General features: G+C 45.6%; 1 protein-coding gene across 1 annotated transcript; it reads left to right on the top strand.

The window, feature by feature from the left end:
* The first annotated feature begins 21,951 nt into the window (after positions 1–21,951).
* LOC142591471 (uncharacterized) lies at positions 21,952–54,462 on the top strand. Its single transcript, XM_075703799.1, has 4 exons — positions 21,952–22,238; positions 39,177–39,399; positions 51,589–51,751; positions 54,346–54,462. The coding sequence occupies exons 1-4, from the start codon at positions 21,992–21,994 to the stop codon at positions 54,460–54,462; spliced, it is 750 nt and encodes a 249-aa protein (XP_075559914.1). The 5' UTR covers positions 21,952–21,991.
* The last annotated feature ends 17,627 nt before the right edge of the window (positions 54,463–72,089 follow it).

The raw sequence follows: 72,089 nt of genomic DNA, 5'->3' as shown, positions 1-72,089 counted from the left end.
CAGGACCTTACCATATTGTCGAGTACATATAATACCCGCCAATTCTGTTGATAGTAGTTACCTGTTCCAGCAAAATTGCACCGTATGACTTTTCAATGTGTTCGCACAGTAAGACTTACTTTAAGGTATCATGTTTATGTTAAAATATAAGTACCGGGTGGCATCAAATGTAGCCATTCTGAGACCTACTTTGCGAGAACGAAAATAAACAGGAGAATAAGCACTTTTTGTGTTGAAGTGTTTCATGCTACCAAAAGTTATCAGTTATCTGTGCTTGGTCCAACAGATTTTGTCGCAGTCATGTCGCTTAAACACGCGGTAACGATTGTGGTATTATCATATGCATATTATTATGCCTATTAGCATAAATAAACAGGAAATAACCCGTATGTAAGTCTTTCTTGCGTATCAAGAAGAGTCGTTGTGTCGTGGCTTCAACCCAACATCTTCATAGGGCATACATCTATTGCGCGCTCATGTAATAGAGAGCCAATTATAAAACATTTTATTCGGCGCCCACACGTTTAATACTCAACTCTCTTTCGAATTCTCGTTTTCAGAAATAAGGCAGAGGTAAGGATTTATGGGGCGAGTTCACACGGAATTTGCATATCAAGTGAAGTGAAATGTTCTCTTTTAAATGCGAAGCATTATTTATTCTCCTACGGTGAGCCAGAGTCAAACGCGCAGTCGCGCAAGGTCACATAGTGTGTCGCCGATGCGCGCTCTCCAATGTGCCCGCTCGCACGCCGTTACTGGTTTCGCGCGTCCTCCTCTCCTTGAAACGCGCGCCGGTGTGGGAGTGACGTGCAACCTGAATGGTTCAAAAAATACCGTTCCTCCCTCTTCACAACACCAACACACACACACACACACACACACACACACACACACACACACACACACACACACACACACACACACACACACACACACACACATATATATATATATATATATATATATATATATATATATATCGTCATCAGCCTGGTTACGCCCACTGCAGGGCAAAGGCCTCTCCCATACTTCTCCAACAACCCCGGTCATGTACTAATTGTGGCGATGCCGTCCCTGCAAAGTTTATATATATATATAGATATATATATATATATATATATATATATATATATATATATATACCCAAACAGTTTCGTACTATGAGATCTGGAGGGAAATCTGGAGTCACCGTCTATGGGAGTTTCCTAATAGGCGCTGCACTGTCATGCGAATGATGGTATATGTGTCTACGAAGCTTCTGTGGGCAGGTGTTGCACAAGGCTTCGTGTAAAATGTGGATATGGAGCCCTATAACGTAAAACTATTCCAGTATGTTTTATTGCAATCTCCTGACGTCAAACTTGCGTAACCGCCGACGCAAGCATAGGGCGGTCTCCCGCAGGGTTCTCTGAACAGGCCAATAACACGTTGTGCTCATCCATAGTAGGTCACTTTTGTTTGCTTAAAAAATGAATAAGATTGCCTACGCTGAGCGGCTTGTCTTATGTAGTTGGCTGACAAGAGGTGAGGAGCACGCTAAAGTGGAGGGGGATTCCACGGGGCCGAGCCACTGCACTGAATATAGATAACCGGATGAAAATGGTGGTGCTGCCACCTTTGGTTGGTCCGCTTTCCCTTACTTATCTTGCGGTGGCTAGTCGAAAATCGCGGCGGTTTGCAACAGAAGCTTAAGGATTATGCTAAAACGGATCCTCAGCAATGGAGAGTTCGCAGAACGATGTCGTAAACGTGCCGAAAGTGCTCAAAATGTTAAACGGCAGGCGTGAGTGGCCAGTGCCTCAGCAAACGGTGGCAGCCATCTTTTATTCCTTTCGGAACGGGGCAGCCTGCGGCTATTCACAAGAAAATTGAGTCTTGTTCGGCATATTAATGCATCTTTAATGCGTACACGTCACTTCGACGAGGGGAGTTTTGCGGTACAGACAGTTGAAGAGGGCGCAGCTCAAAAACATTTGACCAGTAGCCGAGGGCCAATGGCGCAAAGGCGTCGAATGAGAAGTAACTATTTTTCTTTTGTTTGGTCAAATCATGCATAATCTGTGTGTACAAGTCATATAAGATGGGGAGCTATCACGGTTTTCGTGACGTCGCGTGACAGACTTGTGAAGTCGGGGTGGTCGAAAATAGCTTCTGACCAGTAACGGAGGGCTGATTGCAGAATTGGTGTAGAGAAGTTTGGAATAGTTTTACGCTATAGCGGCCATGGCTGCCCAAATAACACGTTCATCAAGTAAAATCTTCACAAAAGGCTTTCATTGACGCATAATACGTCTTCCACTGGAGTAACCTACAATGCATAATCATGCGAAGAAAAGCAAGAACATACGAGAAACTGTTCAATGGCAAGCTCGAATCTCGTAGCCGCTCCTCCTATGTTAGCAGCGCGCTGATATTTTTTTACGTTTCATATAATTTTACATACAATGACAAGCTCTGGTAATTAACGAAAACATGTTTTTGTGTAACGATAAAGCTTAAACAGCTTTTCACGCGCTGTTTTAGTAGAAAATTAATCATTGTGACAGATAGAACAGTGCCAGCCAAGCGCATCTTCAAGGTGTGCTGGCTCGCCGAGAACAATCCGAAGTCACAGTATACCGGCAATCCCATGCATTTAACAGCGCAGCAGAGCCAGATTTCTCTCTAGGTAATATAGGTATAAACTCAATTGCCACAGCAATGGACCCTCGAAAGTATCAAGTGAAAGAGAAGCGGAGAAGGGAGCAGTCTCTCCGGAGACACGATGTTTGCGAAAACACTTTGTCTAACATAAATTTGGCGCAACGTATAGCCTCTGCGGCCGCCTGTGGTTCCGATCATAGGTCCGTCAGCATGTCGTGTCTCTAGCATGTGACGGTACTCAAGCGAGCATTTCGTCGGGAGGACTTGAGTTTGTCCGGGCTTTGTGCCACGTGGAAATAAAAAAAATGATTAACTCGCATAATCATTGAGGATGGTTTATGCAGTACATTATTAAGACGAAGTCCTTCTGTCGAGGTACAATCACTTTTAGTTATCGGATATTTTTCAAGTCGTTTACTTGGGCCGGTCCCGGGGATAGTACAGCCTAACTACGTTCGTCCATATTTGTTGCTGTTTGTGGGCTCCTGGGACCACTTGTTACCATGACGTCTCAGATATATATGTGTATGTAAATATACTTATAATAGGGCCATAAATAAACAAAGAAAGTTCCCACCGGCGGAATTGAAGCACAGTACTGCTTGCACAATATTGCACGGCCCTAACCGTTACGCCACAGAGTCGTGTCGCCTAATATAATACGTAGGCATTTCTCGCATAGAATGCAGTGCGTAGAGACGCTTGGCGCTTTCATCAAATACCATAGTTCTCACCTCGTGCACTGTCGAAGTGCGATGAGTGCAATTTTACTCGCGCCACTGATAACGTCAGCGTTTCAAATTTATTTACATATTTCTTGCATATATGAAGAACGTATTTGTGACGGTACAGGAGGAGGTACCAGAACACAAGGCTTTACGGGGACCTTCTCTCATGTAGCTATACCAAAAATAAGTGAAACACAGAAATGTTCTTCACCAAGAAAAAGAACACGTTTCAAATAGTTATCACAGGAAATAACAAAACTAGAAACGTAACGCGAAGGCAGAAAATATAGTATAAAGCAGATCATCGATCGCATGGTGAAGTGCGAAGTATTAAATTTTGATCAGAACAGATTGTAGTTATTTTTGTTATGAGACGTCTCGTAGCTGACAGGCCGCTCCTACTTCAATCCAGGAGGAGTCGCCTGAACAGTTGAGTCGCACCGAGATAAAGCACTCACACATACTTAGAACACCGTCTGAGGAGCCCGTGCACAATGCTCAACACTGCAATCTGTGTTATTGGTTCCTACTAATTTTAGCATTCAAGACCACAGAAATCATTCACAACTAAACAGGTCATCATACGGGAAAATGTGGGTCGATCCCTAAAATTGTGCAGTGTAATATTTAAAGTGATTCCAGACATAGCGCTCCTAAAATGTGCGAATCCTGAGGATAGTGGTGTCAAAAATTTAAGAGCCAAACGTCATCGTCCTCACGTAATAAGTTACGTGATAGGGTGCCTGTGCAATATGTCCGCCCCTAGCTTAAAGCCAATCTGCTCGGGAACACTGGGTTTTCACGGAGTTGAAGCGGACGTAGAATTAAATTACAACCTTTTTATTTATTACGTACAGCTACATTTCGCAAGAAAGGCTAAATGGTCAGTTAAAGAAAATACGTAAACTCAATATAGCATAGCACATCATTAATTGAACTTGTTAGGTTGAATTTATGTCGGAAAATTTGAAACTTAGCGCTATATAAATAGTCATGGCTTGATATCGAGGTTTATGGTTGGCGTAAATCAATGAGTTATAGAATCATCAATCTATTGCATATGTTTATGCTAGCAGGTAAAGGAGAAGGGTGCGAAGGTTAAAAACAACACTGCATTCTTACCTCCTACAAAATGCTGCTATAGCATTCTTCCTCAATCTAGTCATTTTTGAGGCGTGTAACACCACATTTGAGGCCGCATGGACAATTTGCCTATGATTTGTATTCAAACGCCAGCAATTGGGCAACATAAATAAGAAAAAGAAAATTTGCCTCCTATAAACTTCCGTACGTCATCAGTGCTTCAAAGCGCTCGTAATATCGACGCAGCCCTCCAAGAGAAAAAACAATTTTTATTTAGTGTTGTTGTGGCTTTACTTCGACTGTCTGTCAAGTATTCTTACGTCTTGAAGACTTAAGATGTTGACGCACCTGTTCTGTACGTGTGTAAATAATTTTACTGGACCAGCAGGTGGGTTGATTCAGCTAATGGCTCATATTTTGCATTGGTTTTTTGTATACCAGAAAAAAATATTCTTTTCATTTATTTATTATTGGCTTATTATTTATGCATTGATTCACTTAACGAAAATATTTCCTCTACAACCGACACTCACGACCAGCATTTTACCGATGACCTCTAAAAGAAAACTAGGCACCCAGTGCTTTCTACCAGTCATAAACCAATCGGTTCAAACTTCGATTACAAAGAACTTCCGCAATCAACGAAGTACCTCACCGCGAGCGATGTAGCTCAAGAATCATAAGAGCAACGCTAGAGACAGGAATATGACGGTGTTGCTCGATATGACTTTAACGAATGCTAGGGGCAAAGCAAATAACAAGTGGTGGACTTGATTGAGGCAATAGGCAGTAAGCGAAAAATGAACACCATAAACGACGGCGAAAGGTGTAACTCTGTAATGCGATGAGGAAACGCATCGGCTGCCGCACAGTATGTGTAAATGGAGGTAGTTGAAGTGGTCTTCTTTCTATAGTATATTCGAAACAGGAGTGTGATGAATCGAAATAAAAGAAGGAAGCAAAACGAGCCTAACAGGTTGTGCGTACTTCTAGAGCCAATATTCCAGCTTCGCGCGTAACTTTTTCACTTCGAAACAGAGGCAGTGTTTTCCTGCTGAGAACATGGACGAGTGTTTGACTCCTCAGCAGCGGCAGCCAGGGCTCAGTTTTGGGGCAAAAATAATGCTCGTTTGCCGTGGTGCGAACCCGTGCGAAGTAAACATGCGGCCTTAGCAATTGTCCAGCGCTCCGCTACAATATTTCAAACAGACACGGTGTTAATTTGATGTTAAACGCCACAGATTATATAAAGAGGCAACAGCGCTACAGACTTCTCTTTAACGGGAGCATATGAAATAGTACTTAGCACTGGTTATAGACAAATACCTAAGTTCTTTAAATATAGGCACGTTCAAATGACATAGGCCACACTGTTGAGTATACAAAGGAGGTTTCACTTTCTTGTTCCGTAGTGCAAAGCCACCTCAGTCCGAAACTTGCCTAGTTTCTCAAATTTTACCCGAGACCTTCTTGCACAGCTGGAAAAAAGTCACTACGTTCTACAAGCTCGAAAAATTTGTTCGAGAAAGTTCGCCTTGGTAGAAAGGATGCCATCAATTTATTTTAACACATAGGGCTTGCAGTGACCTATTGCCTATAATATTTTATCTAAGAGGTGCTAAAAGATAAAGCACTTGATAACTTCGCTGTATAAGTACGCGATGGTATACAATTTTAACCTTGAAATAGTCTATGTTACGGCTTATGTTCTATGCTTAGAGCACAGATACCTTTTGTACGCTGTGTTGATTGCCTATGTTATGATTAAATGGATTTCAAAGTATGTCCGCGTGTTATATACAGTGATGTTTGTGTAAGGTCCGGATCATTTATGGGCACGTAAGACTTTCTTTCTACCTTACTGTTATATCCATTTCAAAATTTTTGCCAGTGTTCGACGCGATGACTGTTGTGTCAAGTCAGAGTGATTTCTGACCTTCTTAGATTTTTCTCCGTTACAAAAATATTTCTGCTCTTTACTTATACTCAAGAAGACTGATGTCACAGTTTTGTTAGTTTTTTAGCTCAGAGCTTGACGCACAGAGGCAATGAGCAATCTGAAAAGTCTTGGAAGAAAATTGCCTTTGGCGATTTAGATTGTGTTGCTCAGTTTAGGAAGCGGATGATGAAATGACTAGATCATAAAAGAAAATGAGCCACGACGATAACGTAGCAATGGCTATAATAACTAATGGACTCAGTGTCAGGTATTGTTTTATTGGACTTGGGTGAAATACCGTTACTTCGATGTTCCAATCGAACTTTAATTAAATTTTTTTCACTTCAATGTTTCAGGCTCGTTAATCGTATGTTCAATGCTACTTCCATCGACTTGTTCCCTTTTGAGGCTGTTTAATATTTCTACCAACGTAAGCAAATACCGCCAACTACAGGGACCATGGGCAACGTGATATTCAGTGTTGTTGCATTGTCCAGGAAGCTTGTGGTTGAGCCTAAGCTTATTAGATAAGACGTTAGTTATGCACAGGAGTTTTACGAATTGTCCCTTCGGTTCTTCTCTGCTTCACCGAAATTCTCCAGCGTAACTCAAGGGGCATCATTTTTTCTTACAGTTGTTTTCAAAAGATCTTCCGAGTTTCAACAAGCTTCTACCTTGAAGAGAGGCTACATCCTTTTAATATCATGTGGATTTATGGCGCTTATTCGATGCATAGTTCTCCGCAGAAGGAATCGTTTGATCCTCACCAAAACAGTCCTATCACTGAGTTCTTAAGAAGGTTTAACTCGATGGGCAGTAACTACTGCGCTTTCAGATACGCTGGTGTAAGGCTGTGAAATTCAACAGATTGCCGTGTAGGGAGAATGGGCAAAATGCCTGAGCATGGAGAATAATAAATGTGCATCGTAAAGCCGTTTTACCTTCCTCCTCTTTACAGTGAAAACGACGATGACAACTGGGGACGGGTGTTCCTGGTCGCATGCGTTTTACTGCTCATCGGCGTGTTCTTGTGTGTAACAATGATCTCGCTGCAGGTGTTTTATGGTAAGTTCCTGCCTTTTCATTGCTCTTTAATGCTTCCGTGTGTATCCGCCTATACTTACTGCTTTTAATTTACTGCGACAGCTAGCAGTTAAAAGTTGCAAATGGGTTTTGCTCTGTCCATCCTTCGTCGCTGTGAGGCTGGTGCGTACCACGTTGTTCGCATCGTCATGCGGTACCGCTGTCATGGCCACGCTACGTCTTCATCATCAGCCGAATCGCCACCATTTAGGGAAAAAAGATAAAACGATGCGAGTAGTCCCCACGCGGGATTAAACTCATAGGGTCTTTCATAGCTATGATACTGGACTGTGAGGCTGGCACTTGCATTGCGAGCATGAGCGCATAACGGAAGCTTAAGATGAGGTGACGATTGGGGAATTTCAAGACCCCACCTTAATTGTAGAGTTTAACGGTGTTTGAACAAGAAATACCGCACGAGACAAAATTCCGACAAGGTGACTTGGCCTGACAACTGCCTTTATTGAAATATTTGCACCAACGTCCTTTGCATCACGTCAAGCGTCCATCTCACTGAGATCTTCTGTCTTGTTTATATTTTATATAGAGTGGTTGAACTTTACGCTAAGGACATCAGGATATCGCAATAATGAGAGGGGGATCATATGAATCGTGACTCAAATACGCCAAGGAAACCTTGCTTTATGGCCCTATGTTACCAAGCCCATATTTAGCCGTACCAAATACCGCCTTCATCAGTCGTAGAGGCTTTACGTATCGCCTTAGCCGTAGCATCCTTCAGACTACCTGTTCATCTTACAACGTTGGAACTTCGCGTGGGGATTGATAGGTTACCGGGTCAGCTGGTGCGTTATGTCCCCTGCACAAGGGCGCACAATATCCTCGACTGCCAAGGAAACTGCTGGCGCTTACCCGGAATATATAACATGATTGTAGCCACACGGTCAAGGTTGCCTGCTTTCATTTACCCTTGTCTTGTGCTGAACAAATGTTTAAATCGTCATCACTGAATTTCATCTCACGCAGAGGGTGAAGTATTAGGAACTTTTTTTAGGTATTATTGAGATTACCACTTTACCTTCACTCTGCAAGGAGGTTACAGAGAGGACATGTACATGACCAGTGAAAGATATTTGCTGTTCATCCGTGAGATGGCGCCAAAATATTAACTTGCCGGATGCGCTTACGATGTTTTGCGTTCTGAAAGTCTATTCCGCGCATCTAAGCCACGGGGACATTAATTTATTATTACGCTGTAGCGTGGTAAGGAATGAAGGTGCGTCTCAATGTTGATCTCCAGTCATGTCTACCATGGTATATCTGTGAACTTGCGCATTTGGCCCTAGCTTAAAGTATAACGTATCGTGTAAAGCTAAACCGCTTTATTTGTGCATTCTTCCTCACAGTTATACCCGTTCTGATTTCTTGAACCACCAAGCTTGTTCCCTCCAAGCAGCACGCCATGCTTTGGATTGTGTGTAGATCTACAAATGCTTGCGTTTTGAGCAAGGACACTCTTACCGTACTTTACCCACGTAGCTGCAAGCACGCGAGATGTGCGATATTCTTTTTGGCATCAACGGCCTCCGCAACAGCAAAGTAACGTATTTTTGAATCTAATACCAGCAATAAATGAACAAAGCGAAACAGAAGCCCGCGTTCTGTCTGATACCTTTATAATTACTTTTTCGCTGGTACTGGCAGGGTAGAAAAAACAAAAATGTTATGGAATAGGCATTTCAGTCCAATCCGTAACCTAAATTCAAGTTCACACCATAGAAGCACGTCGCGCCGCATATAGTAACTTATACTTGTATCGCCTTTCTTCAGGTGCACCGAAAAAAGTTTTTGCAAGAAAATCGCCGTTAGGAAATGAATGACCGAGTTAATGTGTTAAAGTTGCGTGGACCTATTTATGCAGAAGACCACATAGGAAACGTAGCCAGATGCTCTGCAGGGGAAGCCGTACCAGTGCTGGTGCATATGAAACCTTGTTTGGATTTGGTTTAGTGCTTCCCTTGCACGGGAGCTTTCATATTTCACAAATACTAACATAAAAAGAACATCCGGTTAGTGTCACATTTAATCTGCAATTCACAGAGCAAGAGCGTCAGCTGACAAGTCAGACGCATCGTAACTAGCCCCCATTCTCTTTTCTGATTGTAGATTAGATAAACGCAAAATTGTTCTATGTTTAATTACAATTATTTCACCAAAAATAACAAGGCAACTACTACCATGTTCAACTGTATTTTCCATTAGTGAAGCCACGCTTGAATTATCATAAATGAATTGATTGTTTGCCCCAGTATATTTCTTTAACTTTTAAGTATGGCTAGCGAAAATGAAAAGTTGGGCTAGATGATTCAACGGAATATGCAAGAGTAAACCTGCTACACCGAGAGCAACAGTAGCATTTACATATGTACACGAATGACCTGTCAGCTTAGTAGACGGGACCTGTTTTCAGAGAGAGTGGTATGATTGATAGCAATGGAAGCAGACGACTTTATAACTCGCAATATTTGCACACACCTTCACTATAATGTGCGCGTCTCTGTCAATCAGGATCTTGCCAACGAAAAGATTAATTCATTTTTGCGTTCGGTAATATTTGATTCGTCGCGTGTGTGCACCGTTCGGTTCACTTGCTGTCCGTGCAGCATTGTTACGACATCGTCTTGTAGTGGTTTCGAGCATTCCAAAACAGCTTTGAGAAGGCTTGAAAATTTAGCTTGTCGGTACGGTTTCTAAATTGGGAACAGCGCCAAACGACGGGCGTTGAAAGAGATCGTGAGCATTCAGGCTAACCGTTTACGCATCTGTTTTTCTTTTTCAGGCAAAGCTTCTTAGTTAGCGCCAAGCTGTTGCCTTTCTTGTCGCATGGTTTAGCGCTTTTGCTTGGTTAGCAACACTGTCAACAGTCGGGTCCTGCTTTCATGGTCGAAAAGGCCGTTCTTGCTCCATTAGGTCGGTCCATGCCAATCGTACGACTGCTTATTCGAAACTCCAGACGCGCTCTCATTACCGTCGTTGGATCAGCTGAAAAATCTGATCGCTTGCCGGTCACCTGACGCCACCCGTTCTTTTGGCCGTGCTAGAGAAGGGAGGCTCTTGCTTCGTTTTCAGCGACGACGATTATCACCCAGTTGCTCTCTCATCCCTGCTTTATTTGAGAAATGAGCCCAGCTATTATGTCCCCGACGGTGGCGGTCTGGCCGAGTTATCGGATGATCCCTTAATATTTCGTTTTCTTGACTATAACCTCTGTGAAAAGCAGCCGGCTGTAGGTGTGCCGGAAAATATATCCCAGTCTAAGGGTGAGTACTCACGGAATCAGCTTGATCGGATTCAGAAAATCACGACGACCACCCGAACATGACATTAGTGTATTTATGTCGAGGAAGTGGCAGGAAGATATCGCGGAACGTTGAAACGTCAGGTGATATGCAGTCATTGGCACTTAATGGGAGGTGGCTGGTGCTGAGACTGGTGTTCAAGTCTTATGAAACCCGCAAAAAGACGCAATGATGGCAATTTTCGAACTTTCGGCAGCCACCTTTGAAGTCTCAGGAATAGCCGCCACAAAAGAGGCGCGTCGATTAATTAACCGAGGAATGATAAACACTCACCACTGGCCTTGCAAGGGGTCCGCGAGGGTTTAGCATAACCCAGAAAAAAAAATGCTGTACCCTGCATCCGGAGCCCCGGCTTCGTGCAATGTGATAACATCCGTTTTTCATTTCAAGCTGTGTACAAGACGTTTCAGTGGCGCAGCAGAAGCGCGCCATGTGGGAGTTTCCGAGATTGGAAAGGTGGTGACAGGAACTCACACCCAAATTCAGCTAATACAAATACCTGGATGCGTAGCTGAAGCAAGAAAAGAACCTACACAGACATGCACCAAAATCTTTTAAGCATGAAAGTAAAGCGCAGTAGTGCTGCAGTGAGGCATACAGCCCTTTGGGGCTGCATTAATTATGGGTACGTGCAAGCAATCTTTTAACGTAATAATGCTGTCAAAGACAACGTTCGCAAAAGTCAGTCTGTGCCTAATATTACCTGTCTTGACAGGTTTTTAGGGTTAACAATTGTCGGTGGGCAGACTAACATTCGAAGCAGATGGTAAAACCACAATTCAGGTAGTGTGCATGGACTGACATACGTTGTGAGTCTTGTGAAAAAGAAAGTACACAGTAAATTTTCATTTGTAGAAATGCCCATGCCCATGAACTTCGGCGCCAAATGAAACAAGAGGGCTGTAAAGCTGGCAACGAAGCACCTCCTTATTGAAAGTAGTTGGAGAGTTACAAATATGGCAAGAAAGAAATCAGCAGAAATAAATCTGTACAATAACGCAAAATCCAGTCAGTACCAGCATATTTGAGGCCGAGCTGGCTGCCCAAGTACAGGAACATACCGAAACAAATATACGTAACAGGATTAGGCATGAGCCGGCTTAAGCAAATATCCGGGGATGACTGAGGGAATGCTGGAGAGATCCAAGATACTCGCCGAGCAAGAACTGTGGGGAACGCCCACTTTTCAGAAGTGCAGAAAAGCGTTTCTGGAAGCATTGTCTGGTCAGCGGTTGCGATAAGGGAGAGCCGTTTACAGTATGTTCGAAAAAAAAAGGGAATATCTCAATATATTTACATGCATCATCATCATCATCATCATCATCATCATCATCATCATCATTATCATCATCATCATCAGCCTAGTTACGCCCACTGCAGGGCAAAGGCCTCTCCCATACTTCTCCAACTACCCCGGTCATGTACTAATTGTGGCCATGTTGTCCCTGCAAACGTCTTAATGTCATCCGCCCACCTAACTTTCTGCCGCCCCCTGCTACACATCCCTTCCCTTGGAATCCAGTCCGTAACCCTTAGTGACCATCGGTTATCTTCCCTCCTCATTACATGTCCGGCCCATGCCCATTTCTTTTTCTTGATTTCAACTAAGATGTCGTTTACCCGCGTTTGTTGCCTCACCCAATCTGCTCTTTTCTTATCCCTTAACGTTACACCCATCATTCTTCTTTCCATAGCTCGTTGCGTCGTCGTCAATTTCAGCAGAACCCTTTTCGTAAGCCTTCAGGTTTCTGCCCCATGTGTGAGTACTGGTAACACACAGCTGTTATACACTTTCCTTTGAGGGATAGTGGCAACCTGCTGTTCATGATTTGAGAATGCCTGCCAAACACACCCCAGCCCATTCTTATTCTTCTGCTTATTTCAGCCTCATGATCTGGATCCGTGGTCACTACCTGCCCTAAGTAGATGTATTCCCTTACCCCTTCCAGTGCTTCGCTACCTATCGTAAACTGCTGTTCTCTTCCGAGCCTGTCAAACAATACTTTAGTTTTCTGCAGATTAATTTTCAGACCTACCCTTCTGCTTTGCCTCTCCAGGTCTGTGAGCATGCATTGCAATTGGTCTCCTGAGTTACTAAGCAAGGCAATATCATCAGCGAATCGCAAGTTGCTAAGGTATTCTCCATCAACTTTTATCCCCAATTCTTCCCACTCCAGGCCTCTGAATACCTCCTGTAAACATGCTGTGAATAGCATTGGAGATATCGTATCTCCCTGTCTGACGCCTTTCTTTATAGGGATTTGGTTGCTTTCTTTGTGGAGGACTACGGTGGCTGTGGAGCCGCTATAGATATCTTCCAGTATCTTTACATATGGCTCATCTACACCCTGATTCCGTAATGCCTCCATGACTGCTGAGGTTTCGACTGAATCAAACGCTTTCTCGTAATCAATGAAAGCTATATATAAGGGTTGGTTATATTCTGCACATTTCTCTATCACTTGATTGATAGTGTGAATATGGTATATTGTTGAATAGCCTTTACGGAATCCTGCCTGGTCCTTTGGTTGACAGAAGTCTAAGGTGTTCCTGATTTCATTTGCGATTACCTTAGTAAATACTTTGTAGGCAACGGACAGTAAGCTGATCGGTCTATAATTTTTCAAGTCTTTGGCGTCCCCTTTCTTATGGATTGGGATTATGTTAGCGTTCTTCCAAGATTCCGGTACGCTCGAGGTTATGAGGCATTGCGTATACAGGGCGGCCAGTTTCTCTAGAACAATCTGACCACCATCCTTCAACAAATCTGCTGTTACCTGATCCTCCCCAGCTGCCTTCCCCCTTTGCATAGCTCCTAAGGCTTTCTTTACTTCTTCTGGCGTTACCTGTGCGATTTCGAATTCCTCTAGGCTATTCTCTCTTCCACTATCGTCGTGGGTGCCACTGGTACTGTATAAATCTCTATAGAACTCCTCAGCCACTTGAACTATCTCATCCATATTAGTAACGATATTGCCGGCTTTGTCTCTTAACGCACACATCTGATTCTTGCCTATTCCTAGTTTCTTCTTCACTGTTTTTAGGCTTCCTCCGTTCCTGAGAGCCTGTTCAATTCTATCCATATTATAGTTCCTGATGTCCGCTGTATTACGCTTGTTGATTAACTTAGAAAGTTCTGCCAGTTCTATTCTAGCTGTAGGGTTAGAGGCTTTCATACATTGGCGTTTCTTGATCAGATCTTTCGTCTCCTGCGATAGCTTACTGGTTTCCTGTCTAACGGCGTTACCACCGACTTCTATTGCGCACTCCTTAATGGTGCCCATGAGATAGTCGTTCATTGCTTCAACACTAAGGTCCTCTTCCTGAGTTAAAGCCGAATACCTGTTCTGTAGCTTGATCCGGAATTCCTCTAGTTTCCCTCTTACCGCTGACTTATTGATTGGCTTCTTGTGTACCAGTTTCTTCCGTTCCCTCCTCAAGTCTAGGCTAATTCGAGTTCTTACCATCCTATGGTCACTGCAGCGTACCTTGCCGAGCACGTCTACATCTTGTATGATGCCAGGGTTCGCGCAGAGTATGAAGTCGATTTCATTTCTAGTCTCACCATTCGGGCTTCTCCACGTCCACTTTCGACTAACCCGCTTACGGAAAAAGGTGTTCATTATCCGCATATTATTCTGTTCTGCAAACTCTACTAATAATTCTCCTCTGCTATTCCTAGAGCCTATGACATATTCCCCCACTGACTTGTCTCCAGCCTGCTTCTTGCCTACCCTGGCATTGAAGTCGCCCATCAGTATAGTGTATTTTGTTTTGACTTTACCCATCGCCGATTCCACGTCTTCATAAAAGCTTTCGACTTCCTGGTCATCATGACTGCATGTAGGGGCATAGACTTGTACCACCTTCAATTTCTACCTCTTATTAAGTTTCACAACAAGACCTGCCACCCTCTCGTTAATGCTATAGAATTCCTGTATGTTACCAGCTATTTCCTTATTAATCAGGAATCCGACTCCTAGTTCTCGTCTCTCCGCTAAACCCCGGTAACACAGTACATGCCCGCTTTTTAGCACTGTATATGCTTCTTTTGTGCTCCTAACCTCACTGAGCCCTATTATATCCCATTTACTACTCTCTAATTCCTCCAATAAACCTGCTAGACTCGCCTCACTAGATAGCGTTCTAACGTTAAACGTTGCCAGGTTCAGATTCCAGTGGCGGCCTGTCCGGCCTCTGCATGCATAGGTATGTCTAAAATAAAGAGAAGTAGGCTTTAGAGAAAAAAGAAGTCTAGCTAAGCCAATGTAAATGTCTAAATGCTACTCAAGCATAAAATATGCGTTTATTGGGCAATACAGGATTTTTTATAAAAATGTAATGAGTTCCGCAAACATGATGTTTTAGGCGTACGAGTTTCTCGGTTAGGTGGACATACTTTTCCGTAAACTACTTGAGCTTCACGAGAATAATTAGCAAATATTGATTGACTTTATTATTAGTGCCTGGGACGTTGTTGTATAAGTGGAAATTTCGGAGGCAGTCATACTTTACCGCACAACCATTTTTTTAGGAATCTTTAATATCGCACGTAATTAGATTCAGCCAACAAATTCAAAATGTTGATCTAGGCAGTATTGATACCGAGCACAACCCGCTGCTTGTCAGACGGCAATGCCTCGTAAGGAAGTGTGGAGTAAAATTTGAATGATGGCTTGCCACAACAAATCCTGACTGGGCAAACGTTCGCCAGGTAAAGCGTGCCGTATCCGTAGCTGCCCCGACTGGCCGAGGTTTTCCGTTTCCAACTTCCTCGCGCTTGTCGTTACGTGGCGTTTCGTTCTGATATATTAGCGGGGCTCCCTCTTCTGAACGGCAATGTCTGTTGCATAAACTTCAAGGAGGTTCGCAGGAAATAAATGAGGTCTTGAAGAGTTCGTTGATGGCAGTTCCTGCCTCCGGAACTGTGGTCCCTAGTTTTCCTCTCGGATTTTCCTCTCGCAGCGGATAAGCGGCGACAGAGAACGCCGACGGAGGGGGGGGGGAGACCGACGGGTATTGAAGGTTCGGCAAGCAGGAGACGAGGCTTCGAAGGGCTGAGCGGCAGTAGCGGAACGGGACGCAGAGTCGAAACCTTTGCTTTCCGCCTTAGGAGAATTCGAAGGATACCATCCGCACCAGCGGCAAAGCCGTGCTACATGCACAGGTAGGCCGCACGAAGAACAGATAGGCCGGTTGAAATGGGTGCGCCATGGATTGAGAGCAGCGGGTGGAGGGTGATACAAATATTGGCGAGTTGGGCGCACGGGCTGTTGTGGCGGACAGTAGCTGCTTGTGGGTGCATATGTTGCGGCCGCTTGCGAAGGTGAGGGAAAGGCGCTGTTAAGTCTGGATTGAATAGCTGCAGACGGAGGCCTTGGATTCGCGACAACGGCAGCGTACGTAAGTGGAACAGGCGTAGGAGGCGGTTGATGAGCAAGTGGTACGGCGTTCTTGTATCACCTGACGGAGATCGAGTAACGAGGGCGACTCTGACGCGGGACTGACTGTCAGAAGGGAGTTGGCGTGCCACTTCTTGTCGTACAAATTGCTTGATTTGGCCGAAGATTGCTGAACTGCAAGGAGTGGCACTGACACCATCACTCAGACCTGAAAGCACGACGTACGGAGTGAGAGAAAGCATTATGAGGACGTTGACCGTCTGACGATTATTTGCCAAGAGCATTTGGAAGGCGTCATCTTCTGTGCCGTTCAAGATGTTTTAGACTTTGTGATCTTCGGTCATATCTGGGTTCATACGCCGGCAAATGTCAACTACATCTTGAATGTAGCTCGTGAAGGTTTCGACCTTTTGTCAGGCACGACAGCGAAGCTGTTCAGCCCAAAGTTTGCGCACATCAGGGTGACCGAAGACTTCCTGAAGTGTCGTTCGGAATGCTGTCCAGGTGTAAAAGTCAGCCTCATGGATTCGAAACCAAAGATGGGTGACCCCGGAAAGGTAGAATGGTACGTAACCAAGCTTGTCACCTTCAGTCCATTTGTTGGGGGTACTCACTCGGTTGTACGGTGACAGCCAGTCCTCTACGTCATGATCGTCATTGTCATTGAATAAGGAAGGATTTCGTTGGCGTGGCGCACCAGGACAGACGACCGGAGGCGATGCCTGTGGTGAATCGAGATGACTAGTTTCCTCAGGCATGGATATTTGTGGCAGGGATCGTCCGGCTACGGAGTTGCACGTTTGCAAAAGGTCCTGCACCTTCCACCAAATGTCGCGAAGCACTTTGGGCAGTAAACGTTCGCGACTAGAACGATATAGCAGCGAGAGGTAGTACAGCCGATCGAGCACCGAAACAAGGTTGTTATCTCTTGTCGTCGTTCTCTCTCTCTTAGCCACAGCCGCACTGCTCCTTATTCTACAGTACTATATATATATATATATATATATATATATATATATATATATATATATGTGTGTGTGTGTGTGTGTGTGTGCGTATTCTGTCCCTCCATTTAGTTATGTTTTATTTTATTCGTATATCCTTGTATCATAATGCACGCGCAATGAGAATACGCAACCTAGCTGACTACAACGCCGTAGACTCCCTTCAGATCTGTCTGCAGCTACGCGTACGTGTTCGGCGACTCCATTCGCCTCCGTGGAGGGCCTGCAAACGGTGCATGACGACATGACGTTCCTGGCGTTGACGTACGAATTACGAGTTTGCACGAGACGGGTGTTGCGAGCTTCCGCCGCCTTCTTGGCGTCGTTGGCGCGTGGCTCGACGAGACTACCTTCACGCACGTCGGCGCTCTCAACGGCCCATCTAGCACCCGCCGCCTCGGTGTGCTTGCGTTTCCTGCAACACGGCAGCATGATGCTGCTATGAACCTCTCACACACTGTGAGTTACCGCGCTGCCGATAGAGATGCGTCAAGGCCCGCGCGCTCATGTACGGCGGCCCACGCGCATGCCCAGACGAGCTTCTCCCACTAAGCTCTCCTCAGCCCCAGCTGAGTAGGCGCCAATGCGCTTGACCTTTTTTTCCACCATGTGGGGTGGCGCGCGCGCATTGCACACCCGGCCGATGATGACGATGATGATTTATTGACATGCTCTTGAAACGGGGCGATGACAAATAGTCACCTACATGTTTGAGTTACTCATACATGCTCTACATGCTTTCTATTGTAGCATTTTTGAGTACATATCTTTAATATTTTATTCTACTTTGCAAAACTTCTTCATCTGTCTTTTACCGGTACCTATGCTTGCAGCGGATTCGGCTGTATCAATCTCCTCCCTACTTTTCTTTCCCACCAATAACCTGAATCCTTAACCCGAAGCTTGTCCTGACTGCTGAATGGTTAGTTATTCCGTACAAATAAAATCCAAGTGCTTCTGGGAGGTGTGCGTCACCTACGGGTGTCACTGACTGGATCCCTTTGCACTCCAAAAGGATGTGCTGAGTCACCTCCAGATTTTTGTTATAGCATACAGCTGCCTCATTGAGCTGCGCATATTTGCTCCAGTATGTTGTTTCTGCAGGCAACCAGCTCCAGCCTCAGATGAGAACTCAGCTATTCGGCATAATCTCGCGGAGGGTGCGGCAGTTGAGTTAAATAGCATTTGACGGTGGCCCAGTAAAGGGCGACGTGAATACATACTCACATTCGACCTTATTTAAGCCAAAGATAGTAGTTTTCTTATCATATTCATTTTAACTGATTCTTTCTCCGTCTTGCAAGGCCGACGAGGCATCATTTATTAAGAACTTCATGTTCATACGGGATCTGCAAGTGATTACGAGATACCCGGATTTCTTGATGCACTACATCACTCTGAAGTTCCCTAAAATACCTTGTCTTTCATTTCTAATATTTCTCCCGTCCTCAGTGCAATTTCACCCGCAGCTTGTGCAGACGTTGCGCCGCTTGAAAGTGCAGTGTGGGCAGCGGGAACAGTCAAATAGGAGCACCACTGCATAGATTACTAGTCCAGCTGGCCGCGGCGCCGCCAAGACTTAAGGTCTGGTCGCGGCCAGATAAAGGGTGACTCGGGTGGGGCTAGTTTTCCGGTCACCCACCTCCCTTGTCCCCAGCAAGGGTTTTCAATAAAGTGTTCTGCGTTTCTCTCTCTCTCTCTCTTTTTCTCAGTGTGTGACAAGTGAGGGAACGATTCTCAGGGTTCTCAGGAATCGGTGCGCCACGCTTCTGGTCTTGGAGGGTACGCGTGGACTTCTCGGTAGCGCTACTAGATGCCGCAACATACCCATAAAGAAGCGTGAGACCGGAGACCGGGTGTCCAAAGATGCACTGCTTAGTTTTTTCCGCCCACCAGCGGGCCACGAATGTCAGAGGCCGTGCACAGGCGTCGCAGTCGCCATTTGCACCGATTTTTCGTAGGGCAATGCGAAATACGAGTCCCGCCGCAGTAAACGCCTCATACATAGGCGTTTTTAACAGTGCTGTACGTTGCGCTGCTCTATTATTTTAAATCTAACGCGTTACCGTCGACATTCATCGTCATATGTGTTCTGCCGCAATTTTTGCTTTAGAAAGTGTTAAATTCAGAGACAGGCTAGACAAACCTCATGGTGAAGATGCGTAAGTTAGTTTGTAAATTATTGAAATGGTAAGATCCTATCAAGGGGACAGATCTGGTGCCAAGTGAACAACAGGCGACATCCTTTAGATGTCGCTGACGGGCACCTTACCTCACTGCCATGTAAACAATATTTGGTCCTCACCAGTGCATGCCCCTTAAACTCCATACAGTAAGGCAAATCTATGCATAATTTCAATAGAAGGCTTTGTGAATGCGAATATCTGAGTGCATTCGTGAATCACGATTGAGTGACTCAATTTGTACTGGATGTTCATACTTTTCCTTTTATGCAGGCGACAGCGAGCTAGATGACGACGGAGACCATACTGATGAGACAGGAACTTACAGCCGTGTTGTAGGTTCGGGAGGGTCGAGCAGCGGTGGAGCGACCAAGAGCATTACACGAGTGCCGGTGAGTTTGTTCATAAAGCCGTACACCTAAATCCCGACAGCTTTTGAACACATCAATAAGAACTCAAATACCTGGTTGGTGTCATTGTGCACTGCTCCATTTGGTGAAAGAAGAAAAAAAGACGGCTCAATAGGTATTTCGCTTTAAATGCAGAGTAGAAGTACACAGCTGAAGTTGTGCTATGCTAAACTATAAGGTTCGCCACGAATCCCACGCCTACGTCTCGCTAGGAGGACGTGTAATCAGATTAGCCGCCCACAAGGGCCGCATGTTTTCTGTTCGAGATATGTAATGAGAAATATGACAGGTAAAATTAAATAACTCGTCTACTATAGACACACACAAATATCGGAAATGGGTAAAACTTGCTAAGACTGAGCATTGATTCAATTCTTCGCACTGTAGAATACATATATAAATAGCAAGGAAATACTGTGATTGAATGAAGAGAAAGCCTCACAACCATCAGAAAGTCTCAGGACTGCAAATTATATATTCATTAAAATTTCGCTTTCCTATCTCAGAAATGGTGTTTATAACCCAATTGAAGAGAAGTTATGTCGGTTTCAAACACGGCGCATTGAGGGTTATTCACCGTATGTGATCTAATAAGATATTTGCTAAGTGTGGAAGTGTTCACATAGCATGTAAAATTTTTTACTTCATTATCTATGATTTCCGCAACATTGTCGTAGTGTTGTTGATAGTAGGCGGTCAATGTAGATATGAAATTCCTCCATTGTTTCCGTAACTTTCCGAGCATTCATATTTAAGCCTGAGACAGAACGCTGCATATTATTGCTATGTATATATCCGTATTATAAACGTTTCCATATTTTCTGCGAGTCGTACTAAGTCACAATCTATGTCAAAAATTGAATGACAATAATTTTTCATCGTTAAGGGATAGGCAAACAGCGGTGTATATTAGGGAGACACGCGGGACTTATATTAAGGAAAAGCTAGATTAACAAAGGGCATGTAAAGAGGACAAGTATTAGGTGGTAGGTTAGAATGACATATTGTGTTGCAACAGTAGACAAGCGAAGCCGCGGACGTACGTGATCTGGATGCCGTGGTTGAATTAGATTATTTACAGGCAGTAAAGATACGATGTGAGCTGGTGCATGACCAAAGTACGATGCGTACGGGAGAGTACTTCGTCCTTCGGTGCCATAAGTAAACTGATTATAAACCTACCTTTCGTTCTCATGATGATGATTTACAATTTCTTCTAAAAATCGGCCTCCTCTGCAGAGACCAACTGCTGTGAGATCTGCCCCAAGACAGCCGCCTGCGGGCCGGCGAGATTCAGAGACCAACCATCGTCGGTCGCCGACCGTACCTCCGGCCCTACGCATACCGGGTGTGCACCCGTCCCCAAGTCTACGAACGCCGAAGACCACACCAGTTCCCCAGCCGCAACTACCTGCCACACCAATGGTTACACGACCACCACCACTGAAACCATCGAAGCCAAAGGCCACCCGACGAGCGCCTACGCCGCAGACCACGAAACCGAAGATTGCCCCACCGACACCACTGAAACCATCGACGCCAAAGGCCACCCGACGAGCGCCTACGCCGCAGACCACGAAACCGAAGATTGCCCCACCGACACCACTGAAACCATCGACGCCAAAGGCCACCCGACGAGCGCCTACGCCGCAGACAACGAAACCGAAGATTGCCCCACCGACACCACAGAAACCATCGACGCCAAAGGCCACCCGACGAGCGCCTACGCCGCAAACCACGAAACCGAAGACTACCCCACCACCACTGAAACCATCGACGCCAAAGGCCACCCGACGAGCGCCTACGCCGCAAACCACGAAACCGAAGGTTACCCCACAGCCACCACTGAAACCATCGACGCCAAAGGCCACCCGACGAGCGCCTACGCCGCAAACCACGAAAACAAAGATTGCCCCACCGCCACCACTGCAACCATTGACGCCAAAGGCCACCCGACGAGCGCCTACGCCGCAAACCACGAAACCTAAGACTACCCCACGGCCACTGAAACCATCGACGCCGAAGGCCACCCGAGGCACACCAACGCCGCAAACCACGAAACTGAAGGTTGCCCCACCGCCGCCACTGAAACCATCGACGCCAAAGGCCACACGAGCAGCGCCAACGCCTCAGACCACAAAACCGAAGATTGCCCCACCACCACCATCGACACCAAAAGTCACCCAAGGAGCACCAATGTCGCAAGCCACGAAACCGAAGATTGCCCCACCGCCACCACAGAAAGCATCGACACCGAAGGCCACCCGAAAAGCACCAACGCCACAAACCACGAAAGCGAAGGTTACCCGACCGCCACCATCACCACCATCGACGCAAACGGCCACCACAACAGCACCAACGCCACAAACCAGGAAACCGACAATTACCACAACTCCACCGCTGCCGCCACCGACGCCAACGCCAACAACTACAACGTTGCCGCGTACGTACCATAGTGCCGTCTGTTCGTGCTATATATATATATATATATATATATATATATATATATATATATATATATATATATATATATATATATAGGTAGATATATATGGCCACGTAGTAGCGACAGTGATGAAAGCCGCAAAACTATGCATGACGAAACTTGCATTGTATTAGGCGATCCTGTGCCCTCAAAAACAGGCTACACTCAAAGAAAAACGATAGCTGATGAGCTAGCTGGTCAGCTGGTCAGGCTGGTCAAGCGCGTCGGATTTTTTACATGAGTCATCGAAGTGAAGAGTAATCGCTGCTGCCCGCGTGTCTTTCACAAATTACCCCGCAGTTAGCGTCACGCAGACATGCACTCAGGTTACATAAGGTTCGGTGGCAAAAGGCAATGGACAGAACCATCTATGTCATTCGAGAAACTTCTTATACCTGCAGGCGCGTCCAAGCGCTGAGCGATAACATTTGTTAGATGGTGAATGATCTCGCCCGACAAACAAGTACACGTGTCAATACCCCCCTCTTAAAAATTAATACAAACACGAAAGCCCAAACAAAACTGCACGTAATAAAAAAAAAACACGAGAGCGCTCGTTCCACTCGGACGTGTTTTTCCGTAGCTCCGTATTTTCGCCCCGTTTGCTGGTTTTTTTTTCGCTACTGGGACTCTGTTGTTTATAGACCACTTTGGCGGTTCGTAATTACTACTGGCGCCTATCTACAAGGTCCGTCGTCATCTACACCCTCCTGCTGCGTCGTCCAACTCGAGTTCTTGCGCGGCTTTGCGAGTGCGAGTGCCTCCACGGCACTCGCCGCGTCGGCGCGGAGCATCCAAGCTGCTGTCCGCTGCGGCGAAAGATCGGAACATTACTGATGCAACTGCTATCCAAGTCAGCAGTGTCTTCTTCGTGGGGACAAGTGCAACGTGCGTAGGCGGTACCCTGAGCATGGATACCACTAACATGGAGCAGAACAACGCTGCAGTCGTGGCGCACACCTCGGCCAAGAAAACGAAGGAAGCTACTGGCCTTCAATCGAATGAAAATGTAGCTCCAGTAGCCCCGAAAAGACCTCGCTCATCACAAGGCCTGCCCGCACGACCGACACGCACGTCTCCGGAGTCGCCAACGACATCGTGGTACAACGTGGTTATCAAGCCTCGTGCTGGAGATGACAGGTCCACTCTGCGCAACCGTATCATTCAAGCGGCCCTGGATCGCTGCCTCGAGACTTCCCGATTTCAAGGTTTTGCTCTACACAAACCCACTAATACGGTCTCAGTATGGGTGTCTGTTATGGCACTACATTATAAACTCGAAGAACTGCAACAAATACAAGTCTCGGAAGAATGTGTCCTTCCAGTCCAGGCGTACTTCGCCAGTGGTACCGATTTAAGACGCTACGTGGTTAATGGCGTTGACCTTGACCAAGAACCCGAGAGGCTGCTACAGGAACTATCGTGTCCCACACACAAGGTCGTGGCTGCTCGCTACCTAGGCAGCGATCGTACGCGCCTAATCACGCTTTCAGGTCCTAATTCCCCACCTGAACGTATCCTCTATTACGGTTGCGTACTGAGCCCGCGTCCATTCAAGCCTTCCGTTGTGTACTGCTACTCTTGCTTTAGACAGGGGCACATGAAATCATCCGGCCCCTACCCACCCAAGGACGACACCATGGAGCCTGAAACGTCCGCATCGTTTAGATGCTTCCTATGCCAAATAAACGATCATGACATCACTTCCACGACGTGTCCTGTGAAGTTGAAGGCCACTAAGAAGGTTCGACAACGCCATTCTCGACAGCCAGCAAGGACCCCTCGAGATCCATCAATGAAACAAGTCCCTGTGTACAACCGTTACGCCGTTCTGGCCTCGCTGGAAGAGGATGCTAGCCAGGTGTCAATAGCAAGTACAGCGACAAGTGGTGCTGCCACTCGTTCCTATAGCGCAGCTGTTAGGTCGTCCACTTCACGGCCGCAACGGGCGTCACATTCTATAGATGAAACGCCGCTTTCTTTGGCAGACGAAGAGTTCGAGATCCACGCTCGCCTGGCCAGCCTTGAAAAGGAAATTCAACATCTCAAGCAACGCCGTACAATGCTCCGGCATCCTCATGATGGAGCGCGGCCGTCGCATTCGCCGTCGACGTCTAGTCCTCATATGGCTAACCCGGCATTTGTGTCGAAACCACTTTCACCCCAAGAACTCTTGCGCTTCGTTGCGCAACAGCTCCAGCATCTCACCTCGGTTCTACTGGCCAATCTTAATCTATGATGGCTGCTACGTCTTCAAGTGTGTCAGAAGGCATCTTACAGTGGAACTGTCGCGGCTAACGGGGAAGGTTGGAGAGCTGCGTCAGCGTCTCAGATATGGGAAGCTGCGTGTTTGGGCTCTACTGCTTCAAGAATCCAACAGCCTGCCACCCATGCCAGGATTTCTGGCATACTCATAGCCTTCAATGTTGGATCTTAGGAGTGCTACGCCCGATGCCCATCCAGGAGAGGCTGCACCGTATCTAAGATGCACTCTTCACCAGACTCGAGTTGATCTTTCGCAGTGGTGTACTCTATGGCAAGAAGTCGTGGCCGTATTGGTTCGTCTCCAATGCACGGACGATATCATCGTTTCGTACTATGCTCGCCCCTACAGCGGTCCTGCGGCTCGGTTGTGTCTCGGCTGGCGGGCGCACCGACGACAGAAACATCCTGGTTGCTCCGTTATGGTCGCGGGAGATTTTAACGCGCCCCACATCACACGGGGATACGCCATTTCCAGTGCGCGTGGTACATGTGTGCTGGACACATTTATGGATGCCCAATTCACCCTGCTTTATAATGTGTCAGTGCATACTCGTCGGCGTGACCACCCTCGCGCGCCGCCACTCTCACCGGACTTATCTTGGTGGCTAGGAAGGACGACCGTCTCGTGGTCATGTGAACCCGACTGCTGGGGTAGCGACCATCATCCTATGCACCTTGGCTTATCTTCCAGCGGAACAGGCCACCTCCGCCGACTATGTCGAGTGGCGGACTGGGATCGATACAGGGCGGTATCAGAAAGCAATGTATCCAACTTCATACTGGACCCGTCCCATCGTCTTAAGGCGGCATTAATTGAGGCGACACGTACGTCGTGGGTTGCCTCAATGAGCGAATCGCGAACCGCTCCTGATTTGCAACTTCTGCGTCCCTGGACGTCGCGCCGCCAAGCAGAACTTGCATCAGAACGTGACCCTGCATCAAATACCCTTCGCTTAGAGGCCCAACGCTTTACTGCAGAAGCTCGGCGCCATGAACACCGCTTATAACGTGGCCGCTGGATAGACTGGTGCTCTTCTCTCGGACCTCCGTCGTCCAATGCCTCCATGTGGTGCACCTACCGAGTAATGTAACGTGGTCGGCGCCCTCCAGAGCCCGCAGCCTGCGCCCTGTTAGCATCGAGCCAGACATCAGCAATATTCGCAGAAACTGTCGCCTACACCTGTTTTCTGCTTTGGACAAAGCACCGCCTCCCTTCGTTGTTCAAAACTGCCTTCCCGCGGACGCACGCACGCCGCCTACGTTCTGCGACATCGAGGGTACACAAGCTGTCTTCACTATGGCGGAATTTTTAGCGACAATAGACCTGTCGAAGCCATGCAAGGCACCCGGACCTGATGGCCTACCGTAGAACTTTATAAAAACACGGAAGGCAAGGTTCTCGAAGTGCTGTTGGGGGCCTTTAGCGAAGCTTGCGCTACAGGAGTCATTCGCGATTCTTGGTGGCATGCAGAAATGGTGCCTATTCCCAGACCCGGAAAGCCCCAAGATAATAGCACCCATATGCGCCCAATAGCACTAACCTCAACGTTAGGCAAGCTGATGGAGCGTATGCTCGCGACACGCATTACATGGTGGCTCGAGCGGTACTCATGGTATCATCCTGGGCAAATCGGGTTCCGTGCTCATCTAGGAGCAGAGGATTGCCTTGCGTACCTATCTTCTATGGTGCTCATCGGAGGCCCCTCCCAAATAATTCGCACGATTCTGGCAATAGATATTCGTAAAACGTACGACCATGTGAGTCACGAAGCAATTGTCGGAATTCTCGATTGGCTTCAGTTCCCTAGCCGTGTCTGCACACTCGTCGAAGCCTTCCTGTGCGCTCGCACCTTCTCCATTCGCCTGGCTGGCCAAGCAGCAGGTCAGCTCGTTGCACATCGGGGTGTCCGACAAGGATCTGTGTTCGCACCAGTCCTCTCCAATATCGCTATCCTTCCACTAGCTTGGAAGCTAGCCACGATACATAACGCACAGTACATAATGTACGCAGATGACGTCACTGTCTGGCCAGTTGATCCTGAAATCTGCCACCAAGAACAACTGCTCCAAGAGGCCCTAAACATGACGCGCAACTGGTGTGCTCAGATAGGGCTTGATATTTCCAAGGACAAGGTGATGTACATGTCAGTAGCGAACAAGAATGGGCGCCGTCCTCTGGCACTCCGGCCTCTTCAGTTAACTCTGGATCAGCAACAATTACACGAGGCTTCAACTCTTCGTGTACTCGGCCTTGAAATGGATTCCTCCGGATCTGCGGGACCATGGGTCAAGAATGCAAAGGAACATGCCGCAGAAACGGTACAGTTGATACGTCGGATTACGAAGAAATCTGGCAGAGCGAGCACCAACATGGCTCGCCTTCTTGTCCGTTTTGTATTGCAACCACGACTCCTCTACAGAGCCCCGTTTCACCATCTCACGCAGGCACAATGGGCTCGCCTTGATGCCTTTAATAACGAAGCCATGCGGGCCATAACGGGACTACCACGTCTCACTCCATTGCCAACCCTACAGGCCGAGTCCCAACTCAACACTATTGACGAGCTCGTACACCAACGTCGATGCGTGTGCGCCCTAAAGCCATCGTATTTCTGCTCGGCTGCTTCACTGGCCCAGTACATGGGACACCAAATAAACAATTCAGCATCTACGAGACCCGATGTAGCTGCGTGGAAAAGGGTATAATTAAGTGACAATAAGCCTCTTGGTCGTCTGTATAGCCCAGTTCCTCGTCAGGCGAATGCCCATGTTTCCCGCCTTCATCGCGCCGATGACAATCAAGACGATGCCACTCTTTTCGCATACACTGATGCCAGTGTTAATGGCACCATGATTCGCACAGCTCTCGTGTGTCCATTGATACCAGAGGCAGGCCAGACGTGCTCGTGTGTTGCCGATCCTGCACCACCGGCCTACCTTGCCGAGCTTGCTGCCATACGAGACGGCTCGGCTGCGTTGCTACCTACTGTTCAAGATGCTCGATACTCTCAATTCATCATTCGCACAGACCCTACTCAAGCCATCCACGACATACATAAGGTATCTCGGTCCACTCTATTCTCAGACAGCATTTACCATCTTGCTGCCGCTACGAATATCCTCATACGCGTCAAGTGGGTGCTTCGAGCAGCCCTGCCGGGTCTCCTTGAAGCAGATATGGCAACCCACCCACAGATTACAACATACCCACTTCCACATTTTCCTGAAGACGCCTGTGGACGACTGATCCGGGAAAAGGAAAACCTCCGACGTACCACACGAGCTCTCATACCTCCGTGTGGGTTAGACCTCCCTGGTGGGTTAACCCGCCGAGAGGAGGTTACGTTAAAGAGGCTACGTGACGGGGTCGTGCTCACCCCGTCTGTGACCGCTCTCTGGCCACAACAGTACCATGGTCCTTACAGCTCATCGTGCCCATTTTGCAACGCAGAAATCCAAAATCTGACAGTGACACACGTATTATGGACGTGCCCAGGACTTCATCTAAGCCGTCTCCGCCACCTCCGGGCAACAGGCCTTCGGCCTGGCCGCCCACCCGACCTTGAAAGTTGGATTCATGGACCACATCATCGTTCACTCCTAGATTGTTTGCACGAGTCGAATCTGTTCGTGTATTTTTAACATTTCTTGTATTATGCCTAAGGGCATGTTTTTAATTTAAAAAAACAAGAAAATAAGAAAAGAAGTAAGTCTCCAAATTCATCAGCGGGCGTAGGAAGGCTGAAGACGCTCCACTTTGACGATTTCAGGTCATGCTCGGCGCCGCTGTGATGGCGAAATGCGGCATAGCATGAGCTCATAGTCAAGCGCGCCGATACGTCGGGTTATCTTGCAAAGCACGGACTAGCCTCGTAACGGCTTCTCGCTACGTCCTCCTCATCGAATCGCAGTCCAAACCGAAGCACGGTCGCCGGGCTTGTATTACACGTCGCGTCGTCGAGGATTGTAGTGCGGGCTGTCGGCATTCTGGTTTTTCATGTGCAGGCGGGCAAGCTGCCGGGCTTCTTTGGCGCGGTCACACGCGGCGACATCGATATTACGTTTGTCAGGGATGCCCAGCAGCATGGCGTCGAGCTGTGCGGTTTCTGCCGTAAACCATCTTGCGCAGCATGACATGTGTTGTATGTTGCACCCCCGCGTTGCAAGGGACAGTTACGTACGGCAGGACTGCATCCCACGTCTTGTGCTGGACGTCCACGTACATCAGAAGAATGCCGGTGAGGGTCTTGTTCATCCGCCCCATAAGATCGTTCATCTAGGGGTTGTAGGCAGTTGTTCTCCTGTGGTTTGTCTGGTTGAATTGAAAAATGGTTTGGGTCAACTCTGCAGTGCAGGTCGTTCCTCTGTCAATGATGAGAGTTTCTCGAGCACCATGTTGCAGCAGGACGTTCTCAAGGAAGAATTTCACCACTTCGGCTGCATTACCTTTATGCAGAGCTTTTGTTTTGGCTTAGAGGGTAAGGTAGTTGGCCGCCACCACAATCCACTTCTTTCCAGATGTTGACGTCGGAAAGGGCCCCAACAAATCCATCCCTATCTGCTAAAATGATTTGAAGGAGGCTCGATCGGCTGTAGAAATTTCATCGGCCTTGTTGGTTGTGTCTTATGTCGCTGGCAGTCACGACATCACTTCACATAACAAGCGACCTCGGCAGTCATACACGGCCAAAAGTGCTTGTCTTATGTTCTTGCGAGCTTTCGGGAAAACCTGAGGTGCCCAGCTGTGTTAGTGTGGAAAGCGTGCAGGACATCTAACCGTAGGGCTGCGGGAAGACCGAGATGGTAGTTTGCGTGGGCTGGCGAATAGTTGTTCTTTAGCAGGACGTTGTTAAAAAAAACATGATGACAATCCGCACATAAATACCCTCAGGATAAAGTCGGATTTGCTTTGCACAAGTACTCGGCAAGGTTTCAGAGCTCAGAGTCCGCTCGCTGCTGCTCGGCAAACTCACCGGCTCTTTTGTATCTAAACATGCGTCCTCGACTTGGTCATCTTGGGGTGGTGGGTCCACGCGAGTGCGAGACACGCGGACGTCATCAGAGTGCTTTCGTCCGGACTTGCAGGTTAAAATGATATATTCTAGTAGCCTGAGGCTCCACCATGCCAGGCGTCCTGACCAGTCCTTTCACTTCGCTAGCCAACACAACGCGTGAAAGCAGCTGACGACTTTCAACAGCCTGATCGGGCTTTTCCATAACTGGATGAGGTCGTCGCACAGTATTTCTTCGACTTGTTGCCTTACGGCTTCACATTCCAACGTTTAAACTTGGTAAGGGCTCTTGCGGAGTTGTCGAGCGCACTCTTCAGATATTTTGCGATGCTTTACAAGTGGTGTTTGTAGAATCCTCGATGCCGTCGAAAATCAGTCTTAGTATCGTCGAGGAAGATTTCTGAGCATTTGCTGCTTAGTCAGAGAGAGACTTGGATTTATATCGGTGTCTGGTTCAGGAACTATTGTCGTCGGGGTAGGCGTAGCAGAATCCGAGAGGATGAACGCATTGCTGGTTTCCAAAATTTCCTAGATGTATGACATCGTCATGCTCTCGTTGATGCGCTTTAAATCGTCGCTGAAATTTGTCAGCATCACTTTCGCTTTTAATCCGTGCAGTCGAGCGATCTCTCTTGCGACGCAAATTTCACGGTGGAGCAGCAGAAGCTGGTCGTCCTCGGCGACGCCTTCTACATCTGCAGGTGTTTCGCTGCCGACCAAAAAGACGATGGTGGAGTGAGTTGGGATGCTGACTTGGTGCTCAAGTGTACTTAAGGCACGCTCAGTGGAAGCCCTCTCTGTCGGTATCGCTTGGCCTGTGGACGGCGTTATCGACTTCGACCTCAGGTGGATGATTGCGCCGTGTTGGTTGAGGAAGTACATGACTGTAATTCTTCCCGTGCGATTTCAGTCAGCGTGAAGAGGTATGGTACAGCTGTCCGAATTTGAGGACGATGCCATGTAGGACTGACTTCCACCTTGGCGGCGAATAATCCCCTGATGACGTAGTAGTCGGCTCCAGTGTCTACAAGCGCACTGACTTCGTGGCCGTCGAGAAGCACGTCGAGATTCTTTGTCTTCCTTTGCGGTTAGGTCTTGGCGTCAGATCACGGCTCCGTCGCGTTGACCCGAGGCTGGTCAGGTCGTCTTTTGTCGGCGTATCCTTGGGTTCCAGGCTTTCTCTGGATGAAGGCGTGTCGTTGCTGCGTCGTCGAAATAGATTTCGAAGCCTCATCGTCGGTGGCAGCGGATCTTCTTCATTTCGACGTACAGCAACCGCACCTCCATCGGTTGGTGCTTTTTGTTTTTCGGATAGTGGCTCACGGTCTGGTCTCGGGCTGGACAAGTATATGGTCGGTGCTGTGGCGACAAGTACCGTCCTGGAGATTGCGAACGCGAAGGTCATCGGGGTTTCCACTGCGTTCCGGCAATGTAGTCGGCGACGTCACGTGGCCGCTCGGCAAGCTGTGGAAGTGGCGCTCTGAAGGCGAACCCTCGTAGACCCCTGTCGCAGTGTGGGCATCGATGGTATACGTGGTCCGCTTGTCCACAGTGGTAACATCGAACAGGGGTCAGGGGCGCGCCAAATGTAAGTCTTCTTGGCCGGCGCGGCGCGGTGACAAGTTAGCATGCAGGCGGCAGCATTGGCGGACGGCAGAACTGCGATGTTACTTGGCCTTGGAGCGGCCTCGGAGAGGAAGCAGGGTGGCCGTCTACGGCGGCGTACGTCATCGCTTCTAGCTGATGCTGCGACGATTGAGGGACTCCGAGTGACCGTTGTATGTCCTCGCCTGCCACGTCGGCATTCGAAGCCACTTGGGGCTTCGATGAAGGGAACAACTTCTTAAGCTCTTCCCGCACGACCACTCTGATAGTGACGCGGTGCCCAGTGATTGAATTCCGACGTAGCTTCTTGAGTTCGTGTGGCGGACGAACTGTCGGTTCTGGATTTCCAGTGTTTTCTTGACGCTGGTGGCCTGGCAAAGAAATTCCCCGATGGGCTTCGGTCGGCTTCGTATCAATACGGCGAAAAGTTCTTGCTTTACATCACGCATGCGTAGGTGGACTTTCTTCTGCTCCGATATTTCCGGATTGGCGTGGTGTAATAGACGACTCATTTCTTCCGTAAAGATTGCAATGGTGCCGTTAGGTAGCTTCACTTAGGCTTCCAATAGAGCTTCGGTCCTTTCTTTCCGAACGATGCCCCCGAATGTCCTAGGGAAGCTACTGCGGAACAGGTCTTACGTTGTAAGGGTGTATACTCCATTCCTAAAGCAATGTCCTCGCGGCATCTTCAAGAAGAAGTACACGTGGCGTAGCTTATCCTCAGAGGTCCAGTTGAAGGGTGAGATTCTTTGATAGTCTTCAGCCAGGTTTCCGGACCGCACAACGAAGCTCGATGAAAGGTATGTGGCTCTCTGTATTGTTGAGCGATGGCGGACGCTGATTCCGCCACCATCTTCCTAGTCATAATAAGCAATAGTCCGTGCTTCGGGTTTAGCCTTTGCAGCCTGCGGTTACCTCGGTGGTCCTTCGCGACGTTGGTATTGTCTTCAGAGGCGTGGATGACAGCTTGTTGGGGGCGTCCGGTGCATGAACGCAATGCACCTCCGCTAGATGTCACTTAGTATTGACGGTGAAGAAAGCAGCAAAGCTGCTGCTTCACTGCTTATTCGAGACCCTCATAATATATTGAACGAGATGAAAGAGAAGCGAGGGGCCTGACTGTTATTATTCATACGTCAATTGTATCGTCCCAATAATCAACGCTCAATGGAACATAGTAATTGAGGGCCTCGAATCCAGCAACATTGATGCCTTCAGGTAGCATGTGTGGGTTTACTTACCTGTTGCTATCCCCCAAGTATATCATGTACTCGCGACGCCTGCGCCAGAAAGGGCGTTACCCATCGGCTGCCAAGGTTTGTGAGTGTTGGCGCTGGCTAACATTCTAGCAGTAAAACATAAATACCCCTGAAAGTTGATTGGAGAACGTCGCCGCTGTAGTTCAAGGGGAAATAGCATGGCACGCGGAATGCAAAGGCGCGAGTTCGTATCCCGCCGATGGGCAGTTCCTTTCTCATACACTTTCATTTCGATGAATTTATCATTTCTATAATTCATTTAGTACACGTAGTATCACCTGTGTTGTCCTTGGTGTGTTCGTTTTTTTGGTTTCTTAAATGTGAGTAATAAAATTGGGGCACCCTTGGTTCCCTCTCTCTCTTTCTCTCTCTCTCTCTCTCTCTCTCTCTCTATATATATATATATATATATATATATATATATATATATATATATATATATATGGGGGGGGGGCGGGGAGAGTGGGAAACTGAAACCAACAAAGAAACCAAGAAATGCACAGGGTATATAGGTGATGAAATTCGCGTTCTTTGTCTACTTCAGGCATTTTCTGCTTGTCTATGAATTCATCTATCCAGCCTCTTACGCCGACTCAGTGACCCAAGTAGTTTCCCAGTTTTGTTTACGCTCATGTTCACGATTCCGTCGTAGTCCTTCCATCGTCGCCATCTCAGCTTCTGGCTGCCATCATGCCAGCGTTTTGACGTATCGTCGTCACACCATTGTCGTCTTACAGTGGTCATGAATTCCTTGTCAACCATCATGGCGATATTATTGAGGTCAATAAGTCATTGCTACTCTAGCTTGGTCGTGTAACTGCCGTGATGCTCTCGTCAGGACGCATTTTACTCCGGTCAAATGGACCAAGTTCCCTAATGGCGTGAGCCACTAGTGATTAGCTAGTGGCTAAATTATTAGACTTCTTAGTGGAATCACGATTCATCGCCGTTATTCCACCTTCATAATTCGTTGTGCGTCATGCCATCGTCGTCACAATATGTCATACTGTCGTCGTGCCATCGTCGCTGTGCTTTATGTTCGTAGTGTCAGTGATGCAGCCATGGTTGTTCCTTCATCATCGTCCTCACTTCATCATCTGACTCTTGGTAACTTCGTCTTCACGTCGATGTCATCTACAGTCGTCACCTTATCGTTTTTGTAATGACGAGATGATCACGCTACGTTGTCATACCCACTTCGTGATACCGTTATCGTCACGCCATCATCGCCATACGCTCGATGCGCTAGAAGACACGCGGGTCCCAGCGATAACTCTAGAACATTCAACGACTGATTTATAAAAGCCGACACGCTTGACCCACTGATCAGATTTTCGACGATCGCTTACTGTGTTCGTCGCTTTCGTTGAGCTTTGAGTGTAACCTGGTTTTTGTGGGCACAGGTTCGCCCAATAAATTTAGTTTCGCCATTCAGCTTTGTTGCTGTGTCGTCGGCCGTCACTACGATGTGACAATGTATTTAAGGCCTTTATAGAAATTTGCAATTCGCAAAACATATCCACTTGGAACGAACACTGAGGATAAAACCAGTGTCATGGTATTCATTCAATAACTGTGCGACAAAATACATTCGAGTTCCACTTATTCGGTTATTTATCCACTACAATGCGAGTAACTGGATCTAAAAGTATTTTTTACCCGTCCGCTTATCATCACAAAAAGCGGTCATCAGAATTTTGGAGCTATCTTTAAGATTTCTTCCAAATGTATATGTCCCGAGAACTTACTGACTTTAATTTGCGCCCTAAATTTACACGCCAAAATTTTGATTAGGAACACTAAGTAGATACGTAATTCTGAACGTTTGCCTCTTGTACAAGTTCCAGTGGAATGTCCAGTAATCCAGATCAACGATAATTTTTGTGCTATTAATCAATCTTTGTTTTCATTCTGTCAATGATACACAAAGAAAGACTCATAACAAGCTGTTAGTCAGAACAGCTTGACTAGGTCACAGCCCCATAGAAAAATTTGTGAGCGGTAAGAGCACTACAGTAAAATAATTCAAAAATTGAAACAACAGAGAGTGTAGTACTATAGGGCACACACTAAGTAATGAAAATGTAAAATTAATACAGAAAAGTTAGAACAGCTTTTACAGTAGTCAAAAAATAAATACACAACAGTTTCTTAGAAAAAAATGAATATATCAAATGCTATCAAATTAAAAATATCCAGAATAAGTGCACTGAATGTAAAGAAAATAACAATACAGAAATCAACTTGTTACAAACAGTTACATACAACCAGATGAAACAATTCGATACGGTTGTGTATTTGATAAATTAGACATGGTTTGCAGTAAAACAAGTGTTATGTTGTAGAAATCTCAGAGCTATACATCACGGTATATTACTTACGGATATCCTGATATGAACAATCAAATAAGTCAAAATTGTTAAGATCTTAGTGATTCAGAAGGGAGGGAAGGGTGTAAGACAAGCGCTCTTTTCCGTAGTTTAATAGTACTGTGTCTATTTCCTAATTTTTTTCCATGATGCGTGGGATAATTTAAATGCCGAATTCCTAATTTGGCCAGAACGCGCAAATTAGTTATGTTCTTACGAGTTTCTAATTTGAATTTTCTGCTTAAGATATAATTGTATGTCAGGCGTACTTCAACTATTCCTCAACAGCAGAATAAATCATTAGTACATGCCGCAAGAGCGCCTTGAGAATATGCCTAATGCATTTTTTTCTGAACCAAGTATACTTGATTTAGGTTAGTGACCGTCGTTGTACCCCATACTAGTTGACAATAATTTAAACGAGAGCGAATGAGCGAGTGATTGAGCAGAAGCTTTATTCCTTTTGGAAGTAAGTATCGAAGCCGACCAATTACACCTGTCACTTGAGCTAATTTTTGCAGGACACATCTTACGTAGTAATCCCAGCTCATATTCGCAGAAAAAATATGTCCAGACATTTAAAATGGTCAGCTATTTCAATAGTGTGAGTACTCTGTACTATGTCTTGCTGAGGTGGAACAATTTAATTTTTTGGTCAAAATATAACAGCTTCTGTTTTATTTTCGTTAATACGCATAGCATTTGCTCCTGGCCATCACACCAGCGTTTTCATTGTGTGATTACAAGTACTTATAGGTTCGTTAATATGATGCCCTTAAAAAGCATGCTGGTATCATCAGCATATGTTATGTATTTGGCCTCGCAAATAATATTTAGAATGTCATTAAGATAGATATTAAATAATAGTGGGCCTAGAATACTGCCTGTGGCACTACACACAGACAAGGTTTCACTCCTGAAATTGAGTCGCTTATCGGAACGACCTGCTGCCTGTTGGATGAATAACAGTCAGTAAGCGTTAAGGCTTGTCCACGAATACCATAGCAATGTAATTTGTTTAACAGTATTTTATGGTTTATAAATCAAATGCCATTGGAAAATCAACGAAAGTACCAAGAACGAGCGCCTTATTTTCAAATTGTTTAAGAATATACTCTTTTTGCAACAGCAGCGCCAGTTGAACTGATTTATTTTTCCGAAAACCACATTGATTAGCTGTAAATAAATTATATTTATCAATGAAACTTGAAAATCGAGTGTGCGTAATTTTTTTCGAAGGCCTTTGAGAACACAGGCAAGATAGACACCGGCCCGCAATTGCCAAAGTTATTTCGGTCACCTTTTTTATAAAGCACGGTTACTTTTGCTATTTGCATATTTAAGGGAAGACTGAGTTAGTTAAACAGATGTTAAAGATATCTGCTAAAGGCGGCGAGATAACATCAGACACGTCTGATAGGACGTACTTGAATTCGGTGTATATTACAACTAGCAATATTATTTATAATTTTTATTGTTGATAAGACTTCGTGGTCCGTGACAGGACGCAACTACAATGATTGAGCGTTGTGAACACTTACGCATTCGCACGCATCAGCCGGGGTCCCGGTCTTTATCATGTCAGTGAAAAAATTACTAAATGCGTTAGCCAAATGTGATCCATCCCTATCTCTACCGTTTACTTCTAGTTTTGAAAAGGGGCGGTAAAGTGGCCGCGACTAATGAGTGGATATAATGTCGACCACAGTACGTCAGAACGATTAACAGAAACTTCAAGATATGCGGATTGATAATGAGTTCTTGCGGATCGCAAGCGTTTTATAAGTTTGTTTCGATAACACTTGATGGCCAGCCAGTCCTCCGGTAAACGAGTAGGTAGGAATGTTATTAAGGTTTATGTGTTGATTTCATTTGATGACGCATCTCAGGCGTTATCCATGGTTCCCGCATTTAATCTGCGCTCTTTTAGCGGAAAGTTCGAATGATATAATCGCTTGAAAATTGCAATAAATTTATCGTAAGCATTGTTTACATCTAGAGATTTTCTTATACGACTCCAACACCACAAACAAGTTTCATTTTTTTTTACATTAAAGAAGCACTTCTTGTAAAAATTAAACGACGGTGAATTGCTATACGGCACTGTGGACAAACATGCTGTTCTGCACGAAACAAAAAACGACTTTCAGAGAGGACGGGACGTTGTGGTGTTTGTCGCGTACACTTCTGGCGCGATAGCGCTAAAGGCCCAGTTACGCATAAAATCCGGTGTCGGTGTCGGTGGTTTGCGTGAGTTAAACTGCCGTACATATTTAATATATGTGTATGCCATAACTTCTTATTCGCATGAAGTACGTGCAGCTTATATTGCCACGCCACTCTGCCCCTAAAGTTGCCTATATCTTTTCGTCCATTCTTGACGAAGTTATTTTTCAGTATCGTGGGCATGATGGGCCACAAACATATGCAATGGAAGAAAGCACCGACAGCGCATGCCTTTTGTGTAAAATTTTTTCAGAAGTATTTATTGAAAGTGCGAAACTACAACAGTAACCTGCGAAGTATGTAGTTAATTGGCGTGGCTGTGCACAACCTCCGGGATCGGCCAACGCAAGAGGTCGTGTTGCTACCAAAAAGCTCTCCTTTGTGCAAAGCGTTCGCCACAAGCGTTTCCCGGTAAACATTACGGTTACACAAGCTGGAGCTGCCGGGAAGTGTTAAAAGCAGTCAGGGATACTTTAACGGTATCGCATTGCACAGTTACAAAGGATCCTTAAGCGTGTTCCATATTTAGATGTCTTTCTTGGTTTAATACATAGCAGCCTACTTATTGTAATAAAAAAAGCACATATGAGGTCGCAACAAGTTAAGCGCATTTAGAGAGAGCCTGTTAACTACTTGCAATTTCATCAAGTTTCACTCTGGGGCTAAAGGCCTCAAATATAACGTAAAATAAGCTGCGTGAGTTTTGGAAACTGCAAAATATTTGCTGAATTTATTAAGTTCTCGTTCGCATTAACGGGCTTCGCATTTTTGGAGCATTTGTGACATGTATACACATGTTCTATTAACGTGAACGGTCTGCAAATTACCCAGGTGCAAGTGTAGCCATGCTACCTGCTTTTGGAACCAAATTTAGTTTCACTTGCAGCTACTTGCAAAGCATACAGACAAGTTTATTTGTTAGCCGTATGTACGCACGAAACTAGAATGCCTATTTGTGGTATTGCTCTAGAAAATTGGACTTGCCTTTTATTTTCGGATTTATGTCAACCACTCGCAACTGCTGGACGTAAGCGCTCAGAGTGAACTCTCGCTGGTCGGCAGCTCAAGGGACCGGCTGAATGAGTTCCTTAAATCTGGATTGAGAATTACCGAAAGATGGAGCTCAAGGGTGCACAAAATGCTCTTATGAAAGAGGCAGGTACTTCATTGTCAACAAAAAACTGTAGGTTTAGGGGATCTGTACTACATTTTCATCACGAAGCCACTGCCTAGTTATAGTAGTAGAAAACCTAGTTACAAAACCAAAGCAGGCGTTATGTAGTGAGAAAATGTTGCCATTTTAATAAACAAACCTCTCTCGAAGCCATCAATAACGTTGGTCTTCGTCTCCAGTGTGATCTCATTGCGCGGGCGTTCATTTGCTACCGTTGCTAACGCTAAGCAAACTCTTAGCTCCTCCACACTACGAACACGAAGAAACCACAGCAAGGCGCGACCGATGTAAAGTCTGTCAAAGCCCCCACCTTGGCAATAAAAAACGTAGACAATTCGCAAGAAAATCCGAAATGGAAAAGCGCAATCATACACATCTTTCGCGATGCCACTGACATTGTCTGCGCAATTCATTTGCGGCAATATATTTTGGGTTTGTTTGTGCGGAGTAGGAAAGAATGTGATTACGTTCAACAAACAATTTTTTTTTGCCATAGCCAGAATGCAAAATCAGCGAACCATAAACCTGGCTCATTTAGGCGACAATTCCATTCAGGTGATTTCAGTTTACTGAGGTTCTGCTGCAGTCTGAAAAATAAGGGGGTAGAGGACCGTACCTGTAATAAAAGAAGTAGTGAACTAGTCTTTTCTTTATTACTTCGTGACTTCGCTAATATAAATGCTTTGGGCCGGTACTTAGCGACTTTGTCCAACAATAAATAAAAGATCACCTACACTAACCTACAGTTTGTACACACAAATTCAGTAGTCCAGATGCTTTTCTGTGTATGTATGTATGTATATATATATTATTCCTCCTTAGTCACGGCGGGAAGAGTTTCTTTTTAAACGTGAGTCACTTTACTGGAGCATTGGGTGATGCTCCTGGCGTGAGAGTTCAACGGCACTGCGTGCTGGCTAGCGAGGTCAGACGTATGAGTTCGGCGCGTGATAATTTTTTCATGAGCCATGCACCGCTGTGCGCAGCCCTCGATGAACGAGCACCGACAATCGAATCTGTGATCTGCACGGTGGATGGCGAACACTGGCTGGCCGTGCCACCGGACGGGGTCTGCCAGTTCATATTCTTCAGCTCCCTGAAGGCGCCCTTCGAGAACCTGGATCTATCGACCCCGGCAGAGTTTGCGAATTTTAAGAGGTTTGCGGCCATGGGAAACCAGACGCAGTTTGGCGTCTCAATATATGCCTTGTAAGTACACTGACTTGAGGTGCGACAGAGCAATGGGGCGAAACAAACACGAGACACGGACGCCGAAGACGAGACGCAAATGTCTTAACTTTAAACGAATACTTCGAACAGGAGAAGAGTATTCGCAGTATCTATTCTTATCGCTAAGAGACTTTTTTTCAGTATTAGCCATTTTTAGTACAATTCTAATTCTTGTGCTAGAATGCTTTCAATGGCTGGATATATTTGCACAAGAAATTAAATTGGATATTTGACTATTTATGAAAGTGTCGTTAATGAACACTTCAGGTAAAGAATTTACCGCCCACATTTTGATTTAAGAAGTGTAAAAGTGTAACCGGGGACTTCGACATGCGTATCTACTGAGCTCGGCGACGGCAGCGGCAGGCTGCTCGAACGCTTCACCCAACGTAAAGTGTTACTGTCCGTATTCGCAGGTTGGTATACTCTTCTTTACTACTGCGTAAAACACCATTCAGACAGCATTGGTGCTGCCTCTGCCGTCGCAAGAGTGACGTTTGTATACATGTTCAAATGGCGGGCTCACAAGTTTCGGTGATGCGTAATGATGTTGGTGACACTTGTGTCAAACATTTTTAGACAATCAGCAATCATTGGCGTGCACCGAGTGTGAGGCATGTTTCCATGTAGGAAAGTGTCCGGGAGTGACAGCAAAGGCGCTTATGCAGATGAATGCGCAGATGCAAAATGACGGGCAATGCAGTTCCTGTGCAAATCCTGGCCATGGCAGGTCGTCAAATGGCGACTATACGACAAGAATAGAGCCAAGCAGTGTTGATAAACTGAGCAACATTCAGAAAAAGCTAACCACCTTGCTGCCCCTCTCCGAGAAAACGGAATTAGCACTAGGAATAAAACAAACCATTGATAGCATTGAGAGTTCTGTGCAAATGATCTCTGATAAATAGGATGAGCTTGCAACTCGGTTTAACAAGCAAGTCCAGGCGATAAATAATCTTCAAAAAAAGGTGACTGAAATCGAAGCGGGAAATCCAAGGCAAGAAATTCCTTTGTTGAAGAAAGAGCTAAATGAACTAGAGCAATATAGTAGGCGACTGAACCTAGAGGCTTACGACATTCAAGTAACAACACATGAGAATTTGTTGGCCATAGTAACCTCAGTGGGTGAGCCACTGGGGCTACAGGAATTCACTGACTCCGACATTGATAGCATTCTAGGTTTCCCTCACGCCCCAATCGTGTGCCACCCATCATCATTCGTTTTGCCACTGGCTAGACGAATGAGCAATGGAATGCTAATGCCAAGCTACTGAGAAAAAGACAGTCGGATGTCGTTTTTCTTTTTCAAAAACTTGACACTGCTAAATAAGAATCGTCTTTATCTTGCACGTTCAAAAGCAATGGAAAGAGGCTACCAGTTCGTTTGGGGACATCGCGGAACAGTGCTCGAACGGAAGAAACCAAGGAACTCTGCAATTAAACCTTCTACCGAGAGCGATCTCGAGAAGATGGTATAAGTGTTCTGGCCTACATACCTTGCTGCATTCTTCGATAAACTCGGAAATAGCATGAAGGGTTCAAATGTATAGTACAGATTACTTTAACCAGTACTTAAGTCAGAATGCGTGGACATACAATGCGTTTTCTATGATAAATTTTAGTGCACGTAGTTATAAAAACAAGCGTGCCAAGCAAGCGTGCCAAGTGCCAATTGGAAAAGATGTCATTGAAGTTTGATGTATTATGCATCATTGAAACACGGGAATGTAGTGTATTTCGTAGGTCGAGAAAGGCTGGTGGTGTCAGTGTTTACACAACGGACGACGTTGATTGCTCTATGTAAAAAGAATAAGCAGTGATTTCAAATGACTGCGAAATTGTTACAATATTCTTTTGCAACACTTGCCTAATTGCTATATACAGGCCTCCAACGGGGAATGCCACGCGCTTCTTTGAATCTCTTCATCATGTTCTTGCACATCTGTCAACTTTTACGAAACACATTATAGTCATTAGTGACACAAATATTAAATATTGTCAAACAGCCCCGCAGAAAAAAGTTTTCATATCTTAGGTCTAGATATTTTTGCAAAAATCTCGTAAAATTTGCTACGCGAATAACTGTTGCCAACGAGGCAATGCTAGATATTTGTTATACAAATAGTGTAGAAAATTATATAGTCTCTGGGGCACTATCTATCGATATTTGAGATCATTGGCCTGTCTTTTCTATCTTAGGAAAAACAGGAAGGAAGATAAATTATGATAAATTCAGAAGAATAGATATTCTAAAATAGACGTTTTCAAGAAGATCGTGCTTGATGCAGACTGGTCCGAAGTCCTGATCAAAAACCGGCCTTCGGTCTGTTTTTTTAAGATTTTACGAAAAGATACTGGACTTATACCACCAGGCTTTCTCAGTAGTTGTATGGAAAAAAAAGAAGGCTAGGAAACCATGGATGACACCTTCAATTTATAAACAAATACAAGAGAGGAACAAGCTGTTTCAAGAGTTTTTGAGACTGAAAGATAGCGATAAATTTGATGAATATAAAAGGTATCGCAATAAACTAAACAAGGAAATTAGAAAAGCAAAACACAATTTTACGGTAATAAATTTGATGGCGTTGATGTTTCCAGTAAGCTATGGAATATATATAATGAAATATGTCATTCAAAGCCCATTCATTTTATCAGTGATGAAATTAAATTTGCCGGCAAAGCCATTACAGGTCGAGACCTTTTTAACAAGTTTGATGAGCATTTTCTAACTTGCGGCAGGAAATGAAATAATACGACAAAAGTTGACCCAAGCAGCTATATAAACAAAAATTGTTTTGATACTTATACCTGGTGCCCGCTAGCGAATTGGAAATAATTAGCATAATACATCTATTATTAGTAAAACTGCAGCTGGTCTCGACGAGGTTAAGACTGATCCAATCAACGCTGTAGCGTCAACAATTTCAGCTCCACTGGCACACATTTGCAACTGCATTCTAAAGGATGGACACTTTCCCGATGAATTATGTTAAATATTATGCTCCGAAAAAGAAGTCAAGAAGCCGAAGTTAGAAACGAACGTGGAACCGAGTGCGCGTCTGCATTTTTTAGTTTTTTTTTTACAAGCGTCGAATAAAGAAGACGTTCACCACTTCGGCTCCACTTCCTGGTTTTCAACATATGGTGCCATGACCAGGATATCAGAACTGCAGTTGAAGACCCCTGATGATGAAGCGAGCTACCTGAACTGAAGACGACCTCCCAAGCGAAGAAGCCCTAATTCGTTGTGATATGGCCTGAACCGCTGGAGTACAATGTCAATTCTGTTGACATCCGGTCCAAATACTTTATCTTTTGTTCGACGTATCCAATAAATTTCAGCCTTTTGTACTTCAGTTGCGTCTAAACGTCCCTTATTCCTGGTGCTTGTGTACCTGCAATTTCTAGCAAATCGTTGTGTCCACGCAGTTATAAGCATCCGTCGGTTATAAGAGCTGTAGTCGTTGATGTTTACAATTGTAAGCACAATGGTCGAGCAGCTGCTTTCAAATACGTAATTTTCTCTTCTAGGCCGACTGTATCCTGAATTGCTGCTGCGGTACAGGTAGTTTCTTCCATTTCGACTGTATCCTCGGGTGTAGCAGGGCTCGTCGATTGTCGTCTCAGTGTAGAGGAAGTTTGGTCCTTTCCACCAAGTTGAACTTTCCAAGAGTTGCTCTGCAGTGGATCCTCTTGACAGCAAATCGGCTGGATTTTGATCACTCGGACAATGTCTCCGCATGTTCAAATCAGTTAGGGAGAGTACCTCTGTAACTCGGTTTGCTACGAACTGTTCCCGACGTTTCGCTGAACCACGTAGCCAATGAATCACGATCATAGAATCTGTCCAAATAACTGTTTCAATGTACTCTAGATTTAGAGCATGTTTCACTGTGGCAGCTAGTCGAGCTGCAACTAGGGCTCCGATCAGTTCTAATTGTGGCACAGTTATCTTTTGTATAGGTGCGACTGTCGACTTGCCTAGTAGTAGCTGAACTGTTGTGGCTCCCTTGAAGTCTCGTATCTGAATGTAAAGCACGGCGCCGTACGCAACTGGGCTAGCGTCACTAAGAGCGTGTATTGTAACCTGCACAATCTGGCCCAGGAGGGTTTGTCTTCTCGCTGATCCACAGTTCTCAGGCCTTTAGTCCACGCTGTCCACTCTATAAGAAGAGACTCAGGAAGTGGCGCATCCCAGGTGTATTTCTCTAGCCACAGTCATTGTATAACTAACTTGACTACCAGCACGAACGGCGCTAAGAATCCAAAGGGATCGTACATGCGTGAGGCGAAGCTTAAGATCTGTCTCTTCGTAACCCTTTGTTCGTTCAATGATTCAAGCATCTTCGTTAGTGATCCCTTTAAAATGTCTTTGTCGGTACCCCAAAAGATACTAAGAATCTTCTTTTCCTTTTCTCCATCGAACTATACGTTTAAGTTTCTACCATTATAAAAGTTTCGTAAGTGTCGATCATTTGTCGTCCACTTTTTTAGATGCATTCCTGCCTCTTTCACGATACCGAAACAATCGATAACGACTTGCTTCGCTGCTTCTTTGTCCTGTGCCCCGATAACCAAGTCATCTACGTAGAAATGATCTTTCAATAGTTTGGCAGTAGAAGGGTATTTGTCTTCTACCAGTTGGAAGCGGTGTCGCAGAGTTGCCGCAAGGAGAAAGGGATTGCTGCAAGCGCCAAAATGAACCCTTGTCATGCGCAATTCTTCAATATTGGAAGACCCTTCTTAAACCAGAAGTAGCGAAACGCGTCTCGGCCTTGTTCAGCCAGCGATATTTGAAGAAACGCTTTTTCGATGTCGGCGGCAATTCCAATCTTGAAGCTGCTAAACTTCAGCAGTAAGTCGAGGATGTTGGGGTTCAAACTTGGCCCTGTCCACAAGACGTCGTTAAGTGAAAGGGAGTCCGAAGCATCAGAAGAGGCGTCGAATACCACCCGTACTTTAGTCGTAGTTCTTTTGCGTCGCACTACTGCTCGGTGTGGCATATAGTACGTGATATTTCCACTCGTACTGTCTATTGTGACCTTCTCAGCGAAGTCTTTGTTATAGTAGCTCCTAATGGCAGTGTCATATTCCTTCTGAAACTCTGGTTCTCGATGTAGCGTTCTCTGCAAAGACTCCAGCCTCTTTAACGCGACATCCCAGTTATTTTTAAGCTGGGAACAATTGCTGCTCCACGGCAGTTCAACTTGAACGCGACCATTGTCTCTAACAGTTGTTTCCACGAAGTTCTTCAGGACGTGTTCGTCATCTGTCGAAAGTCTGTCCTTGTTAGTCAGTCCCAGATATTCTACTTCCCAGAAAGACCTCAGTTGCTGGGGAACGTTGGCTTCCATTCGGCATATAATAAATTTCCTTATGGTTTCTGGCTTGTAGAACTTAGGTGGGCTTCTCGTATCTCCATGAAGTATCCATACTATGATAGTTTCGATGGCGGTCAAGCAGTCGTCCAGTCGATGAATTCTACCGCTGACGAGCTGCCAGTAATAGTCTGCACCTATAAGGACGCTTATTCCATGCTCAGGCGAGACTTCAACTGCGTTGACTTCAGCCAAACGTAAGTTCTTGCTTTTCAACTTTGCAAGTACATTTGTCTCTGTTAATGCTGACAAGTCATTGCATATTTCGGGAACTTGTATAGCCTCTACTTCAAGTGAGTTTGAGTCGTACTGGCTATGCAGCGTGACTCGTACTCTCTGGTAATATTTCCGCGGTGCTGAAACGTTTCTAAATCACGAGATGGTGAGCTGCTCTTCGGCTAACACAGTGGCTTTCAGCTTCCTAGACAATTCTTCCGTGACAATTCTTCCGTGGTGGCAGTCAGCTGCGCTGACTGCCACCATCAATCAATATTCTTGCGAAACATTTGCTTCCAGATCCCAGAGCCCAAGCTTGGGTGGTCGGCACAAGAACTCTGTACTTTAGCGAGTCTGTTAACGAGCTGGAAACAGTTGCCTGCGTTTCCATATTCTGCGGCTTCCATTTTCGGTCACACTTCGTGGTGATAGTCGCCCCTTGCGTTTCGCACAGCTTAGTCTCTTCCAGTTTCGGCATTCATTAGATCTGTGAAATTGTCTAGCGCAGTGGAAACAACATTCTAATTTGCGTAGTTTCTCTTTCTTCTCGTGTAATGTTAGTTCCGTTGGGGAGACATCCACCGAGTGATCTTTGTGTCCACGTAATATACAACTCTGAAGTCAGTTTCATGGTTAACATAGATCAGTACCTTGGAAATGCTCATTGGATTGTCGTTTTGCGGGTGAAACTTGTTCTCTCTTGTCAGGAGTCATCATTATAGTCTCTTCCCAGCTTCTTCAAGGCTCAAGAGGTCTAGTACAGACATTTCATTTAGCTTGTCACTAGTAACGCCTGTATTTGTCGAAGACAAGATGCGCTGAGTATAACGGAGTACCATTTCTTGCGGAAGATTTTGTATTATAGGAGTTTTCAGAAGCACTGCGTATTCTTTTTCTTCGACGCCAAGGTTATGTAGGGATCTCACGTGCGTCTGCACTTCTTCATGCAACCTTTGAAGCCCTTCGAAATCTTCGCAAGAACGAACTTTACGTAGGTTTTGAAGACGACGCATGTGGTCGTTAACAATCAGAGACTTCTGACCGAATCTTTCTTTGAGAAGTTCTATAGCTGTGCTACAGCTGTGCTATTGCTTTTGTTTGTTGTCGACAGGCCACTGATGACACCTTCCGCTTTACCCATCAAGTAGCTCCGAAGATATTTCAATTTGTCTACGTCTGTGATATATCGGTTCTGTTGAACAGTAGACTCAAACTGATCCCAAAATTCTGGCCGTTTAAGAGGGTCACCATGAAACTTCGGCACATCGACCTTAGGTAGCTTAACATGTGCGCGTGCTTGATGAAAGTCATTGAGAGATGCGTGCGTAGTCGATGATTGCAAAGCGGATAAAATGCTTTCACCGTGGGATTTCGCGAGGACGATAGATTCTTGATACTGTCCGATGCTTCGAAGCTGATCCTCAAGGTTGTCCTCAGTAACATGCTCTTCTACTTGGTTATCAAGGTCCATAAGCATAGTTTCCTTCACCTTCAATAGGTTAAGAAGGTCGGTCAGCTCACCAGATGGTGTTGGTTCCATCTGCATAAGAGTTGTCGTTGATGATCCTGGTGACCATTGCTCGAACGGTAGCACGCTTCAGTCGTAGTCTGTCCATGTCACGTCGGGAATCGGTGGCTTCGTGATGACGTGGATCGTTATTTGATTCTGTCCCAGCGCCGTCGCGTTGACCGCGTCGGTCGGTCGCCCTCATCAGGCAGCTCGCTTCATCGTTAGGGTGGTTCATCTGGAGCTTGTCACGAGTCTAACGACAAATTCTTGCTACCATCTAAACGATTTGTGGCACGACGAGGAATTTGTAGGATTGTATATTCCGACAACGCCAAGACATTTAAAAAGGCCTCAAGGGAGATCCAGCGACTTTATGATATAATGAAATCACAGGAAGTACAATCGTATTTCGGAAGTAGCAGGATTGTTTGGAAATTTATCACCGAACAAAGTCCTTGGTAGGGAGGATTTTGGGAACGACTTATTAGATCTGTCAAGTCTACATTGAAGAAAACACTGGGAAACAGTTTCTTTACCTATCAAGAACTTTCGACCACGCTCTATCAAGTAGAAGCGATGATAATTTTCACGACCGATAACATTTGTGTATGCAAAAGCCTCTGAACCAATGCCGCTTATGTCAAGTCATTTCCTCATAGGCTAAAGGTTGACTATGCTTCCTCCAGACTTGTCAAGCACAGCATCAAAAAAGACACCGTCGTCACGCGAATTACTTCAGCGAAGATGGAAACACAGAGAACACGTGTTAAACAATCTCTGGAATCGGTGGCGTCGAGAGTACCTCCGAGAACTTCGTTCAGCTCACATTAATGAAAGTAGACACTCAGAATCAGTGAAGCTTGGAGACATAGTACTGATAAAAGAATTAAACTCGCCAAAACAATTGTGGAAGATAGGACAAGTGACTGAATTATTTCCGGCCAGCGACGGCAAAGTTGGCTCATGCAAAGTACGCACTTCCAATGGCAACACGTTGCGGAGACCGGTACAGATGCTGTACCACCTAGAATCTGCTGCTGGACAAGCTCCGTCTTTGAAAGGAACAAGCACACGCAAATTCTTCGGCCGGGAGCTGTTAAATATTATGCTACGAAAAAGAAGTGAAGAAGCCGAAGTTAGAAACGAACGTGAAGCCGAGCGTGCGCCTGCATTTTTTTAGTTGTTTTTTTTTACAAGCGTCGAATAAAGAAGCATTCTCCACTTCGGATCTGCTTCCTGGTTTTCAACAAATTAAAAGTAGCACGCGTAACTCCTGTACACGAAGGTGGAAAAAAAGATGACATAGGAAACTATCGTCCTGTCTCCGTTCTGTACGTATTCTCGAAAGTAATTGAACACGTTATATTTAGAAGAACTGACTTTCTAAGAAAACACAAATGCATAGTACGCCGGCACTTCGGATTAAAAAAAAGAACAAGTCCACTGAGCTAGCGCTACTAGACATTAAAAAAATTTTTTTGAGAATATTGAAAAGAAACAGTTTACGGTGGGAATATTTTTGGATATCAAGAGAGCGTTTGACTCAGTTACTCAGTTTGTATTATTAAATAAGGTACCCTGTTATGACTTAAGGGGCCAGGCTTATCAGTTAATCAAAAGTTATTTAGAAAATCACAAACAGTACGTGATAATAAACAGCTGTTCTTCTGATCACAACATAATCACAACGGGACTACCACAAGGCTCTATATAAGGTCCCCTTTTTAAACAGATTAAGACCGGTTATATATCGTGCACTAACTCAGTCCCATCTACAATACTGCTTACGGATATAGGGCTCTACAACGACCACAAATTTAAATAAACTTGAGGTTTTACAAAAGAAAGCTGTTCGTGCTCTTGAACGCGTCCGCTTCAATGATACCACATGTGCATACGAAATGAGGTATAAATTAGCACCACCAAATCTTTTTTATACAGAGAAGCTCTCACTTTATATCATCGAGCAAATGGGAAAAAAAAACTAGGCAAATTTTGAGCCTATCTATCTTGAAACGACCACAGAAGGCAACTCCCGTGTGATTAACTAGAAACTACCTAAGGTTAGAAATAATTATGGGATGCAGAGCTTGAGGAATAAAATTCCGAAGCTCCTAAATGAAAACAAGGAAATGGTAAACCTAATAAAGCAATGGCCATCGATAAAATTGTGCAAGAAATATCTACCCGAACATAGCTCGTTGGTGTCATGTGCGATTTTCGTTTGAACTCTGTGTGTTTTAATGAAGCGAGTTTTATATGCTTATTCATGCCAGTTTGAGCCCAATGAATACTGTAGCGTTTTTATATGTAAGGCAAAGTAAAGTGCTAGGTCTGTATTTGTTTCCTCATTCCTATATTTGGTAGCGAATGCGTACTGCTGCAAATCTTGACGTTAAGAACTGAAGTAGTAGTATTACAAATATGGTTGTTTTCGCTTTTTTATTGTTCGCCCAAACTATGTTGTTCATGCTGTTTTTTGGTTGCACATCGTGTGCTTGCTTTTATTAGCTTGCAGTGTATAATTTTTTCCTCGATCTTGCCTCATGAATTCCTTGTTCAAGCCTCCCCCCCCACCTCTTCTTTTTTTCCATTTCTACTCATTCTTACGCTGTCCCGACTACTTTGTTGGAGTGCAGATTGTAGAGGGGTCAGGGCCTCAGTCAGGCGCATTAGTCCTTTAATCCTTTAGTCCTGACCCTTCTGGTTTTCTATAAGCAAACTGTAAAACTTGTGAATACTTGGAGAACAATCTAAGGATGACACCGGCATTGATGTATGTGTTCCCTAACTTTGCAACCAAATGTATTGGTGTTCCTGTAGTATGTGAGCTCAGGTGTATAATAAGGGCATTTCGTTAAAGAAAGTAAGTTGAATAACAGCGCATTTTTTCGGAAGTTTGAAGCCAAGTATTCGTCAATGGGGCTGTTTCGAAATTCGTTCCATTATTATCTGCCTAGCTAAATGACTGGCTTCAATTAGTTTACTTCAAACGCACAGTAGTGGTGTAGTCGATTGGGCGTTGCGTGGCTAAGCTTGAGGACTTGATGTCAAAACCCAGCCGCGACTGCCACATTTCTATGGGAGCAAAGTGAAAAAACACCCGTGTTATGTGCACTGGATGCATCTCAATGAAGCCCGAGTTGTCTGAATTAACTCGGAGTCCACAACTTTGCCGTGTGACTTAATCATATTGTTGTTTCGGTATGTAAAACCCTAAAATTCAAATAGTAGACCATATCTGTCCGCGAAAGTTAATAAGTCAGAAGTTGATATGCGCTATCTCGATAATTGGTGAATTATGCGTTTTAATGTTTCAGTGTAACACACTTCTGCCTCTTCGAGTATTCTAGATAAATGAGTGGATATTCTATATGAGATCTCTATATGCATGGATTATTTTTTAACATTCTGTCAACCTAAGATGAACACCCATATACGCAGAATTTTGCGCTGAGCGCACGAGTCACATATGCGTGCCTTTATAAGCTGCGTGAAATTTCCGCGAGTGAAGGCAAATTTTCTTCCCGTTAGTCACAGATGGGGTGAGTCACAGCTGTCACAGCTGTGACTGACAGCAGTCACAGCAGTCACAGCTGACGTGAGAGGTGCCCAGCATGTCAATTAATTCCCCTTCGATTTGCTTCTTCTACTCGTTTTTCTTTATTCTTGCATAGTACGTCAGCTTCTTGAAAATGTGACTGACGTCCGCACATGCTAATAAAAAGCAGGAAGCCCAACCTTCCGCTTGTGTACGTCACTGCTGTGCTTCATTAAGGTTTCATTGAAATATCTCTCGGTTTGCCTGATGTGGAATTTCTCACGGCTCAGCGAAGCCCTGTCTGCCTACTTGACCCACTTTCTGGTAGAGGGACCCACAAAAATTGCCCGTGAGTGCATCGAGGTTCTGCTTGTTGAAACAGTAAATCAAGACAAAGGACTTGTACGTAGTATGTCGGTTCATTGGTATCCCTTAAGCGCACAGAACACTTAGTGGTATAACATAATCTTTACGATGGCTTCGAGTTTATTAGGTTTGCCATGTTATGGGGTACACCATGTATGAGCCCTTTCTGCGCCCATTCGTGGTCAATGTTGCGCAACAGCTATGTACCACTACGGTAGAATGGGTATGCAGCACTTAAAATCTATTGATGAACGTCTATTACCTATCGGAGCCATGCATCTCTCATCACCATTCTTCGCTTAACACGCATGATACATTGCCTTCGTCCTCGTGACATCACTGCGTCGACGTCTCACACTGCGCCTCCTGTTGAACTGCTCTTTCCGTTTCGTCACAGCTTGTGAACAGTGTAGTACATTACTATAAATCTTGACTGAAATCAGGGCTGTTTAGATGCGGCACATAAGCATAAACTTTCCTGGCAGTGAGACGCTGCACAAGAGGAAAATATACGAAATTGTAGGCTTTACATTTTGATGTATCGCACTTATCTAAGCGCTATGCGAAATATTCGCATCACATGAAGCTCGTCAGATGGATCTGGGTAGGCTTCGTTCATTGCACAGAGGCTGCGCCTATTGACACGTGTTCTAGTAGAACAGTCATTGTCATCGGCAAGTTAAAAGGCTAATGTGTGTACCGATACACACACTTCAGGACTTCAGTCGTCAAAATATTGGGAAAACTAGAATGAGTGGTTTAAATAAGCCATAGGAGCCTTGCGTTCACGAATCCTTTATTGTGCTTGCAGAAAATCTTACTCTCCGGACGTTCAAAAGCTGTCGGTATATTGAGCAATGTAGTGTCGCTCCCTCCCCCTCAGAGCTGGAATATACTCTAGCTACAATCACAGTCCGTATTTCCAGAAATTGGAGCCGCCAGATTTTATTGAATAGGACAAGGCGGGGGGATGCTATAAAGGACAGCGTGTTGACTAAGTTTTATTTTGTTCGTTTTTTGCAAAGAACGGTCATTTTAGGAAGGCCTACGGCTACATTGCTTGAACTAAATTGCAACTGCTTCATCTCATAACCTTGTATTCTTTACTTGTATGGAAAACAATGCAAATAATTTTATTTCTCGTTTGCTTTCAGGCAGACCGACGACTTTCTGGCCCACATTAACAAGCCGACCGCAAAAGAGTGGGCAAAGAAACAACTATGGGACTTCAATATCTACCACTGGGGCGTAATGAATATGCACAAAGTGATTACTGGTTTACCAGACTATTTCGAAAACGCCCTTCTTTCTTTGAAGGTCCATAGCATCTTCTTTCTTCCTCGCTCTTACGGCGATAGGCTACTTATCTTAAGCAGGGATCCTGCTTACGTGGGTTTAATAAAGCGCGGTAACGGGACAATCACGTTACTAAAGACTATTAGTCGGCGAGTACGAACACTACGGAATGACATTGTTATGATTAGTAGCGCGCCGTAGGACGTGGCAATTGTCAGAAATAGAAAAAAAATGCATCAATTGGCTGCTATAAAAACTCAATTCTAAGCCAAGCGAAATCTTGTACTGCAGTTTTATTCAACAACTGAGTCATATTTCCGCACACGGCAATGTGACCGAAAATTTGAGGCAGATGCACTGATATTGGGAAAACTAAAACGGTAAGGGCAGTAAATGACTCTGGCTGCGAAGAACCTGACTGTGATCATTTTGGATCGCTTCTCTGCGTTCTCTCGCAAAAAGTGCTAAAGCTGAATATTGCCATGGAAAACTTTCGGCTAATAGAACAACTTGCCCTTCCAGTTGCATAACTGGTCTTCTTCTAGATTGAATATTTCCTTCTCAATGTTCAAACTCTTTCATAAAATTGAGTAACGCTTTTATTAGTGTTGTCTTCTTCAGTATGTTAGATCTGTGGGAGGCGTTATTGTTCATTGGTAATCGGGCACAAATAACACGATACAAATTGAAATGGCACAGATACAAATAACAAAGATGCAAATAACACAAGTTCTTCTATTAGAATGCGAAACAATATCCAAAAGAAAGAGCTTTTACACGAGCATCCTGATCGATATCGTGGGGGTGAATTTTACGCCGGTTCCTGCATATTTGGTTGTTTCGCTGCTTATGTATATATATGTGCAGAGTGCACCATGAATGCGAAAGGCTGAGTTCTTATGAGATCTAAGTTGGTGACTATAAATCCTACATCCCTAACTAATTATTGCATGAATTGTTGTGGGCCTTGTCGATTGTGTTTGATGTTTACGACGAAGCTACGCTCCAAGTTTATCTTCTAGTCATAAAATATCCGATTGCCATATCTGATTAAATATGGAGCTATGGAAGTATAAGCGCCTTCAAATTTTTAAGGCTAGTCATTTAGCAACGTCTGGGTATGTAATTTACGTAGCAGGGGCGTCTTATAGGGGATGTCTAATCCTAATGCTCAAAGTCCTGATTGATAGAATCTGAACGACTTGAGTAATTTTAGATCAGAGTTCTTTGTATGGCATCGCTTATCATGATAAGCTAAAAGTAATAGTTACATTGCCAGATTTAATGTTTGTGATAGCTTGCGATACACCACTCCTCCCGTATTTCATATTGAGATCTTGTAGCACTTTTTGATATTTCAGCGCAAAATTAGGATATCATCAAATGATACTAAGACTTCTTGAGGACATAATTTAAGTATCTTGGCGTGTAGTGAGCCACCTAGCGACAGATTATTTCGGCTTGTCTAGCTACTAAATTCATTAAAATTGCAAAGTATTCCCTACTCCGCCTGCGGCTGTTTTCAGAAAGTCATTCAGTTCATTGTAAGATTACAGAACAGTTAACACGCACTTCACCTCAGCTGCCAGGACACACAAAGGACTGGGCGATGCACTCTTCAAAATAAAAGGTGTGATCTCATAATAGTACAAGTCAAGGATCTTGAGAAAAAAATGCGCATATACTATAACATTAGTAAATGTTTTAACAATATTCAGTGTGGTTAATATATTCCGTTTCATTACTAAAGTTGCGCTTACAAAAGTGACAGCAGTTGAGCTGTGTGGACCCTGACCGGACACAATGGCGATCGTTTCTAGACAGCGTATCGAAGACAAAAGAAAAAAAAGCACCGAGAGAACACCTGCACTAGCAGAGACTGCTACTGGAGGAATAAAAAAATTGTAGTGAAACCACAGATGAAAGGGTTGCAAATCTATCATGCCAATTATAATTAAACGTTGTAACCGTGGTTCGCTTGCTCTCAGATATTGCTACGGCGCATAACGTCGCACGATCGATTCTTGGTCGCAGCTACAGCCTATACATTGTCCTGAAATCTAAAACTTCACTCTTATTCTAAGAATAGTGCCACACTTATGAACTCCAACTCGTCGAAAATATTTTGGAGCCTCCCATACTACGATGCCTCTCATTGCGTGCATCTTGACGGGGGTGGCAAAGCACAAAATTTCAATAGATAGCAATAAGTATACACGCAAAAGTGATGCAATTCGTTTTTTTATTCAAGTCACAAGTTTTAAAGAACATTTTCTAAAATTTCAGTGCCAAGTATTACAAGTTCACGCGGTAGTCCTTGAGCGGTCAGTCACAACAAATTTCTTTTTACCTGCAACGATTTCTCCGTTTAAATGATCGTCACCCTTTTTTTTGCGTAGACTGAATGCTGAGCAAAATATTTGGATAGAAGCTATGTGACACGATTGATTTTTTTTCACAAGTTCTCGAGGGTGTTACGTTGGTAATGAGCGCGTGTCTGAAAACAAGATAGCCATGTTTAAAAGCAGGTGTTGCTGCAGGTGCAGCAGCGCTGTTTAAAACGGTTTGTGATTGCGGCGATGTTTACGTAATGACCTCTTGCTTCCTTTCCACAGAGAGCAGCTCACATATCCAAGCTGACTGCTAAGAAGGAAGTGGCGTCATACACCTTCATCGGCTTCTACGGGGAAAAGCAAGTTGCCTGCGAGAAGGCGGCACAGCACTTCAAGTAAGCAACATTTAATCGTACAGGGTCTGCAAGAAAGTTGTATTCAGAAAATGAAAATGCTTGCGCAACATACAATAGCGCTGTAGAAGTCGTCGCCATGGTAACACAAGCCGCATGTTTTTTTTTTCAATTGTCGTAGCGAAAATGACAAAGGCAGGATAAAAATAGCGACACGCCTTAATACAAATTAAACGTAAAATTTAAAATCACGGCTCATTCACATTGGCGACTCGCAAACCGCGCGACTAATCTGCTTCTCGTAAATAGTCAAACATTGACACTTTGGTATGAAAGTGACCGTCCAGTTTCGGTCGCTCGATGCTCCATTTAATGCGACTATAAGGTACGGCAGGTACTTTGCGGCGTAGACAGTTTATGTAGGTATGTATATAACAGCTTTCCTGCCTACGTGCGTCCCTTCATAGCCCAAGGTCGAATGGGTAGCGCATCTGGCTGCTGGTGAGGGAACAGGTCAATGTAGAAACGGTTAAACGTATACAGAAACGGTAAAACTCTCTACTGTCTTCATTGCGCGTGCTCAGCGGGAATGCTGCGTCTCAGTGCCTAAAAAATGGCACCAGTGAGAAGAGCGCGCCGCGTGGTCGGGGGTCAACAGCCCCCGTCACGGCCGCACAGAGCGCGGAAACGGTGCGGTGCTGTTTGAATTTTGAATTCACTTGACGCAGTCTGCCGTGGCACGTACGAATGGCATAGTTGCTTCAGAGCACGCACTGCCAGGTACATAGGGCTGCTCTACTCACCGTCGTGGCCTTGCCTAGTGCGATGCAATACCTTTCTGTTGACTTTGTCCGATGAAAGGATGGACGCGAGCATAGCCTTTGCTGTGAGATGTGTGAGTGCGTTGCCGTACCAGGAACACCTTAGCCAATTGGGTGACTTGGTGCAATTCCATCTTCACGTGCCGCGCGGACGGCAAAGTTAGAGACTAAGCAAGGACGTCAGAATATAATTGCTAATTAACGTTTGAAATCTTATTATTATTTGCCCTCATAAAAACAAAAAACTTGACGAGTTCGCAAAATCGGATAACTATAGCGCCAACCCCTCATCCCTCTCCTTAAAAAAATAAGATGAAAGCCCTCCGGTGACCGATTTGCAAGAATAAACCAACACATGCAACGCCAAAATTTATTTCTAAGGAACTTGTAACTTTACGTTTTGCCACGTGTTTGGTTTCGATATGAGGCAGGCATTTTGATCTTCGTTCCTCCATACCACGCTCTTCAGCTAAAGGCTTAGTATTGCGTTAAGAAATGTGCGTGACAGGTGTCCTTCAATAGGGAAGAGTGTGCTTGGAATTTTCCATCGATGCATAGACCCCTTTGACTCATGTAGCAGGGTTAACATGGCAGCAGAATTTTGCAGATAGCATTGTTACGACACGCCCCAAACCTTCACATACGCTTGGTCTTGCCCGTCCTGTGCGCAAGACATCTTGATGCCTGAGCGCGTGAACGCACCGCTTACAAAGACTGCCCACTTTCTTCGTTTGCGGAAAAAAAAGAAGCTGACTTAGCCCCGCACTGCTTCGCCATATTTATTGGAGCATGTGCCCGATCATGTGCATGAGGAAGCACTGCATGCCTTTCCCGACCATTATTGCCAATGTAGAGAAACTGGCCAAGCGGGCTCAAGGGGGCGCTGAGGAACGTCATGCGCCCCGTAACGGCGGTAGGCCGTACTGTTGCGCCTGAACGCGCCGATAAAAGCCGGTCCTCTCGTAGTCCTGCTCCACCTGTGATCGGACAGTACCCTCATCATAATAATAATAATAATAATAATAATAATAATAATAATAATAATAATAATAATGACATGCGAGTAAAAGCCTTCTCCGACTGGCAGTGCATATACAGGACCAACGATGTGTTTGCATCCTGCTGCGCCAGGTAGCGCTACAGGTATTGGGAGAGCGCCGTTTCCGTGCCCCAGATAGCGGTGACCGTGCCCGTAGTCCAGACTACGCTATTGGACTCGAGCTCCGCCACTGGAAAAGCTGGCGCCACCGTCGGCGTGACGTCCTATTAGGGATCGCGTGGACATAGCGGCCGCGTCGGCTGCTTCGGGAGCGCCGAAGCAAGCTGAAAACGAGAGTTTAAATTCCCTCGTACGCTGCGGTTCTCATTTAGTGGCGAGATTTTCCCGCTTCGAGTGTGTCCTTTACAACGCTTGAAAGCACTACAATAAGTAGGGGCTGCCTTTGAAGGCGCGCAACATGGTAGACTACTGCTCGGTGCCGCAGTGCCGGACGTACGCAACGGAGCCCGGTGTCAGCCTTATTCACACGTAGCCGCAGCACAAGCTGCGTGAAGCTTGACTCGCGAAACATAAAACCGACAAACAGTCGTCGGCTACAATTCGGATATGCAGCAAGCACAGACGCTAGGAAGATTTCTGCTACGGCGCCGGGTCTGCGAGGTTCGGAAAACGCGCACTGAGACGCTCGCTCGAGTCTGCTGCCCGACTAATTTCATGACGGTTTGGTCTATGAACTTTTTGATGCTATAGATACTGACAAGTTCACTGAAGTGGAAAGGGAGCCGTAAGGAGCACATTTAAAGAAAAGCATGAGCTATGGTCATGTTTGTGTTACGAACTAATGCACTGGATTACAAAAAATCAGCAGCGCGAAATCGCACGCTGAGAACACCGATAAACATAGAGTGCGAGGCAACTCGAGAAATAATATTTAAACGTCGAAGAATTTAGAAGAAAAAAAGAAGATTGAATCGTCGCAAAGGCACATCACAGTCCCCGTAGGCGTCGAAGTCTCTACAATGAAATTATTTTTGAACAGCTCTAATAGCGCCCACGCAACAATGGTTGCTTGTATACTATTGAGACAGTAAAAAACTTCTCTCGTTTCCAAAGTACGTACAGAAATTTCTGGAAGAGCTCGTGCGTGGTGTTTTCAGTGAGCGCTGACAGCAAAACCTATAAGGAGCACGCCCCTTGATCCTTCATACTACGCCAGCGAGGCGCTTCCGATAGATGGCGACTCCGTAACTCCTCGCCGCCAATACAAGTTGCGAATAGATAACGGTATCTCTATACGGCCCGACCGGCACGCATGTGTGAAGGTGTTCAAATGCGTGCAGCAAACCATGCATCTGTAATTAAAACAGCTTAGACGCCTCGGACAATAAACGTCGGGTCTTAGGAAGAGGTAGGTAGGCGCCCTTGAAATAGCGAAGCGGCGAAAACGTGCCACGCTTCGAATTTGGGAAGCACCGCGTGTCAAAAGTTATCCCAGTATTCAGAAGTACGTGCTAATTTCAAGCCCATGCTTGACGTGCTATAAATAAGGCATGTCGCTAACACGCCGAAGAAAACGTAATTAGCGCCCTGGGCGTGTTTACGTGAGGCGTCATTTAGATCAAGTCCATCATGGCCTTCAATTTCAGATGTATTTCTAAATACCGGGATCAGGCACGTAAAAACTAGGCGGATGGATTCGTGCCACGTTTTCTTTGGTGTGCTGCACTTAAAAAGAAAATACCTATACCTTACATATGTACAGGGCGTTGACAGATAGGGTAGTTGAGAAGGGGGCACGCACAATGATTTGAGTTCATTGCAGTTAATAACAAGCATCCCCTTGCTATGGAACATTACTAACAAGTTGAAAACGCTTTTCCTCTTTCAGAAAAATCTACAGACCTCATGTTGTGGTGTTCCTGGGGCACATATCTTTTAAAGAAGAAGAGATCACATCTGAAGTGCCCAATTTCGTATGCATAATACTGCCGCCGACTATCTACAAAATTCCACCAAAAATCAAGCAAAAGTTGGTCTATGGGCACACTTATGTGAGTTTGAAGTTCACTTATATTCCACGTGTGGCCCCGTGCGTAGTACTCTAATGAATTTTAAACGTAGAAATATGCGACATAGAGAACAGATCACAATACACTTCTATTTTGCAATCTGCATAGGCTTCAAATAACAATATAAGTGCCACGTACGCTTATGTACAGGGTGTTCATGAGGTGATCTAGTCGAAGCGGAGGAAACTAGTTGCAAAAAAAATTGAAGTGCACAATCGACTAATAACAAAAATTAACTAATGAACTTTTGAACTACCTAGCTTATTACGCATGCTTTAATTTAGAAATTATAGCCGTGGAGTTCGCGAGGAGGGCTACACTTGGAACGAATAGCACCATTTTCGAGATCTCCGTCACGTCGTTCTTTTTTTCATATTTTGCGGGCTTTCTTCCAAACCCGGAAAAAAGGACTACGTGAGATGTATCGTACACGAAACAACTTGGTAGCTGGTTTCTGAAGCTAGTGCTCTACAAATCTGCGTATCACACTCGGTGTCCCATGTCAATAATTAAAGAAGTTGGATGGTTAAGCCTACTTAATGAGTTATTTATGGGGTAAACGACAAATTGCCTTAATTACTATAGCCTACTGCCATGCTATGCATGCTATGAACGCGTGAGTTCGCTTCAATACATATATATATATATATATATATATATATATATATATATATATATATATATATATATATATATATATATATATATATGTATAGTCCTACTTCTTGGCGCATGAGCTGGGGGGTGGCCTTTCTTGGAATAAACAGCGCTGGACAACTTGATCGGTCTCGGTATTATAAAGTGGTGGAGGAGCGTCAAGACCCCGACGTCCTCTTGCGTTCCCGTCCTCCCTGGAGCTCCGTTCCGGTCGCCGCCTGCGCCCAGCTACCCCTACAACGATGGACACTTCCTACCCCGGCCCTTCCGGTGCCTCTAACCCTACCACACAGAAAACCCCGCCTGCGGTGTCCTCTTGGACTGTGACGAGCCCTCAGCGCGATCCCCCTGTCTTTGTGGGACTCCGCGGTGAGGACGTCGACGATTGGATCGACCACTACGACCGCGTGAGTTCTTGCAACAAGTGGAACGACACCCACAAATTGAGGCACGTCGCATTCTACTTGACCGGTGTTGCCAAGACGTGGTATTTCAACCACGAATCCGACATCGCGGATTGGTCCACGTTTGCGTCCAAGCTGCGGCAAATCTTCGCTTCCTTGTCTGGCCGTGCAGAAGTCGCCAAACAGATGCTGGGAACGCGCCTCCAACTTCCACAAGAGTCTTACACCTCATACATAGAGGATGTCTAGGCTCTGTGCCGCCGTGCGAATCCTAGCATGACGGAAGCCGAACGCGTTCGCCACAGCATAAAAGGCATTGGGTCTGTCGCGTTCAACGCCTTAATCGTGCAAAATCCGGCTTCTGTCCAAGACATCACTTCCACGTGTCAACACCTAGACGAGCTGCAGTCTATTCGTCTTTCACATGACAGCAGCGGTCCATAGGTTATCCATTCTCCAGATCTACGTGTTCTTATCAGCACCATCATCCGCGAAGAGCTTCAACTACAAGACCTAAGGCGTCCACCTGCTGCCTGCACCACAACCCCCACCTTCGACTTGCACGATGTCGTAAAGCAAGAGTTGACAGCAATGACTACACCCACGACGCATCTCGCTCCGGTAGCGCGCCCCACACCTACCTACGCGGATGTTGCTTCGCTACCCACCCCTACCATGACCTCCGTGCCTACTGACGTCTATGCCTATGACCATTTGGCTTCGATGGGAACCAGAGCACTTCCGGCGCCATCCTACCCTCAGTGGCGTCCACCTCGTCCTGTTTGTTTTTACTGTGGTATATGCCGCCATATATTTCGCTTCTGCCGCCGTCGCCAGCAGGGTGAAAGACGAGGCTATGCAGAGCACGAGAGAGACCGCACTCGCCGACCAGACGCCTACTATCTCGCATCGTACTCGTTCCCTTAACACCGTTTTCCGTCTCCTCCAGCTGCTCCCAATCTGCCTCGTAGTTCCCGTTCGGCCAGACGTCGTTCTCCTTCGCCTTACCGCCGCTCTACATCACCGCTTCGCCCCACTTCCCAACTTGTCGACCAGCACTCGGAAAACTAACTGTTGCAGTTTTTGGAGGGGAAACTGCTTCTTATCGGTCTTCAAAAATTCGTCCTGTTCTTCCGGCTAACATGCTTTCTGTAACTGTCGAAGGTGTGCCCGCGTCAGCTCTCATCCATATCGGTGCCGCCGTTTCTGTTCTTCGTATTGATCTGTGTTCCCGGATCCGGAAGTAAAAACGCCTTATTTTGGACCTATTTTGCGTGGTGCTAATAATGCATTCATTCACCCCGACGGACAGTGTACTGCTCATGTTCTCATCGACGGCATACGCCACCACATTGAATTTATCATCCTTCCAACGTGTATCCTCGAACTTATACTGGGTTGGGAATTTCTACATTCTGCTTCAGCCATCATTTCATGTAGAGTGGAAGTTGTCCATATCACGGATACAGCGATTGCACTTGTTACGGAGTCTTCCCTTTCATGCGTGAACTTGGCCATCGCTGCAGAGTACGTCCGGCGTCCTGGTCACGAAGACGTTGTAGCCGTAACGTCCAGTCAGATCACCGACGGAGACGCCCTAGTCGCCCCTTCTTCCCGCGGAATTCTCATTGCCACCTGTCTCGTCCGGTTTTCACGTGGCCGCACCCTCCTGTCTGCTTGCAACACGACCCCAGATCCTGTGATGCTGCCCAAAGGGATGACTGTGGCAACCCTCGCCGACACTCAACCTATCTTTATAGTCACGATTTGCCCTCTTTCATCGCCAGCACCAACTTCAGGTTTGGATGATTCTTTCTTTCTTCCAACCGTTCTTGGTTCTGACCTAACAGCCACGCAGTCCGAAGCCTTAATGGTGGTCTTGGCAAAGCACAAATCGTGTTTCGATAGCTTTTCCCCTGTGTTGAGCCAAACTCCTGTGGCTACACGCTGCATCCAAACCGATGGTTCCGCTATAATACGACGACGCCCCTATCGTGTATCGCCGTGCGAACGAAAGGTCATTGAAGAACAGGTTGCTGACATGCTTGCGCGGAAGATAATACGACCTTCATCTAGCCCATGGGCTTCTCCCGTGGTCCTGGTAAAGAAAAAAGATGGCTTCGTTCGCTTTTGAGTCGATTATCGAGCGCTCAATAAGATCCCGCACAAGGACGTATATCCAATACCTCGAATTGACGACGCTTTGGACACACTACAAGGGGCGGAGTATTTCTGCAGCTTGGATCTTCGATCAGGATATTGGCATATTCCGATGAACGAGACTGACAAAGAAAAGACCGCATTCGCTACACCAGACGGACTTTATGAATTTAAGGTGATGCCTCTTGGCCTTTGTACCACTCCCGCCACATTTGAGCGCATGATAGACAATGTACTTCGTGGTCTAAAATGGAGGACCTGCCTCTGTTATCTGGACGATATTGTCATCTTTTCGTCTGACTTCAACCAACGTCATCATCGATTAGACGAAGTTCTCAAGTGCCTTGCAAATGCTGGTCTCCAGATCAATAGAAAAAAATGCAAATTTGCAAGCAAGACTGTAAAAGTATTGGGTCACGTCGTCTCAAAGGAAGGCATCCAGCCAGACCCCGAAAAGATTAGTGCTGTTCTCCAGTTTCCTCTCTCCCAGCAACAGAAAGATCTACGTAGTTTCCTCGGTATGACGTCATATTTTCGTCGATTTATACGCAACTTCGCTGCAATAGCAGCTCTTCCACACAAGCTATTGGTAACCGGTGCCTCTTTCACATGGACTAGCGACTGCGAGTCGGCTTTTCAAGCTCTTACGCGGCATCTTACTTCCGCACCAGTGCTTCGCCACTTCGATAATCGAGCCCCCACCATACTCCATACTGACGCAAGCGCACAAGGTAATGGCGCAGTACTTCTGCAACGTAATGCAGCTTCTAAAGAGCAAGTCATAGCATATGCCAGCCGAACACTTTCTCAAGCTGAGCGGAACACTGCCATTACAGAGCAAGCCTGCCTGGCTATCATTTGGTCGATTCAGAAATTTCGCCCATACCTTTACGGCCGCCACTTCACCATCGTCACCGACCGTCATGCTCTGTGTTGGCTGTCATGAATGAAAAACATGTCAGGACGCCTAGGACGCTGGATACTCCGCTACCAGGAATATGACTTTACTATTACGTACAAGTCTGGAAAAAGCCGTCATGATACAGACCCAATGTCTCGCTGCCCACTCTCACTCTCTCCCGGTAACGCGCCGTCGTCTTCCCCACCACGTCGTTCTGATGCTACGCCTGCCTCACACCAACTCTCGATAACGACCCTGGACCAAGTTACGCTTTCATCACGCTCTCATTTCATGTCGCTTCAGCGGGACGACTCCAATTGTCGAGCTCTCATGGATCGCCTTAGTGGGTTCGCCGAACCACCCAACAGCCGCTTGCGACGCCAACTTCGACAATTCCGCCCTCAAGGTGGCATGCTACACCGCTACGTTTACCACCCAACAGGTCACCGATGGGTCCCAGTTCTACCTCGATGCCTTCGCCTGCGAGTATTAGAGGCGCTTCACGACGACGCATCGGCTGGCCACTTAGGCTTCCACAAGACTTACGACCGCATAAAGACCCGCTGCTTTTGGCCTGGCCTATCCACAACGGTGGCCAAATACATTGCCTCTTGCGCGTCATGTCAGCACCGCAAACGCTCGACATCCCCTCCTGCCGGTTTGCTCCAACCTCTCCCTTGCCCGGATGCTCCTTTTGAATTTGATAGTGTTGATTTATATGGTCCTTTGCCGTTGACACCCTCTGGTCCCCGTTGGATTGTCACTTCGGTCGACCATTTAACAAGATATGCCGAGACTGCCCCTCTGCGATCCTGCAACGCTTCTGAGGTCGCCGACTTTTTCTTGCGCTCCATCGTCTTGCGCCATGGGGCTCCTCGCGTTCTACTCAGTGACCATGGCAAGGCGTTCATTTCACAAGTTCTCGAGGAAGTTACCGTCCACAAATCTACTTCTAGATATCATCCGCAAACCACTGGCCTTGCTGAGCGCTTCCACCGTACGATGTCTGACATGATTTCCATGTACATCGGTCCTGGTCACACTGACTGGGATAAAATTCGTCCTTTTGTGACATTCGTATATAATACTGCTATTCAATGGACTACCGGCTACAGCCCTTTCTTCCTTGTGTATGGACGATCTCCTTCCACAATATTCGACTGCGAACTCTTTTTAGCACCTTCTTTGCCTAACGCGTCGCTTCCAGTAGATTTTGCTGCCCGAGTTGCACATTGCCGTTAAATCGCCCGGCAAAGCACAGAAGCTACCCAAGCTGAGCGCAAGCGTCACTGCTACAACAAACGCCGTGACCTACGTTTTCACCTTGGAGACCAAGTCGCGCTTTGGACTCCAGTCCGCACCCAAGGCCTCTGTGAGAAGTTCCTTGAACGCTACATTGGCCCATACACCGTTGTGCAGCAAACATCTGCAGTGAATTCTCTCGTCCACCCCGTACACTCCGTCACTGACCGGCACCGCCGGAATGCCGAAATCGTTCACGTCTCGCGGATGAAGCCCTTCACTCCCCGTTTAGATAACCTCTAATCTGCGGCCAGGCTGGCCGCTTCCATGACGGGGGAAAGTTGGTGTAAGCCCTAATAACTTACTTCGTCGTTTTCATTTGTACATAGCCATCATCATCTTCCCTGTTCTTCTACTTCATCGCGCATGAACTGGGGCGTTGCCTTTCTTGGAATAAACAGCGCTGGACAACTTGATCAGTCTCGGTATTATAATATATATATTTTGTGATGCAAACAAAGGACAGTACACGAGAGAAGCAGGAAGCGTTGGCAGCGTCTGAACCACTGCAGACCAGGCACGAGGGAGTCTTGAAGAAGGGGACAATGGGGTTTGTCTTCACCACGTCAAGATTTTTGTTACCATTGGTCGACGGTTGTGGCGAAGCGGGTGAGCTGACGGCGTTCTTTGGCGCGTAAGGCAGTTTCAGAGGTGGGCGTACATTCGGATGAGTCGGGTTTGCACGAAAGAACGGTGTCGAGTGTGGTCGAAGGTTTGCCACCATACAACAAGAAGAATTGGGCAAAGCCTGTGGTCGCCCGAACTGCATTGTTCTAGGCGTATGTAATACATGGCAAAATGAATTCGCGAATAAAGGGGCGACATTTTGGGAGAGCATGTCGCCAAAAATGCGGTTAAATCAATGCGTCAAACGATTGGTTTGAGCACGGTAGGCGGTGGTGGTGTCATGAACGATGCGACAGCAAGGAGTGCGTTTACTAGTTCAGAGAGGAGCACAAGTCCTCTATGGCTCAGAAGTTGATGAGCTGCAGCGTAACGGAGATGAAGTTTTGCAGGAGGAAGGATGCTATATTACTGGCCGTGGCAGCAGGCAGAATGGCTGTTTATGCGTATCGTGTCACGTCATCGATTGTGAGGTGAATTACGCAGGTAAATCAGGCGTTAAGCACTCGGGATACGTGGGCCGCTCTTGAAGTTAGCGCAGTGTCGTGCCGACCCGCGGCGGAGGCGAAACATTATTTCAACCAGCACATCTCGTCGATGCATTGCCTTGTGTCAAGGGAGGACTGTGGTGAACGCGGGAGCCACTGGTGACCTGCTTGTATGATGTCCCCACATCGCTCCATATCATATCAGGGCCGGACGGGGATCATCGCCGTCGTGTTTTTGTTGCGACCAACGCCGTGTGCACTGATCCGCACTTTGGCAGCAGCAGCGGATCTGTGAATAACCTACCTACTGAACCATTGTTTACTATTCTTTAGATCAGTGCTGTTACTGTTCGTTTTTTTCCTCAGCCTTTTTTTCCCCTTTCTGCTGCTGCTGCCGAGCTGTTTGGTTATGTCACCAGCCGAAATGGAAAAAAAAGATATCAAAGAGTTAAAATAAGAATTTTCGCGAGGTGATCAGAGGACTGCCCACGAGAGAGCTTCGCAAAGAAATACGTCACGTGAAACCAAGTCGTGGCTTTTTTAATAAGAAGTTTGAAGAAATGTCGGTGCAGTGCTGGCAGCTTGGAAAAGAAAATAGTGAGCTAAAGTCTGAACATGGCGTTATCAAAACTGAATGCTATCAATTGAAGAAAGCTCGTTCTCAACAATGAGCGTAGAACTACCGCCCTAGAGCAGTATTCGCGAAATGAAAATATTGATGTGAAAAACGTCCTTGTCGTGGAAAGTGAACAGTTGAATAAGGTCATTCGGAAAATTGGTGAAGCTGTCGGCGAATCCGCGAGGGAAGATGACATTGAAATTTGCCAGCACGTGACTACTAGAGATGACCCTTGCCCCCATATTATTGTGCAGTTCAACCGTCGGTCAAAGCGCGACTAAGTATTAGAGAAGGCGCATAACATACGTTTAACGACAGCCGATATTGGTTGCCCAGGAAAGACCTTTATCTTCGTAAATAAACAACTATGACCGCAGTTAAAAAAGCAGCTTGGACAAACTGTTGCGCGCAAGAAGCGAGCCGAACGGAGATTTGCCTGGCCAATGGGCGGCAAAATTTTTGAGCGAAAGGATGAGATGTTGCGGGTGCTTCAGATAACAAATCAAAGCGTTCTAGAAAAGGTCGCCTGAACTCGTAAAGCTCCAACTTAAAAAGAAAAGCATCAGGACGGCTGCACATTTCCGAATGCCACACCCGTTAAGTCTATGGCTATCGGGAATAAAACGCCACATTTTTTTTCCTCGTGTAGAAGTACAGTCAGCCCGAAACAAGGCAGAACAGATAGCGATACGGTTTCAATTGTTTGAACTCTCTTTCAACGTCACGATGGTTTCTGAAACCTGGTATAGCCGCCAGTCTTAACTTCTTTGTATTCCTAGTTATGCTACCTATTCCTTGAACCGGAGTGATAAGATGGGTGACGTGGTTAGGCTTTTAGTAACGAATGTGTTTCATCATCATCATCAGCCTGGTTACGCCCACTGCAGGGCAAAGGCCTCTCCCATATTTTTCCAACAGCCCCGGTCATGTACTAATTGTGGCCATGCCGTCCCTGCAAACTTCTTAATCTCATCCGCCCACCTAACTTTCTGCCGCCCCCTGCTATGCTTCGCTTCCCTTGGAATCCAGTCCGTAACCCTTAATGACCATCGGTTATCTCCCTCCTCATTACATGTCCTGCCCATGCCCATTTCTTTTTCTTGATTTCAACTAAGATGTCATTAACTCGCGTTTGTTCCCTCAACCAATCTGCTCTTTTCTTATCCCTTAACGTTACACCTATCATTCTTCTTTCCATAGCTCGTTGCGTCGTCCTCAATTTGAGTAGAACCCTTTTCGTAAGCCTCCAGGTTTCTGCCCCCTAGGTGAGTACTGGTAAGACACAGCTATTATACACTTTTCTCTTGAGGGATAATGGCAACCTGCTGTTCAAGATCTGAGAATGCCTGCCAAACGCAACCCAGCCCATTCTTATTCTTCTGATTATTTCCGTCTCATGATCCGGGTCCGCAGTTACTACCTGCCCTAAGTAGATGAGTAGTAGTAGAAGAATGTGTTCGAGTGTGAATAAAAATGCGGTTGGATCACATACGGCAGACATTGTCAGCTCCTGACTGGAAACTTACCATTAATCTTGAAAAGGAAGGTGTACAATCGGTGAATTTTACCAGTGCGGACATATGGGGTAGAGACTTGGAGACTGACAAATAAGCTTGAGAACAAATTAAGGACAGCGCAAAGAGCGATGGAACGAAGATTGCTAGGCATAACGTTAAGAGGCAGAAAGAGAGCGCTTTGGATCAGAAAGCAAACGGGTACAGACGATATTCTAAATGTCATCAAGAGAAAAAAAATGGAGCTGGGCAAGTCATGTAATGTGCCGGTTAGATAACCGGTGGACCATCAGGGTTGCAAAATGGGTACGAAGAGAAGGGAAGCACAGCCGAGGACGGCAGAAGACAAGGTGGAGCGATGAAATTAGGAAATGCGCGGTCGCTAGTTGGAATCAGTTGGCGCAGGACATGGGTAATTGGAGATCGCAGGGAGAGGCCTTCGTCCTGCAGTGGACATAAAATAGGCTGGTGATGATGAGTGTGAAATAGTTGAAGCGTTTTTTATGATTACTGGTGATCATCAGATAATGACTGTGAAATGTTGTTTGTGATTTTTTTCTCTGATATACCACCCACCGAAATGCAACGTGTCCACCTTTATTAAGTTTTCGAACACTTTCCTGTCGTGGGCCAATGAAAATGAGAACAACCTTACTATAGGCGGTGATCTAAATATTGACATGCTGACTTCCAGCCGCCAACATCTTCAACTTTGCGATATCTGGGAATCTAACTCATTTACAAATGTTATATAAGAACCTACTCGATTCCATTCTCATTCCTGCCCAGTTATTGACATCATTATAACAATTAGCACAAATGTATCCTATTTGGTCTGGTGTCATTAAAACAGATCTTATTGACCATCCACGTGCATACGCAGTTTTACGCGATAAGAAATTTTAATTTATGGATGCGAAGCCATAATTCCGTTACATATGCTTCAAGCATGGCTATCATACTTACTTCATGTATATCTAAGATTAAATGGAACGGCGTTTTCTGTGAAACCCACACAGACACAGGGTATATTCTCTTTATTGAAACTTTTCTAGAAGCCTATACCAAGTGTTTTCCATTCAAAACAATGAAGCGGCTGCGCAAGGCAAGGAAGCCTTGGATTACTTCAGAGTACGTTAAAGCTACAAAATAAAAGAAAATGTACTTTACGAGCGCTTTTTAAAATCTGGGAACGAAGAAGGCGTTAAGACCCCCCAATTTAGAAAATACAATACTACTACAAATAATCTTTTAGGAAGAAACAAACCCGAGTTGTTCAGTATCCTCTTTGATCCCGAAAAGAAAACCCCGAAATATCTGAAGCCGTCTGGACAAGGTTGAACATGTTGCCATGCTCAGACGGCAGCACATACCCGAATAAACTTACCGCGGGCAATCAGATCCTCACTAGTGATGACCTTGCCGTAGCCTTTGATAAATTCTTTACCTCCATTGGAGAGAGTTCACATGAGAACCATTTCAAGTGGTTCATGACCACGCAAGTAATCGAGTGCGAATTTCTGTTTCCAGTAACTACACAGGAGGTTACCGCTCATTTCTTGGCCCTAAAGAACAGTAGGTGTTGTGACGCTGACCGCCTGGCAATTCGTCTAATTTATCATGTTATACATATTCTATCCCCTGTCTTAGAATATATCAAGAATTTTATGTTTTCAATAGGAACTTTTCCTAAGCGTCTTCAGATAGCAAAATTTCTATTATTTGCAAGGGTGGTAACAAAACAAACATCAAATTTAAGACCCATTTCCATCCTGCCATTTTTTTCTAGAGTAACTGAAAAACTAATACATAAACTAATAGTTTCATTCATAACCAAGCACCACATTACGACGCTTTTCAGTTTGGTTTCACAGAGCAGTGTTCAACTGAAACGGCGCTACTAACGCAAAAAGAAATCATACTGTGTGCATACAAAAAGGAAACATATACACTCGGAATTTACGCTGACTTCACAAAAGCCTTCGATAGAATTAGCCACATTACGATAATTAAGAAAACTCGACCACTATGCTTTCAAGGGTAACCTTCTAAATGTAATAAAATCATATATTGGATACCGACAGCTAAAATTTGAAATTATTGGCTATGCGTCTAATTTTAAAGAAGTATCGAAGGGCGTTTCCCAAGGTGGTATTCTGGGTCCGCTACTCATCAATGTCTACGTAGATGACTTGGTAAACATCGATTAAAATACAAGCTTTATAATTTATGCAGGTGATACAAGCTTATTTTTTAAAGACTGCTATTTGCATAAACTTCTGTACAAAGCAAACAGTGTCTTGGAAGTACTGAACACCTGGATCATAAGCGATTCATTAATTATACACACCTCCAAAACAAAACCACACTTTCGTCCCAAAGATAAGCCCGTAAACTGCGGTTTCACCCTAACGATTGGCCCAGAAGCAATTAAAATTGAACTCATATAGTGAGAACCATAGAAATGATTTTTGATGAAGATATGCTAGAGAACAGTCAGGCTGAGCTTGTTCGCTCGTATCGTTGGTGTCCTATCGCGTCTGCGTTTTCGTTTGCCGCAACCAATTAAACTCCTACTGTAAAATTTCTCTATTTTTCTATTTTTATCTGCACTATAGAATTGCTATGGTATGATTCACGAAAACGGAAAGGAACTTAGAATATTCAGACTGCAAATAAAAGCTGTACGTGTAATTGCACGTGCTCCACGCGATGCGCACTCTAAACCCATTTTCGAAGCCCTAAATTTACAACCAATGCCGAAAATTTATAATTCAGTTTTATTTAGGCGATATACTACTTGCCCAAAAAAACCTAATTCTTCTCTAATAGACTTAGCACGTTTAACACCATACGCTAGCTCGTATAGCACGAGAACCACTGATGCTTGAAAAATACCTTGCACAAGTACCAACTATGGTCCCTAAATGAACTATTTGCTGCCACTAACACTAAACAGGTTTCGACAAGCAAACGAATGATGCGTTCTTTTTCTACAAACATCCCTTTTTATGACCGTGTAGAATTCAATCGATATAATATTCAAAGACATGTTTGCCACTCTACAAATATTGATGCTTTAATGTTCCTGTTTGCTATGTGTTAAATGGTGTGAAAAACTTCGTCAAGCATTGATGGCTTTTTGCTTTCGCCCTACCGCATCACTGTTGTGATTGTTATATTGCCTCCTATGGTGTTGAACTAAACTGATTTGAGTAGGTTTGATTTGACGGTTTCTCATTACTGACGGAGAAACAGCTGTCACAGCTTTGCTTACTCAAGCAATCCTGCAGTATAGCCAAACAAGTCACCGGAGGACCACTGCCTACAACCCTCAGACGAATGAAGTAACGGAACGACTGAACAAGCCGCCCGCCGACTTGTTAGCGATGTACGTCGACGTCGAGCACAAGATGTGGGTGGCCATTCTCCCGTTTGTAACTTTTGCATGTATCACGGCTGTGCAAGAAACAACACAGTTCACGCCGTTCAAACTAGTTTACAGAAGCAATCCTACGGCGACTCTCTACGCCATGCTGCCACACATCACCGACGAAGAAAATGTGGAAGCCGCCGCCGGCATCCAATGCGCCGAAGAAGCCGGACAACTCGCCCGCACCCGCCGTGGTTGCTCAGTGGCTATGGTGTTGGGCTGCTGAGCACGAGGTCGCGGGATCGAATCCCGGCCACGGCGGCCGCATTTCGATGGGGGCGAAATGCGAAAACACCCGTGTGCTTAGATTTAGGTGCACGTTAAAGAACCCCAGGTGGTCAAAATTTCCGGAGTCCTCCACTACGGCGTGCCTCATAATCAGAAAGTGGTTTTGGCACGTAAAACCCCAAATACTACTAACTCGCCCGCGTGCTCATCAAGAACCAGCTGAGGGCCGAGAGCCGACACTACAATCTTCGACGACGCTACGTGGAATACCAGCCCGGCAACCACGTTCGGGTTTAGACATGGATACACTGACGACAACTAAGTGAGGAGCAATTGCGACGCTTTTTCACAAGCTTACGAGATTATCTGACGCATTGGCGCACTGCACTATGATGTTGTGCCAGACGGTATTTCGTAATCACAGCGGCGCCGCAGGCGACGTGGAATATTCCATGTTGTGCGCCTTAAGACGTTCTACGAGCGCTTCGAACCTCGGGACTTTGTTTCTTCGTTGCTTGGTTAATTTTTGCTGCTGACTGTACTTTTGTTTTTCGCTTTCTTGTTTGCAGCATCGGAATTTTGCTTTCTAAGAGGAGGGTACTTACACGTGTACTTGTTCATCTTTATCGGCTGACCGCGTTTCAGCGTCTAACAAATGTTATCGCTCAGCGCAGGATGCACCTGTATGTATCGGTGATTTCTCGAATGTCATCGATGGGAGTATCCGTTGTCTGTTGTCGCCGAACCTTGCATAACCTTATTCCTTGTACGCGCGACGCGCATTGTGTTGTACTTCCTGGAAGACACGCGGGCACCAGCGAATACTCTGGCTGAAGTGCTCTGGCTGATGTATGGCTCATGTATAAAAGTGCTTGACCCTCTGATCAGATTTTCCACGATCACCGACTGTGCGCGCCACCACCGTCGTTCTTTGAGTGCAGTCTGTTTTTGACGGCACATGTGCGCCCCAATAAAACGTTAGTTTCGTCATTCACAGAGTTGCTGCTGTCTTCACCGTCACCACTACCTGACTATCATTAATTCCAGTGTAATGCAACACTTATTCAGCTGAGTTCGCAAATACATTTATTGCATTGAGACCCCACCTCAATGCCTTACACTTCTCAAGGTCGATGCCGTAGGGCTGTGCTTCACTGCATGGCGCCATGTCCACTTGTTACCGCGACGCACGTTTATATTGTTCGATCAACCGCAATAATTTTGACTTTTGCACGAAATGTGTCAACAGCCGAATCATGTACGTGACTGAATTGAAGTCGAGTGGTCAGGTAGAAAATGATTCCCAGTCAATCTAATGTGCTTCCGGTAGTGTATTATAAGGAACAAGAGCCCACTGGAGAGGACAGTATCCGTCGCCATCATTAGTTCGCTGAAACCACACGTTTCCGCTTTTTGCGACAATGTGCCTTGAGCTACAAGTGTGCTAATTGGA

Source organism: Dermacentor variabilis, chromosome 8 (genome assembly GCF_050947875.1).
Source record: "Dermacentor variabilis isolate Ectoservices chromosome 8, ASM5094787v1, whole genome shotgun sequence".
Lineage (NCBI taxonomy): Eukaryota > Metazoa > Arthropoda > Arachnida > Ixodida > Ixodidae > Dermacentor > Dermacentor variabilis.
Note: the sequence above shows the minus strand (reverse complement) of the source record. Positions and strands in the feature narration are given on the sequence as shown.

Bases quoted from the DNA above. Each gene is read 5' to 3' on its own strand.
- LOC142591471 (XM_075703799.1), top strand. From the start codon at position 21,992: ATGTCGCAAGCCACGAAACCGAAGATTGCCCCACCGCCACCACAGAAA. The intron at 39,400-51,588 runs GTAAGTACACTG...GTTTGCTTTCAG, and splicing joins GGCGTCTCAATATATGCCTT to GCAGACCGACGACTTTCTGG. The intron at 51,752-54,345 runs GTCCATAGCATC...TCCTTTCCACAG, and splicing joins ACGCCCTTCTTTCTTTGAAG to AGAGCAGCTCACATATCCAA.